Source organism: Populus euphratica, unplaced genomic scaffold (genome assembly GCF_000495115.2).
Source record: "Populus euphratica unplaced genomic scaffold, PopEup_1.0 scaffold91.1, whole genome shotgun sequence".
In the NCBI taxonomy this organism is placed as follows: Eukaryota; Viridiplantae; Streptophyta; class Magnoliopsida; order Malpighiales; family Salicaceae; genus Populus; species Populus euphratica.
The window spans coordinates 409,352-480,085 of record NW_011499917.1 but is presented as its reverse complement, the minus strand read 5'-3'; the positions used below and the strand labels follow the sequence as shown (position 1 = coordinate 480,085).

At 30.2% G+C, this 70,734-nt stretch overlaps 3 protein-coding genes, 1 long non-coding RNA gene and 1 other non-coding gene across 7 annotated transcripts; 3 read left to right on the top strand and 2 right to left on the bottom strand.

Moving 5' to 3' along the window:
• The first annotated feature begins 17,423 nt into the window (after nucleotides 1-17,423).
• LOC105134714 (probable phenylalanine--tRNA ligase alpha subunit) lies at nucleotides 17,424-25,339 on the top strand. 2 transcript variants are annotated; one of them, XM_011039225.1, is made up of 18 exons: nucleotides 17,426-17,714; nucleotides 17,907-18,032; nucleotides 18,118-18,207; nucleotides 19,204-19,260; nucleotides 20,183-20,238; nucleotides 20,360-20,452; nucleotides 20,936-21,026; nucleotides 22,022-22,059; nucleotides 22,146-22,184; nucleotides 22,670-22,746; nucleotides 22,824-22,908; nucleotides 22,994-23,090; nucleotides 23,559-23,667; nucleotides 24,002-24,073; nucleotides 24,480-24,546; nucleotides 24,625-24,750; nucleotides 24,869-24,923; nucleotides 25,016-25,339. In XM_011039225.1, the coding sequence occupies exons 1-18, from the start codon at nucleotides 17,568-17,570 to the stop codon at nucleotides 25,067-25,069; spliced, it is 1,479 nt and encodes a 492-aa protein (XP_011037527.1). In that variant the 5' UTR covers nucleotides 17,426-17,567; the 3' UTR covers nucleotides 25,070-25,339. The 2 variants fall into 2 exon arrangements, with proteins under 2 accessions (XP_011037526.1, XP_011037527.1); XM_011039224.1 differs by having other exon boundaries at nucleotides 17,424-17,714; nucleotides 24,480-24,750.
• A 2,145-nt stretch (nucleotides 25,340-27,484) lies between these two features.
• Nucleotides 27,485-40,172, bottom strand: LOC105134713 (uncharacterized). The gene is made up of 3 exons (XR_844043.1): nucleotides 40,102-40,172; nucleotides 39,747-39,841; nucleotides 27,485-27,495 (listed from the first exon to the last, which is right to left on the bottom strand). It is a non-coding gene; the product is annotated as an uncharacterized LOC105134713 (long non-coding RNA).
• TRNAQ-CUG (transfer RNA glutamine (anticodon CUG)) lies at nucleotides 29,170-29,241 on the top strand. The gene has a single exon. It is a non-coding gene; the product is annotated as a tRNA-Gln (tRNA).
• On the bottom strand, nucleotides 29,534-35,563 carry LOC105134712 (probable LRR receptor-like serine/threonine-protein kinase At2g16250). 2 transcript variants are annotated; one of them, XM_011039223.1, is made up of 4 exons: nucleotides 32,731-35,563; nucleotides 32,354-32,482; nucleotides 31,368-31,381; nucleotides 29,534-30,507 (listed from the first exon to the last, which is right to left on the bottom strand). In XM_011039223.1, exons 1-4 carry the CDS (start codon nucleotides 34,689-34,691, stop codon nucleotides 29,900-29,902), a joined length of 2,712 nt encoding a protein of 903 aa, XP_011037525.1. In that variant the 5' UTR covers nucleotides 34,692-35,563; the 3' UTR covers nucleotides 29,534-29,899. The 2 variants fall into 2 exon arrangements, with proteins under 2 accessions (XP_011037525.1, XP_011037524.1); XM_011039222.1 differs by having other exon boundaries at nucleotides 31,359-31,381; nucleotides 32,731-35,561.
• Nucleotides 40,173-61,439: 21,267 nt separating the features above from the next.
• Nucleotides 61,440-62,438, top strand: LOC105134710 (glycine-rich RNA-binding protein-like). The gene is given in 3 exon segments (XM_011039221.1): nucleotides 61,440-61,618; nucleotides 61,869-62,017; nucleotides 62,019-62,438. Coding segments are annotated over 3 exon segments (498 nt in total). The 5' UTR covers nucleotides 61,440-61,507; the 3' UTR covers nucleotides 62,257-62,438.
• The last annotated feature ends 8,296 nt before the right edge of the window (nucleotides 62,439-70,734 follow it).

Here is a 70,734-nt window from a genome sequence, read left to right as displayed (position 1 = left end):
TTGATGAACTACTATGATTGTTCATCAAATAGTATGATTTTTCATGAAATAGTATAATTATTCATATTAAGTTCCAAGTTCAAAGCTCCAAATGCTATCCTTTGATATTTTAAATATCCATATAATAACATTAGGAAACAAAATAGGAGATTTTGTACACCATGGCTTAATTTACTACACAATAGAAACCCACACTTAGAAACATTAGGAGAAAATGTTTTTTTCTAATATGGGATAAACATCTTTTCTTTTATTCATTTACAAACTACACCAACAACTACTAGGTGAGAGGTTTATCATTGTTCCTTTTCTCCTCGTTTTCTTCTCCTCTTCCCCCATCTCGTCCATTCTTACGACTCTGGATTCGACAGGCATGACATTAATATGACAAAATGTATCTATTGTGGATTTTGCCAAGAGGCATGCCCTGTTGATGCCATTGTTAAAGGACCATACTTCGAATTTACAACAGAGACTCATGAGGTAGCAGCCCTTTCACTATGAGCCTACTTTGATAACGGAAGTATTTCTTAACATTCATTGTTGTTGCAGGAGCTCTTGTACGACAAGGAAAAGCTACTTGATAATGGAGATCGTTGGGAAATTGAGATTGCAAAGAACCTCAGATCTGAGAGCCTTTATCGTTAAAAAGTTTTTCTTTTACCCGCAAATGTTAGACGGTGACACGACAGATAAAAAGATGTGAAATGCAAACTTCTACTTTTCTGCTAGTAGAACTTTCTGATTTTTTTACGAGAATAAGCGAAAAGCATGACAATCTTGTTGGAATTTCATTTCTAGTCGTTCCTTGGAACCGTATTGTTTAGAATTGGACAATACTGTTGCGGAAGATAAAGAATGGCTGTGAGATTGCTTTATCATCGATGTTTTGGGTTGGATGATAGGAGAAAAAAAAAACGAGGATGAAATAGTGGGGAAAAAATAATTTTTAAAATTTTCTTAGCAATTGAAAGAATGAAAATTAAATTTGATGATTAAAAAGATTGGAGGAAGGTAAAATTAAAAAAATATACATATAATTTTATAGATTATTTTAAATAAAATAAATAATAAAAAAATATTAATTGACTTTGAATAAAAAACAAATTAAATGATTGTTTTGAAAATTTAAAATGTTAAATTAGAAAATAAAAAGGTATAAAAAGAAAGAAAAGTTTGTTGTCATTAATCAAAGATGATAAGCCACACACACTCATTAGAAATAGAGGAGCCACCGAAACGATTTAAATATTGCCCTGGAAACCACATTTGGATGTCGAACACTTCCCCATATATGGCTTAAATGGTGCAGTCACAATTTACATGCTGATAAGTGCAATTATTTTTTTGAAAAAATATATATTTATATATATTAAATTATTAAACTAAAAACTATAATGAAAATACAAAAAAGTTTATAAATGCCAATTTTTTTAAAGAAAAAAACTTTGCTTTTAAAAATTACCTAGTCATTTCATTATGTTTAAAAATCAATTTATCTCATGTCAATATAATAATAACTAATGGACTCTTGCTATATTACCCTTAAATACTAGTGGACTCTTGCTAAAATATTGCATTACCCTTAAATGCTAGTTCATTGGTTTTTTTAGAATGATAAGATGATCATTCTACTATTCTAGTACACAATGCAACATGTCTTAATCTACAATGAAAAACAAAGTCCTTTTTGTTTTTTTTTTAAATAATTGATGTGTTAAAAAAGTATATGACACTTATTTTTCTTTTTTATTTAATGGTCAATGATACCTCATGACACGACCAAAAGATTGATATCTTCTCCCAAGTGCAGGAGTGTCAAAGTAATAAATAACCCGGCAAGACTAGGGTCAAACCACAGGGAGGTTAATTGTATAGATTATAGATGACAATAATACAACAACAATAACAACAACAACAACAATAATAATATTATTATTAGTAGTAATGCCAATAATAATAATAATAATACCAATAAGAAAAGGAAGGAGAAGAAGAAGAAGAAGATGAAAACTTTGAGATAGAATATTAATGTAAGGATTAAACAATGATAATAACAAATATCAAGGTTAGAGGTTCCACTAATGGTATGTCAAACAAGTATAGTATAAACTCTTATTATTCAATTGGAAACCACACACAAAGGAGGTTCCAATCAGATTATAGATTGTTAACATGATTACATTAGTCATCCTATTCAATTAATGCTAATACTTGTAAATCTCGTCAAGCATTCATGATTATAACTTATGTTAACAACAAATCAAGTTCCTTTCATAGCTCAGGTGTCGGTTATACCATACAGTATGGGCTATGAAAGTGCCAAGCATTTGTTGTACCAAGTGTTATACAACATAAATCAAGATTAATCATTTAACAAGCAAAGTATTAAAGAGTAAACAAGATAACAAATATAAAACATGTTAGTATCAAACATTAAAGTCCATATTAAGTTTACATTATACTTATTCTCACACCATTAGTGTAACCTTTTCACCTTGACATAACTAACTTAGCTAGACATAATGAAAGAAAGCAAAATAGATAAACAAAATAAGAACATAAAAGTTAACTAAGTAAAGGAAAGGAAATGAAAGGCATAAACTTAATATTAATGAAAACAAAGCATAAAAAATACAAAGAGAGAAAGGAAGAGCATGATCTTGATCTGAACACCAAGATGCCTAAATGCATGGCAAATGCCTCCTTTTATAGGCCAAAATTGAGAACTATTGATTTGATGACTAATTGATAAGTGGGTGGCCAACTTTTGACTTGGTGACAATCCTTATCTTCTCTTGTCTCCTTTTTAAGTCTTGGGCTCCATATGAAAGTTGTAGGCCTATGTCTTAACTTTCTAGCCATATAAAGTAGACCTAAATCTGAGATCTACAGCTTCAGATATGACTCAATTACAGAACAGTGTTCCGGTTTGGACTGCACTGGCATCTCTTTTCTAGGTATGACCATCTCTTTGTCCTTTCAATTTCAGTTCTTAAATCATCAATCAATCCTTTTATTTATGTGATAGGCATGTATTTAAAATAAATATTTACCATAAATTAAAGGTATCTTATATTATTAGATATGTTATTATAAAACATGCTTTAATTAAGGAGTTATTGATACTTTAAGTGCAAAATGATGATATAAAACCTTAATAAAAAATACACTTTTAAGTACCAATCACCTCAAATCAATTGTTTTTATATTTAAGTCAAATTTTATTTTAATCATATAATCTCAACTTCAAGCATCTTCTATTTAGTTAAAAATAAAAAAGTTATGAATCGATTTTATAAAACATGTTTTTAAATTAATACATTATTGTTATTATTATTATTATAAGTTGTTTGAGAAAAATAAGTAACTAAATAACTTTAAAAAATTGCAGTATAGGGAGAGGCACTTTACTGTCCACCATTTCTTTTTGTTTTTGTCCTTTTATTTATTTAATTTGATCTTTATTTTTTTTTAATAAGAAACTCTTTTGCGACTTACTATCATATGATGAAGTTTTAAACTATAATAAAAAGACAAAATCAAAAAAGAGATGACCATAGTATAAAACAGAGAGAAAATATGTGGTCAATCTCAAAGCTTTTATAATTTTTATTTTGATTCAAAAATTTATCTTATTTATTCTTCAATCCCTTAGTTTAAGAGAAGAGAAAGAAGAAAGTCACAAACAAACAATGAAAGAAAGAGAAAATTATTGGTTGGCTACATTCCAATTATGAAAAGGGTTGTTATCTCTTCTCATAAGTTAAAATAAATTGTAATCAAATGAGCATGGATTATTTTTTTAAAAAAAAAATAGTTAAAATAAATTGTAATCAAATGAGCATAGATTATTTTTTTTTTTTAAAATGAAGGGTTGCTTTGAAATTTTAAAAGGTTGGGTGTAGAAATTGATGAAGGAAAAGAAATAAAAGGAAAAAAGGTTGTCAATATCAAATCAAAGGTACTTACACCACACGAGCTAGCTAAGTATGAAGGAGCCATTAAGATAATTTGAACGTCACCCTGAAAGCCACCGTTTGCTAATTGAATGCCTTGTCACATGTAGCCAGAATGGTAAGACCACAACTCACGCGTTGATATATAAAATGCATTGTTTGTTTAATTTGATTTGTTCCTTTTTTATTCTAATAATGACTAATGCATCGTAGTACCCTTAATAGCTAAGTTACTACTTTTTTATAATAACAAAATGATCATTGCATTGTTTCAATACACAATGCAATATATCTTAGTATATATATATAAAAAAACCCTTTAGGTTTTTTTAATTAATGTGTTAGAGTAATCTAAAGCATTTGAAATTTTTTATTTGATAGTTAAAGGTATACCTCAAATCAATTATTTTTAACTCTGAGTCAAATTTTACTTTAATCATATAATCTTAACTTCATGCATTCTCTCTTAAATTAAAAAACATAAAAAAGTTATGAGATTTTTTCACAGAACATGTTTTAAAATTAAATATATTATAAGTTATTTAAAAAAAACTAAAAGTGAAGGGGAAATTATTATAGATATGAACTTAGGTTAATCTTATTTGGAATAATGTAAAGATGAAATTACTCCTTGGCCATTAAACATTTGAACCAAACATTCGGAGCAAAATGATCTTTTCACCATGACACAAATGTTTTTACAAATTATATAAGGTTAGATTGATCATTTTATTTTTTTTATTACACAATGAAATTATTAATTTCACCCTAAAATAAAATGGTTTAATGCCTTCTGCTCAAATATATTTTTATATTTCTAATGTCTAGAATAATATAATTACTTTAATACTCTTAAAGAAGAAATCAACAAAGCCCTCATCCAAAGGCTCTTAAAGAAGAAATCAACAAAGCCCTCATCCAGAGGCTCTTTTTTTTTATCATTTTACATTGGTTTATTGTAAATTCCAAATATACCCAAGGGCATTGTTGTAAAGAATATTTATTAAACATAATTAAAAAAACTTGCTGGTAAATATATAGTGTGTGGACAGCCCTTGCGCTGTTCAAGCGGTGTGTGATGGACAATCTGACCATAAAACACTACCTTTCAATACAACGTTTGGAAGTTCTCGATGCCCCAATGCAATGGAGCAACATTTGTCCCTAATGCATATTAGGTTCGATGCTGGCAACCATTCCTATATTTTCTTTTTTTCTCTCTCCCCACCCTTTAATTCTTACTAGCCCCTTGAAAAAATCAGTCCACCCCCTGCAATTTATTTTCCCTTCATTTTTTGTCCATATTCTTTTGATTACCATTTTTTTCTAATTTGAATAAACCATAGAGTTACAAATGTTTTTCAATTTTATTCCCTTTTGATTCTTAATCTTTTAGATTTTGATACTCTCTTTTGATTACTATTTTCTTATTTTTAATAAGCTATAAAATTATATTTTTTTTTCAATTACACCTCTCTTTTATTATTTTATATTTTAATTTTGGTCTCAATTCTTTTGAGTGTTGTTTATATTGTTTAAGATCATTTTTTAGGTTTTTTTCTTAAAAAAAAATTATCCTTTGTTTTTTACTTTTAGATTTGATCCTCATCCTTTTTATTGCTATATTTTTTTCTTTGATAATTTTAAAAAAACTTAATTTTTTTATTTCATCATTTAAAATTAATTATGTTAGAAATTGGACTTATTGATTGAACTTGATTTAAGGATTTCATGAGTTGTAAGTTTTTAAAATTAAACCGAATTTGAGAGATTTGTCCGGTTTGACTTGATTTTTTTTCCTTACTAAACACCAATGGTTTTTTTTTTACTTTTTTCTTAGATATTTGTTTTATGATTTTTAATGGTTTTTCTTCTATGTAATTACTTTCAAGTTCATAACCAGAGTCACTGATTTCAAAAGTTATAGGTTGATTTTTTTAGGGCATTTTGTATTGATTTATTTCAATTTCATCCTTCAACATTTAATTTATTTGAAATTGACCTTCCTACCTTTTTCTTTTCTTTTTCTATTGGCTTGTACTGATCCTACACCCATAATCACAGGATTTACGGGTTAACCCATGTTAACTAAGATTTTTTATTATTGTTATGAAGTTAATCTCGGGTTCATGACTAAAGTTATCAATTTCAAAAGTTACTGCGGGTTGATTTTTTTAACCTTTTTAAAAATTAAATTATTTGAACTTCTTCCTTCAACATTTGATTTGTTGAAAATTGATTTTTGTACTTCTTTATTTTTATTTTATTTATATCGATTTATTCCTTTTTTTAACAATTCCATACTCTATGAGTTTCTTTTATATCAAATTAGATCCTTATTTTTTTTATTGCTTTTTTTTTCTTTTGCAAGTTTTTAAAATTGATATTTTTTTAACAATTTTAGCATTAAAAAAGTGGTTGTGAATTAAGTACCTTGATTGATCCAGTTCAGTGATTCCATGGTCTTTGTGAATTAACTCAGGTTGACTAATATTTATTCTATTGCTTTTTTAAATTAATTTTTTTTATTTTCATTATTCAACATTAAATTGCTATATAATTGAGCTTCATGGTATTATTTAAATTTTTTGGTTGTCCTGGTATCATAACTGGATTAGAGATTTTCCATCTTGACCCCGTTGGGCTTAGATCAAGTTTTTTGTTTATCTTTTTAAATTAAATTTTTTACTTTATTTTTATCCATCAATATTTTACTTTTAGAGATTGAGCTTCACCTTTTTTTCTCTTCATTTTTTTGGGTAAAAATTCTCATTTGACTTATTAGGAATTAATCTTTGAATTTTTTTCCTGCATTACTTTATATAATATTATACTAATTTTCTATGCAAATTTTGCGAGTTAACCTAGTTTAACAGGTTTTTTTATTGTCTTATTTATTTAATTTTTTTAAATTTTCCCTTCATCTTTAAGTTGTTTTATAATCCAAGTTGGCTCATATCAGGTTCCTTTACCATTTCTTTTTTTTCTTTATTATTTTTGTATTTTTTTAATCATATTATTTCAATTACCATTGAATTAATAACTTGAGTCTTAATTTTTTTTCCTTGGCATTTATTTTTATGTTGAAAGTTTTTTTGCCTAACCCGCGGTGAAGTGCGAGCTATGAATCTAGTCAATTAACTAAATAACTAAAAAAACTAGGGTGTGGAAGAGGTGTTTCACTGCCCCTGTCCCATTTTTTTATCTTTTTATTTTTTTAATTTGATCCTCATACTTTTTCAATTTTTTTATCATCTATTTTCAAGTGATGAAGGTTTAAATTGTAATGAAAAGACATATTAAAAAAGAGATGACCACAATGTAAATTGCAGAGAAAATACATGGTCAATCTCAAAGTTTTTATAATTTTTATTTTGGTCCAAAAGTTCATTTTCTTTATTTTTCAGTCCCTGCGTTTGATAAAAGAAAGAGAAAGTCATTGACAAACAACAAAAAAAAAAGAGAACATTGTTGATTGAATACATTCCAGTTATGAAAAAAATTATTCTTGCTGTCAACAAGTTTCATTCGACAAGTGAAGTTCCACTAAGATGTTTTTCCTAGTTTTGTTGTGTTCATAAGCAAATCTAGGAAAGCTTTGAATTAAGAAATTGATTTAATTAAAAAATCATTATTTTGAATCCTTTAAAGTCCATTGGATATTTATCTGATCCACCTTTAATTTTTATTAATAAAATTCATTGCTAAAAAAATTATGTTTTTTTGTTTGAGAAAAATAGATTAGTAAGAAGAAAAAAATACAAGCAAATTATTTTATTTGATAGAATTAAATTATTAATTTTCTTACAAAATATTATTGATACATAGTGAAATTAAAAGATGTAAACAAGTCCCGATAACACAAGATCAAATATCTTGAAGCATATTTATTTCTTAACTTTTATGATTTAGTCTTTGATTTATGTCAATAACTTATTCTTTATTTGTTTATATAATACTTGATATATATTATTAAATACATAAGTCAATTTTTTCTATGATAATAAAAAAATTCTTTAATCTAAAAGACACAAAGACTTTGTTCATGTTTTTTTTTTTTTTTGCATTAAAGCAAAAAAGGTGGCAAAATTGACTAGTTACTTCTAAATTACTCAACAAAGTAACTAAAAAAAATCATCTAAAATCTAAAAGTGTGTTTGTGTTTGTGGTAACTTTTATGGTTGTAGTTTAAAAAAAAGATTTTGAAAAATCACTTTTACCAATGGTTGGTTTCAATAAAATATGTGTTTGGTTAAAATTATTGTTTGAATAGTTATTTGATCATAAACATGTCATAATATATTTTGTTAAAATTATGGTTAAAATTGATGTTGTCTATAAAATATGCAAAAAGAACACAAATTTATTTCTTATGTTTTAAATAGCAAAATTAACAAATAGTAGAAACAATAATCGATATAAAAAGAAATTATTTATTTAAAAAAATAAAAAACTTTGTTGTCTCATCAGACTTCCTGCAATATCATCACAAATATAATCTATATGTGAAGTCCTCTAGTGTCCATATGTTTGTGATCGTGAAATCATATTGGTTAAAATATCCTTAGAAATAAAATCAAGATGGCGATCAAACTCATTAAATATAATATCTTGTGATAACTTCCTTTTTATGTAATTATGTAGTGTCATTGATGCCACAAGAATTTGAACTTATGTTTTGTATTGAAAAACATGCATGTTTTATAAGATTCTCCACCTCTATATGGCCCTGAGTATTCATACTCATTTAGATATCCCAAATCGACAAGATAATATTTCTTTGCAATAACATAATGTTTGTTTTAAACATAATTCCTATTACAAACCAAAAAAAAAGTTATTCAAATTTAATAACATTTACTTTGTTTATTTCTTAATACCTTCCAGTGACTTTGAAAATTTTATATTTGGATTATAAATCACCTCAAGAAATATCCTTGTATTGTGCGCATTACCTTTTTACCTAACTTAACACAAATATAAATTACATGTCAAAGCTACATGTTGTCATTATATTTTGAGTGGGTATATTTTTTTTTGCCAATAAATAGTATTTAATTTTCTTGTGATACACAAGCACGTGTATAAAAAATAGTTTAGCAATAAATTGAAATGCAATCAAAATATTTTTTTTATAACTTACTTAATTATTAAATAATTAAACAACTTTAATGTTACCTTGAAATGTGGCATATATTTTAGATTCATTGCGATTTCTCTTAGTGTTATCGAGAATTATAGATCTATTGGTTTGATTAATTCAACTATTAGCAAGCACACTGATATAAGAACTTCATTGAAATATCTACTTGTAGTTTCATCTAAATATTAAAATCTCTTTTAAACTTTCTATTTTAAGCATGTAGTGCTAAATTATAAAGAAACATGTCAACTTTCTCAATAACATTCATCCTCCTTGATTGTTTTAATCTATGCTACGTTTTTAAATCAATATACAGATTCTGCAACATATCTACATCCATCCTAAACATGTTAACATAACATATTCAATGCCTATTTAAATTTTCATTCAACCATTATATTCTCATGTTGTATGAAATCATAAATGGTTCCTTATAAATATATTTAAGATAATATATATTAAGTGTTCCAGTTGTGCATAACACTAGTTTACGCTAATCAAACTCTCTAAGCCAAAATAAACCTCCTTTCTCATCATCATTGTATTAATTTTCATCATTGTCGTCGTTGTCATTTGTATTGTTGTCATCACTAGCATCATTACTACATTCAAAATCATTACACTACTTCTATCACTTAAACTATGTGAAACATGCTAACCAACTTTATTCATGACATTTTCATAATCCCCACCAAATAGATCTTTAAACCAATTCGAGTTCATTTCTACAAAAAAAAAAAAAGATTTTTTTCACTTATGAGATTGACAAAATTAGACAAAGATGGAGGGATCTGTTTGGAATCTAAAAATTTGTGTGGGCTTAAACTTATACCCAAACAAAAAGTCCTAATGCCACATAACTGAATCTTGATAGTTAATTATTATTTTTTTATGTAAAATAGGATTCAAAAGTCCCAAAGTTTTATTTTATAGTAATTCTCAATATGTTTTTTAGAATTTTCCTTCAATATTTTTTTTATTGGCTTTTGAAAAAAAAACATGAAAAAACCAAAATTAAGTTTCATATACCACATCTTGAATTATTTATGTCAGATAAGATTTAAAATTTCATTTTATAATTTTCATAACAACCCTAAAATTTTAATGAATACTTTTTTAAAAAAAAATATTTGTCAATCATGCTCTTAATCTGTCCCTAATAAGATTTTAGAAAGGCACATTTTGAATTATTGTGTTCATGAAAAAAAATCTTAAATTATTGAAGTATTCACAAATTACCATAAGTTATATGAGTAATAATTATTGAATACAAGATTAAGTGCAAAACAAACATATAAATTTGTAAGATTTAATTAGGTAAATATTTTGAGTTCAACATAACTTATGGTGTTTAGTTAAGATCGATTGTTTACATGATATTGAGAGTAAAGTTTTCTAAAATCTAGTCAAGCTGTCCATATTTCAACTTGGTTAACAAATGTGTGAATATGAGAAAGGAATATACAATTGGTGGACTAATTAAATGAAGAGGATGAAAAAACATGTTTCATATGAGATCATCAGTATACATAAACAAATATATATAACTTGAAAAAAGACAACTCAAAATTCTACGAATGGAATGCCTACTATATTGAATGTAGTTGTATTTTACAATAACAATTGAAAGTGATAGATATGCTTTTATTATAAGTGTGAATTATATAGGCAATCAATAAAATTGCATGTGAACATTTCTACACATAATATTAAATGGAAAAATTAAGTGTTAGACTCAATTCATAACAAACATTCATATCTACTTTTCTCACTTGCAATTCTAAATTACAATAAGAACCGTTCTCACCTATAATTCCAACTTACAACATGAACCAATAAAAAACAATACATTCAGCATCCTTAACGTTACAATAAATGTTTTAAAAATAAAGCTCAATCTCGTATATTCAATTTCCTTACTCAACAACAACTAATTAATTTAAAGACTAATGGAAAACAACATTTTAACATCAGTAATGATGTCTGAATCAACATATTGCAGGAAAATTTATCTTTTATAACTAAAAAACACAGAGCATCGAAGTATGGTGGTGGTGGTGGTGGTGGTGGTGGTGGTGGTGGTGGTGGTGGTGGTGGTGGTGGTGGTGGTGGTGGTGGTGGTGGTGGTGGTGGTGGTGATGAGTTAAAGAGAACTTTGAGATGTAAGATTAATGTGAAGATTATACAATGATAAAAATAAATGTCAAGGTTAGAGGATACACTAATAGTATTAGAGATAAGTAAAGTATAAACTCTTTATAAATTATCAACATGATCATATTAATCATCTTATTTACATAACACCATACTTATAAATTTTATCAAGTATTCATGATGCTAACTTATATTGACAACAAATCAAGTTCCTCTTATAATAATATTGTCGGCCGGAGACTATGAAGGACCAAGTATTTGATGTACCAAGTGTTATACAATACAAATCTAGATTAACCATTTATCAAACAAGGTATTAAGAATTAATAAGATAAAAATAATAAGATATGTTAATAGTAAGATATTTAGGATATAAGCATTAGAGTCCATATTGAGTTTATATTATATTTATCCTAACACCATTAGTGAAACCTTTTCACCTTGACATAATTAACTTAGCTAGACATTATAAAGAAGAAAAACATAAATAAACAATATAAGAACATAAACATGATATAAGTTAACTAAGTATAGTAAAGGAAATAAAAAGCATGAACAAGATATTAATGAAAGCAAAACTTAAGCATTATAAAAATGTAAAAAGAGAGAGCAAGCACATGATCTTGATATGAAAAACAAAATGTATAAATAAATGGAAAATACCTCCTTTTATAAGCTAAAATTCAAAACTATTCATTTGGTAATTGATAATTGATGTAGTAACCAACTATTGATTTAATGGACTTTATGGACAACAACACTCGAGCATTTTGGGTGAATGAATTGACATTGATGCAATTAGAATTTGGAAAAGTGTTTTCATAAAAGTTGTTGTAAATTATCTTGTCCTTCCACTCACCAAATTTTAGAGTATTTGGAGCACTACAACTCGAGATATGTCTAAAATACTGAGCAATGCTACTGGTGGATGTAATGGATAGCCCTCAAGCTCTTGTCTAGATAAAATGTCATTTTTACCATTAGAATTTGAGCAAGTCTTCTTATGAAAGTTGTTGCAAATTGTCTTTTCCTTTCACCCACCAAATTTCAGAGCATTTGGCCTTCTAGAACTCTAGTTATGGGTAAAACTCTGAGTAGTGTTTGGGCTGCATTGCAGGACAGATTCTGACTTCTCTTTTGTGGGCAAACTTTAAATTTAAAAATAGAAAATTTAGATGTTTCCATACCATGAAAGTTGTAGGCCTATTTCTTATCTTTTCATCCATATAAATCAATCTGAAATCCAAGATCTATAGGTCTAGATATGATATAATAACTTAACAGTGTTCGAATTTGAATTGAATCAGTATCTCCTTTCCAAACTTAATCTTTTCTTTGCCCTTTCACTTCTAATAGTTAATCACAACAATCAATCCTTTGAATTGTAATAATGCCTGCATTTAAAATGAACATTTACTATAAATTAAAAGTATCTTATATTATCAGACTGGTTATTATCAAACATGTTCTAATTAAGGAGTTATTGATACTTCAAATGCAAAATGATGATATAAAACCTTAATAAAAATGCATTTTTAAGTACTAATCATTCGACCCTTACATTAATCTAATAATTATGACATTAATATTATGTTCATGAAGCATTTAACATATAAATGACCAAATCATTGTATGTTACAAAATGAAATTGTAATAACCTATCCAACAACATTAAACTTGAAATATAAAAATCAAAGAATACCTAAAAACACATGAATCATTTTTAATATCAATTTTTTAGAGATAATTATTAAAACATTACCTAATAAGCAAATTAGATTTAAAATAGATTAATCATATTGACCTTTACATTATAGTTTAAGGTTTGATCTTCTCTTGAACATTAATTTCAGTCATTGATTTTTTTTTCCTTTCTCTAATTGTTGCGTGCATTTCCTTTCTACTTCTAACCATGAAAAAATCAGTACCAAAACAATAAAGCTCACTCTCGAAAATCACTTCCTCGATGGAGTGAAACTCTTTCATGATCTCATTTATGCCACATATTTTTTTCTTTCTTTTTCAATCCTAAACATTAGATATGCATTCACTCATAGTAGAGAAACCATCAACCAATTAATCTAAACACTAAAAAATTTATGCTCTCATTCTTTAACCTTTCTCTCTCTTTTTTTAACATTCTTGTTTGTATATTGTTGAGGCCCTTTTCTCTTTCCACTATTACTATAATTACTATTACAATTGGTAAAGTTAACACCTACAATCAAATTATTGACATCCTCTGCAAAATTTGATAAAGTATCCTCTTTTAAATCATCACTACCTTCCTTTATATTTAAATTTTCATTAGTAGCATTACTTATCCCATCACCTACACTATCATCACCAGAATTCAAACCTTATGATGGAGCCCAAGTATATTAACTGGTAGCCACAATGTTTGTAAATATAATATTATATTTACAATACAATACCGGGCTTAATACTAAAATGCCTAAACTTTTAAGCTCTTTGTATTTCCTACAATAAGGAAAAATAAAGATATTATTGAATCATAACAATTGTAAGAATAAACAATAAAAGTTTCTAGTAATTATACATATGCTCAAACAAAAAACGAACCTTGATTTTAGATTTTCACCACTCATTAATGGTCGAAATTATGCCAAGTTTAAGACTCCAACCAACTCCTGTTTTGAAAATTAACTTCCTTCATATTCTTCAATCTTTTTTTATTTTGTCCCACTTATTCTTTAATTGTGCTTTTGTTAATACATGGTTGATATATTCTTTAAAGTAATTGATAACATATTTTCATCCAACTCTATCAAAATGTGTGTTCAATCGTATCCCTTTTCTCAATTGCTTTGATATAAATGTCATAAAATATATGCAACATCTCTTTAGTCCATCATGCCTTATCTTGTGATTGAGAATCTTTCATGTTCTTAGTTAAAATGTTTTTTCTAACATGCAATTAATAAGTTAATTTCTAGATGCAATATAACAAAAAGTGATGACAACACATCAATTTGTGTGAATGCAACATCAATCTTGGTTTTTAGAAGCAATAATTCATAATGGCTATTTGACAAGCTGCAATTGATGTTATATATTTAACATTAATACCAAATAAATTGTTTTTATAGCGCTCAAAGCAGGTGAAAATTCACACATAGATTGAACTAAGTTTCTGAAAACAACAATTAAAAGAAAAAAGAGTCAAGATCAAGTATGTTACAAAAGCACATTATCAATGAATGACTAATCATAATGTATTAAGCTTCTATTGGTATATAACCTAGATAATATGGTTGTTCAAGACGAGTTATAATGCAATGTTGCTGATATTTACAAAAGACAAGTATAAACACAAGACCATTATGATAAATAAAGTTATTAAAAGAAGATAACAAAATAAGAAAAAAAAACCTGTGCAAGTTTAGAAATGAGAGTTATAGAAGAAGAAAACCAAATATTAAAGAAAAAAATTCAGTCCAATACTTCATTGGGATGTTAAAGTTATCCCACATAAACCAACACACCCACACACAAACCATAGTACTAAAAGCAAAAGAACTCTGCAACATTAGTGTCACAAATAAGCTATAAGAAATCCTTTAGGTTCAGAAATAGTTTTTACGAAGTCTATTTGGATGTAGGCCCAATTTGCTAAATTTAATTTGGAAACTGATTGTACATAGTTCCCTTCCTAACATAAATAGTGGTATATAATGGTCAAGAAAATAGATTTCAGTGCCACTGCAAATGGCAATTCATGTGAAACCAAAAGTAATATTTATGACCAATCCATATGTTTAAACTTAAATAGTTTATATATTTAATAAATCATATGTGAAACGAAAATTACTAGAGATTGCAAGATTTTCCATATAGACAAGAACAAATAAGAAAAATCATATCACTTAACACATAAATAGACTCATAGAGTTTTGCAATGCATCTCATTTTGACATAAAAGCATTAAATATTAGTAATATGCACAGTTTAAAAAACATGGATAAATAACCTTATTCTAAATGATATTCCAATTGTTTTTGGCCATGAGGTGAAATAAATAATTATGTTATTACTGAAATTAAAATGCTTATGCATGCATAATAACCCAAAATGTTAGTTTATAATATGAAAAAAAATGTAAATATAGGCATATAGTGACCACGCTGTTAGAATATAAACATGAATATATCTTCAATTTTTTACGATTTTCAGCTAAACTTCAAAATATATAAAGAAAAAAAAATTAAAAAGATCATTAGTCATGTAGTCTAAGATATACCGAAACAATAAGAATCGAGATTTTTTTATGCTTTCCATGAATAAAAGATGTTAGATCTACGGTTCTTGAAACAAAAAAAAATGTATAATTTTTTTTTAAAAAAAAAAAGAAAGAAGAAAGCAATGATGTTGGATGATATTGGAAATTTTAATTACATGAAGTTTTTGAAATATCCTCTTCAAAAACAAATACCTCGAAGATGGCATCAATTACAACGTGTTATCAACAATTTTTGGGTTACAAAGAAGCGTGAAAACCCGAGAAAACTAAAAGCTAAAGGCAAGTCTGGTGTATAGTATTAAGTTTAGGATAAGAATTTGGATTGGAAAGATAGATAAGAGGGGAGACAAGTGAAGTAATGAAAGGACTATTTTGAATAATAGAAAACTCAAGCTAAACTTATGGTTGGAACACAAAAATTATGGGCTCATAAATTAAAAAGTATGATTGACCTGCTAATTAATTAATACTTAAAAGTGCATTTTTATCATGGTTTTATATCATCATTTTGCACTTGAAGTATCAATAACTCCTTAACTAAAATATGTTTTATAAGAATGTATCTAATAATATAAGATACCTATAAATTGTGGTAAATGTCTATTTTTAATGCAGGCCTATCACATAAATGAAAGGATTGATTGATGACTTGAAGAACTTAAATTGCAAGGATAAAGAGATGGCCAAACTTAGAAAAGAGATGTCGGTGCAATCCAAACCGGAACACTGTTCGGTAATTGGGTCATATCTGGAGCTACAGATCTCAGATTTAGGTCCAATTTATATGGATAGAAAGGTAAGACATAGGCCTACAACTTTCATATGGAGCCCAAGATCTAAAAAGGCCATTATCAAGTCCAAATTGTAGCAACAACAAAGAAGCCCGAATCTGTCTTCCAGCCCGAGCACTATTCGGTATTTTGGCCATATCTGGAGTTCTAGAAGTCCAAATGAGCTGAAATTTTTACACAAGAAAGCTGAGACAATTGCCTACAACTTTCATGTTTACAACTGGCTCCAATTTTGACGTTATCAATGACGTTTTGGGCAGACAAGAGAAGATAAGGATTGTCACCAAGTCAAAAGTTGGTCACCCACTTATCAATTAGTCATCAAATCAATAGTTCCCAATTTTGGCCTATAAAAGGAGGCATTTGCCATGCATTTAGGCATCTTGGTGTTCAGATCAAGATCATGCTCTTCCTTTCTCTCTTTGTATTTTTTATGCTTTGTTTTCATTAATATTAAGTTTATGCCTTTCATTTCCTTTCCTTTACTTAGTTAACTTTTATGTTCTTATTTTGTTTATCTATTTTGCTTTCTTTCATTATGTCTAGCTAAGTTAATTATGTCAAGGTGAAAAGGTTACACTAATGGTGTAAGAATAAGTATAATGTAAACTTAATATGGACTTTAATGTTTGATACTAACATGTTTTATATTTGCTATCTTGTTCACTCTTTAATACTTTGCTTGTTAAATGACTAATCTTGATTTATGTTGTATAACACTTGGTACAACAAATGCTTGGCACTTTCATAGCCCATAATGTATGGTATAATATTATTGTTATTTATAATTTGTACAATTAACCTCCCTGTGGTTCGACTCCGGTCTTGCCGGGTTATTTATTACTTCAACACTCCTACACTTAGGAGAAGATATCAATCTTTTAGTCGTGTCACTAACTAAACGATATTATTTTTTAGTTTTAAATGAATATAAAAGTTACTGCAAAAATAAACAAGCAGGTCTAAATAAATATATCCCTTTCTATTTTTGTGATAAATAAATAATTAAAACAATGAGAAAGGAGGAGAAAACACCAATCAGCGAGCCTCTGAAAAAATCCAGCACGAAGGCCCAAGACAAATATACTTACAAAGCCCACTCTCTATACCCTAGCAGCTCTATCCTTTCCTTCCTCCAGCGGAGAAAAATGAAGCGGAGTGGTGTCTTGGTGGCTAAAGGTTGAAACAAAATAAAATAAAATTCCAAGCCCCTCCAAAAGCACCGCAACTCAACACAAAAATAGAAGGAAATCGCCATTATGGCAGAGGAAGCGGTTTTAGGTTACTTAGAGAATCACGAAGAAATCTCCGATTCTGGCCAGTTCGCTACTGATAATGGACTCGATCACAACGACGTTGTTAATGTCATCAAAAGCCTCCACGGTTTCCGCTACATTGAGGCCCAGGTTCCAAAATTTAGGGTTTTCTAGGGTTTTGAATTTTAATTTTTTTTAATATTTATGCAGTAATTGTAGACTAGATAAGGTGAAAATTAGTGTGGTTTTGGATTTGTCAATAATAAAGATGACCAGTGTGGTTATGACTGTTATATAGCTGATGGATTATTTGATTAATTGGGCGTTTGATGATGTTTGTAGGATATTAAGAGAGAAACATTGGTGCTCACTGAAGAGGGTAGAAAATATGCTGAAAAAGGATCACCTGAAGTTCAACTCTTCTTGGCTGTACCAGAGGAGGGTAGCATTTCGAAAGAAGAGTTGCAGGTTTTTATAATTGATTGCTCTTAATTTTTCTTTTCAATTTTTCAGTTTTTTATTTGATTTTTGGCTGTTGGATTTGTTGACGCAGAAACTGCTAGATCCTGCAGTCTTCAAAATAGGGTGTTCTCAGGCTGCAAAGAATAAATGGGTGCAAATGGGAAATCAAATATCTAGGAAGGTAACACAATTTTGATTTTCTCTTTTCTGCTGTGTTTGTGTGAAATCGATCTTAATTGTTAGTCATCTGGTCCCGTGATTAGTCGACGATGATGTTTTTTTTGTATAAATAAGTATTCTATTTTTATCTACTTGATGATTATTAGAGTATGCTTGTATTGGGGAGAACAATTTCCTGGTTTGTTTGAAAGAAGGAAAAGAGTATGTTTGCATTGGGGAGAACAATTTCCTGGTTTTGTTGGAAAGAAGGAAAACAAGTAAAGGAAAATATTTTTCTGTTTAAAGTAAAAATTAAGCTATGTATAAATACCTCAGAATACTCGAATATTCCTCTTCATTCTTTTGGAAATCCATGTCTAGTGACTGCACCCAAAATAAAAAAATATCGTGAGCTGGGTTTTATGGTCTCAAAACTTGCTTTCCACCTTTTGGCTGTTCTGTCTTGCCAATTGATAAAATATGCTTCCTTTTGCAAAATTGTGAGTAACCACTTAAGATCTATGGTGGAGTGGGTCACAGTGCTGGGTTTGGCATTTAAGATCTGGGCTGACAGGGGTTTTCATGGATGCCTTTTATAATTTCCCATCTATCCATGGTGGGAATTGTGTATAGTTGGTGATGTAAATTTTCAAAAGTTGTAGAGGTGATTATTTGCAGTGAAGATGAGCCTTTGAGATTCCTTATAACCTGAAAATGGTGGTTTATTGGTGGTGGAGGTGGGTTTGAGAATGTTAAATGCCTAGAAACTGGTTGTGATAATGGTTTTTTTACAAGGTGGTTGAGGTGGGTCATAAGGATTAGCTTGGTATTGAGGCAAAGGGAAAATTGAATTCTTATTCCCTTTCATAAGTGTCACCAAGCATTAGAAAATGTTTTACAGGAACATAGTTTCTGCAAAACAAACAAACCTAAATATTGTAACTCAGGAGATTTTTACTTTATCTTAAGTTGCATATTGTTCTTTAATAATAGTTATTCCTTTTGTTCTTTGTTATAGGTTCAACATGTTGAAGACAGAGTGAAGGATCTTCTTTTACGGATACAAGATGGGCAGGTGCATTATAGTGGATACTGTATTTTATTATTGAATATGCTTATCAAAATACATCTAAGTAACCAGTAGGCAAGATTGACATTGTCTTCATGGGTATGGTCTGTGGCTAAGAAGGGGTACTCTTTTAAGGGGTTTGGGGGAGTGCACTATTTCACCCTTGTATCATACCTATTATTTTCATATTTAATTGCTAAGCTGCTCCTGTGGTTGTTTACTAAATAGAAGTAGGACCAAACTGAGAGTTAGCAGCATAAAGAATGGAGCCCATCAGCCCTCATTTATCCTTGTTCATACACGGCAACCATTGCCATCTTGTCTTACCAAGTAACTGGATACCACATGATAATCCACTGAATGTGAATTCGTTCAGGTACCAATCCTATAGTCTTTAGTATTGGGGAAATGAGCTCAGTAAGTTTCAATGGTCACATGCAATTTGTGAATCGACAATCTTGAAGTGAAGTGACCCTATTAATGAGTTCAAATTCACATAAGCTAGCACTTGAGTCCCAGTTTGGTAAATGCCCAAGGGTGGGGCTATAGGACTTGAATATTGGTATTGAGCTTGTTACCGGCTTCAAGGTTTGAGTCGGTAACGAGTAGGGAGCTTCCCCAGAACAAGTCTATTACTAGACGGGAAGACCTGCTCTTTGGCGCTTAGCTGCTATCAACTTAATTGGCTACTGCGATGTAGCTTTCATCCGGAAACAGCCGACATACTTGTTGACTGTTTACTTGAAAAAGGCCTTCATGCAGTGGTTACAGCTTAGGGGGCATATCCGAGACTATTGAAGTTGGTGCGGGTCCATCTTTGTTAACAGTTGGGGGACACAGGCTTATCCCCTTCTGTATTCATAAGTTATGTGTGGTTTTATCTCGATTCTGCCCTTTGATTTACTTATTATTATTTATTTATGATCAGGAACTTGGCAAAGATGATAACAACTCTCTCAAAGCAAGAAAGCTTACTGCTCTGCAGTAATGATCTTACCTTTTGCTCTTGTGTTATTTATTTTGGTTCTCTTATTGTCTATAGTACAAGGTTGAAACTTTTTCATCAGTGGTGTTGGTGTTTTACAACTTATGAATTGTGCTCTAGAACCTGGAAGGGCTACTCAGTTAAAAGAGGTCCTGATTATGCTCCAACAAGAAGGAGAACTGCAACTGATTTGACTCGAGAACATCTGCTGGGGTATGCTCCTATATTCACATGGGTATGCTGATACAGTGTTGATCATAAATCTGAGTTGTTGGCTGCTATTTCCTTAGTTTGCCTCAACTATGAATTTTGGGGTATGTTGGTGAAGAATTTGGGGTCACTGATAGACAACTGTGGTTGCAGCATATGAGAAAAATGCATACCATTGAGAGGATGCAGTAACAGTGCAGGATATGCATAGGAAACATCATTATAATTTAAGCATGCTTTAACCAACTTGCACAGCTCTGAGTGCGTTCATGAATTGTTTCTGCATGCCAACCAGTTCATTTCGTTTCTTGCTGCAGCATGGAACTTCATACGATTTCTCTATATAATGTAAACATTGACATATGCTGGGGTTTGCAGGGGTTTGTTGTGCATAATAACATTAACACAATGGGGTTGTTGTTAGCCACTGTTCACCTGGTTTTGCATATTCATTGCATCCTGTTGACAAATTTATCTGATGCTTAGGGGTGATTGGAGGAACATAGAGTTCAAAGAGTACAACTTCAGTGCCAAAGGTCCACCACCTGAAAGTGGCCATCTTCATCCGCTCAACAAGGCAAGAATAACATTATTCTTATTTTAATGTTCTTCCTCTCCTTTTTATGTTTAGGGAATATTAGACTCTTAATTGCTATGAAATTTGTAGGGGCAACCAATTGTGGAATTTATGTTGCTATTCACACACCAAAAAGGTCTCTTCTTGCATTCATTTTCAGTGAGGAGAAATTTGACCTTTAAGTTTCAAACACCTATATGAAATTGTTACCATATTGAAGGATATCATAATTTTGCTGAAAATGATTTTTTGAATATAATATTTTGGAGTGCAAATTGCAACACCCTATATTCAAGGAAAAGGAATTCTTTGTGTTGCATAGTAACTTGATTGGTCAATTGATACTGACAACAGGTTGTCCTGTAAATAAATGTCGGATTGAGTGTCTAGACTGATTGAGACTGCCATTTTCATTATCTTGAAATATTGCCATTATATACAGTGTTAGTTGCTCACATGTTTATTTTAGTTAGGCTTGAAGTTTGGGTGGGTGTGCATGGATGTCAGCATTATTCATTAGCTTGATGCTGAAACTTTTGCATAACTGGTCAAAACCTTCTCATGTTTCAGATCTCAAATTTTATATCTGAGTATGCTGTTAAGACTTGGGTTTGACATCAAGTTAATTTTTGCTTGTCAAATAAAAGATTTTATTGGAATATTGTTCACATTGCTTGTGCTGTTCTAAACAATAGCCACCACTACAAGATCTGCTGATCAGATTTTAAAAAGGCATTGGCACTGAATCAGTTGAAGGAATAATGTATCTATTGTATGTATGCATTCATAGAAACAGAATTGGAAGAGTTTTGTGATAGTTCTGTTTTTGTTGGAAATTGGCTTGCTTGGTGGTGAATAGCAATTTTCAGTTTCATTTAGAACTGATTGAAATTGACGCCATGGAGTTTATTTTTCCCTAAGCACACAATGTAAGTTTTGCTACAGTGCTGAAATGCTCATCCAAGTATTGCCTTTTGTTTTCCTTTCTATTTTAGGTGAAAGAACGATTCAAAAACATCTTCCGTCTAATGAAGTAAGACCTGTTCTTTGTGTTCTGGTTTTACTTTCAGTGGTCTATCTTTGTTTGACATTTGTGCATTGGTCTTCTATTGGCTGCAGCTTTGAGGAAATGCCAACAAATAAATATGTTGAGAGCAGGTAGCTGTTTCTGCTCATTCTTTATAAACAGCATCATTCCATTTTGTTAATTGTCAATTCTTTAGCATTTGAAGCTTTACGTCATGAAACTAAAGCTAACTATGCATTAATGATTGGATACCTTGTCTTCCTCCACATGTTTGAAGATATTCTTTATGATTTGTTCATCTTCTGGGTTTATTACTAAATGTTTTGATACAGGATTCTCCTATTATCTCTACTAAATATATTAATCCTGTAATGATGTTGCAACCATGGAAAATTGGTTCCATTTAGAAGAAGGTAATGTTAGCAGAAAGTGTCTGCTTGATGGAAAGTAATCTAGATGGTGAGCATGCAACTTATTTGTTCTTCTTTTGGTCTGTGGAGCCCAAAAAAGTGATATCTTAAAATATTTTTCCTGCATTTTGCTTTCATGTGATGACATTAATTATTGTTTTGGTGGTCTCCTTAACTTTCCGTTGCATTCCCATTTCAACTTGCAGCTTCTGGAATTTTGATGCCCTGTCCCAGCCACAACAACATCCTGCCCGCGATTCACATGATACCTTCTTTCTTAAAGGTCTGTTTGAAGTGATTTCCTATTCATAAATCTTTACATCTGGTTTTCTGATGGTTATTTGGCATATAAATCTGTAGCTCCTGAAACAACAAAGCAACTGCCTGAAGATTATGTTGAGTTGGTGAAGCGTGTTCATGAGTCTGGTGGCTATGGGTCAAGGGGGTATGATTTTTCTCTTTTAATCTATTTTTTTCACTATTACGTGAATGACTTATTCTCTCACAAATATGAAATACCTATTCTCCAGATATGGATATGAGTGGAAAAAAGAGGAAGCAAACAAAAATCTTTTGCGAACTCATACAACTGCAATTTCTTCTCGGATGCTTTATGCACTAGCACAGGTGTTAATGCATTCTAAGTTTCTTACATATCCATCTTCTTAACTTTTGGAATGGTTTCCAATATACTCTTTTGTGCTCATGCATTTGTTATTATGTTGTGCTTTCTTTTGTTTGTGCTCTGATCTAGGGTGCCCTCTCTTCATTGATTCATGCAAACACGATTCCCAGGGAAGCTTAACTGGTGTCATTAATTATTTGACACTGATTTAAGGAAAACAAAGTGGTTTCAATCTTGTTGTCTTGCTTGTTTTTTCTTCTGTGCCACTTTTTTTCTCTTAAAATCTAATCTTGCAGATTAAAAAAATTGGTGGGCCTCAATCTACTTAGTAAACATGCTCGTTGGTCTGAAGTATTGTGAACTAAAATATTCTGGTTTCTTATAATATTGGGATATTTTGTTTTGTTAACTTAGCCATCCTTTTTCACTTAAATATAGTAGATAATTAATTATTTAATTTTCTTTGATAGCATGCAAAACAGCAGTCGTTTACCCCCAAAAAGTACTTCTCCATAGATCGAGTTTTCAGAAATGAAGCAGTTGATCGAACTCATTTAGCAGAATTCCACCAGATAGAAGGTATGTTGAGCTAAGACATTATATGGAGTCTGCTTTTCTTGATGTTCTTTAGAGGTTTTTATGCTTCTCATACCATGCTGGTCTGTCAAGAAGTCCTAAAAACAAAACTAATTCAGATTTTGGTGTTGATACAATTGATTCCATTATTGGACATCCAAGCACATGGTTTGTGAATATGATGGGGTGCTGTTGATCATGTTATAAAAGTTGAACTACAGAATATTGAAGTGTGGACACTAAGGACTTGGTTTCTGCCTTTCAACTGCTTCATTAATTTCAGGTTATTGTGATTTTTGTCAATAGATGAACAGTCAAATCCTGCTTTTGGTTTCAGGTTTGGTATGTGATCGAGGGCTTACACTAGGTCACTTGATTGGAGTGCTGCAGGACTTCTTTTCACGTTTAGGTAATTAAATGTGTTCTGAAGTAATTTTCTTTAACACTTCTTTCCATCAAATATGCATGAAAAGAATTGTAGTTTGGTCGTTGCCTGTAAAAATTTGTTTGTTACCAGTGCTAGCTGGTAAAGTCACCTAGCATGATACCAAATGACTTGAGATAAAACCCCGCTCACTCTTGTAAGGTATCGATGGTAGCAGTTAGAGGTTTGATGGCCATCCTGATAAATGGATATATAGATAGATTGATTGATCTTTGTATGAGCGTCTAGTAGGTAGGATTGCATGGGTTCATGTTAATTTGAATGAAGGCGGCTGGTTATACTAGTCCCTGTATACAAGTGATGCTGGAGGAGAATGCTTACTACCATGGGAAGCTGAAATCTGACTTCGAAATGCACATTTTGTTTTCAGGCATGGACAAGCTGAAATTCAAGCCTGCTTACAATCCATACACCGAGCCTAGCATGGAGATTTTCAGGTATAAAATCATGAATTCCTCTTACAGGTGCACTGCTTGTAAAGTAATTGGAAATTTGATACGTCCTATACATGCCAGTTATCACGAAGGCCTCAAGAAATGGGTGGAGATTGGAAATTCTGGCATGTTCAGGCCTGAAATGTTGCGTCCTATGGGATTCTCGGAAGATGTCAATGTTATTGCCTGGGGCCTTTCGCTTGAAAGGTGAGAAATTTTATCTGACAAATACAAGAATAATCTTCCAAATTATCCTCGTCTTTGAGAAACAATAGATATCACAATTCACATCCATTGATTCATATTCTTCCAATGGTTTGAACAGACCAACCATGATATTATATGGGATCAATAATATCAGAGATCTTTTTGGACACAAGGTACTGCCTTTATACTCACCCTTTCTTCTAGTTAAAACATCACACGCTATCTTCATAACAATTTGACGCGAGCATTCATTCTTACGTTGCAGGTGGATCTTGGGCTCATCAAGAAAAACCCTCTATGCCTTATTGGAATTAGGTAGATTGTGAAATGGTTCTGCTCTTTCTTCTGTTCCATCTCTAGTTTTTGAGAAACAGGTTTGGTTGAGTCTATGCCTGGGGAAACCAGATTTATACTGCAGCAACTGAATTCATCAAATTGGGGACAGCTAGATTAGATATTCTCTAGGCCTCGAGTTTTCATTGATGACTGCTCAGTCTGTAGTCTTCAATTGTTTTGTACTTTATTAGCAGTAGCTACCGGCCAGTGTGCTTGTTCTATGCCGCATAACAGTTTTCAAAATTTTATTTTATTTAATTGTGTCGATTAAAATAGATATATGTAATCAAAGTAATTATTTAAATTCTGAAGGAAAAAATATACATTGCTCGGCAAATTCTCTTTTTTTTATTCATGTTTTTACGTTTTCACAAAAACATGTCCTTTTTTTTAGGAGCATATTTTTTGAATAAAAAATAATGCTAATTAAAATAAATATGTATAAAAATTTTAATGGTTTGAAATAAGAAAGCAGTTGTATTTTTTCAATAAAAGTCTTTATTATTCATTTATTTCCTTTGGTTATGATAGTTTTATCAAAAACATTGTTTTTTAAATAAAAATTTATAATGACTTGAAAAGTAAGTTCTAATAAATGATAAAATCTTGATAATTTTTACAAGAATATAAAAAATATAAAAGAACAACTAATTTAAAAATTATGGCACAATTGGATACTTGTTTAAAAAACTCAAAAAAATCTTAGAAATCACAATGACCTCTTTTTCATCCTCTAATCACTCTTAAAAAAGAATTAAACTAAATTAAAAAAAGCTTCATGGGTTTAATGTTTTTTCTCTAGTATGTTTGAGAAAAAAAACCCACTTCGATGAAACCCCATCTCTAAAAATAAATTAATTGACATCAAATTTGATTTTTATATATATATATAATTAGTGGCTTGTTGAACATTTTCTCTCTCCACTCTTTTTTTTCATGACTTTCTCTGATCTTCTTCCTCAGTCTCTAACGATCAAATATGAAAAAAAAAAAAAGTTTAAGCCCAAAAAAATATCATTGACCAAATATGCAGATAAAAGTTAAAAGTTCAAGGAGCAAGGTAAAGTTTTATTTTATGGTGAAAATGAAAAAAATAAAAAAACTGTTTTTTTATTTTAATCCTTTGTTTGTTATAATCTAAAATTTTATTTCACAATATCAATTTTAATATAATGTTAGAGTATTCCCAAACACGTATATGTGATGTGTGAAAGCATGCACAATTAAAAAAGTCAAACACATAAAATTATGCTTCGATGAAATTGTGCCTTCTTTTATAATAAATGAATATCGAAAACATTTTTATTTTTAATTTATTTTATAATTGTAATTAAATACCACTGCATTTTGCCCCTCTCTCTCTCTCTCTCTCTCTCTCTCTCTCTCTCTCTCTCTCTCTCTCTCTCTCTCTCTCTCTCTCTCTCTCTCTCTCTCTCTCTCTCTCTCTCTCTCTCTCTCTCTCTCTCTCTCTCTCTCTCTCTCTCTCTCTCTCTCTCTCCTAGCGTGCGAGAACACATTTGACATTCTCCGATACATGTTTCTTTTATACGCTTGTTTTCCCTTTTATAACGATCCCGGCCCTTTCAAATAGTGGAATTTCCAAGCAACTTGTCTGTCATCTGTTACAAGAGTGCCATGTGGCCCCCCACAACGATTCTTTGTCTTGTGTAGTTGAGTTCCAGTTTTTATCCATCTCAATCCCTCATGCAGATTGGTGGCCACTGCTTCAGAAGGAAGTCCAGCAAGATTCTTTTTGTGAAGGGTTATGAAAGAAAAGTCCCTCCCCATTAAAGCTGCTGTAGCGAGCGAGATGGTGTGTGGTTTAAAAGAGGCAAGGTTTATTTGAATCCCGCTTCACTTTTAATTTCCAAGATATATTGTTTGATTGCCATTTATCACCAAAGGGTGGGCGTTTTAGGTTCTATAAACCCTCTTACAAAAATTGCAGAGCTTCTTATGGCTCGGTATCCATCAGAAGGTTTAATATTTTCTGCAAAAGTATGATGTTTGGCCAGCGGTTCAAAACAGATTATATGAAGCCAGCGAAATTGCTTCAGCCTCTACCAACCCCTACGCAGATGTGGACTGATGTCTAAATGGACTTTATTAAAGGCTTTGCCATCTTCTCAAGGATATACTGTCCTCATGGTAGTGGTTGACCAATTGACGAAATACACTCACTCTGTTGCATTAAAACATCCATTTACTGCTGCAGTTTTTGCCAAGACGTTCATCACCAATATGGTTCGTTTATCAGTTGTTTTTTTGCGAACATTGTTCCGGTTGCAGGGAACCAAGTTATGAATGAGTTGGAGTCATCATCCTCAATCTGACGCCCAAACTGAAGTTGGTAATCGCACCTTAGAGCAATATCTATGTTGTTTTGCTGGTGGTCAGCCACAAAAATGGCTCGGCTGGATTCCCTGGCCTGAATTCAGTTGCAATAAAAATATTCACCCCTCCCACCAAGATGACTGATCCTTCTGAAGTTGTTTATGGAATTCCACCACCAGACCTGCTGGCTTATGTACCAGGCACTTCCCGTGTCCAAGCTGTAGATAAGTACCTGCGTGATCGTGAGGCAATTCTACGAGAGTTGCACCGCAACCTTATACTAGCTCAGAATCGCATCAAATATCAAGCAAACCACCACCGACGTGAGATCTCTTTGATTGTGAGAGATTACTGTATCTAAGACTACAATCCTACAGGAAAACTTCTGTAGCTTTTCAGTCCTCCATGAAGCTCGCCCCTTTTTTTTGGTTCCTATAAAATCATTGAGAAAATCGATAATGTGGCTTGTATATTGGCTTTACCCCCTGGTTCACAAATTCACGATGTATTTCATGTCAGCTTGTTGAAGAAGCAGATGGGGGGGCCAGTCCCTCCATCATCGTTCTTACTTCCCCCTGTCTCTGATATTTCAATATTCATCCTTCCATAACATGAGGATATCTTAGATCGACGTGTGATTCGCAAGGGAAATTATCGTTCTATCGTCCCAAGTCTGGAGTTCTGGTTAAGTGGATAGAGGCATCATCAGAAGATGCAACTTGGGAGAATATGTGGCGTTTCAATAAAAACTATCCAGATTTCATCCTTGTGAACAAGGATTCTTAAGCAGAAGGGACGGTATGGCCATTTTAAAATGATTTATTTTTTAATATATTAAAGTAATATTATTTATTTTCCCCATTAATTCATCAAAACAATTTAAAAATAAAAAAACATAATTTCCTCTCAAAAACAAACACTACCTAATAAGTGTTAGGTTGGCAGCACTACTCTTTTATTTTATATTTTTCGGTATTCCTGATCTTTTTTATTATTTCTTAGCAGTTGCAAGGCTAGACATATAAATGGTCAAAATAAATTCAATAAGATATGCAGAATTAAAATACCAAAAAGGCTTCCTCTCTTCCTCTGTTGATTCTTCTTCTCATCTCAAATTACCACTATGCCTGGAAATTGTGATATTCTTTTTTCAGCTACAAGGGTTAGTTCTTGAAGTTTAACTTTCTTCTGGTGTAATTAAATCCTGTAAAGTTTCAATCTTGGTTTGGTGATTTTAAGTGGTGGATGCGCAGAGGGGTGGATTTGGAGTTCTGGGTCCTGGGGATGGGTTTGTCGTTAGTGGTTGCTGTTGTGGTGGTGGTGGTGGAGCTGGAGGAGCTTTGAGGAGTTTGGTGGTGGTGGAGGGAGGAGGAGAAGTGGAGAATGGTGGTGGATTAGCGCTTGTGGGCAACGTGTAGAATGCATCGATATTTAAGTAATAACATGTTATAGTTCTTGAAGTTTAACTTTCTTCTGGTGTAATTAAATCCTGTAAAGTTTCAATCTTGGTTTGGTGATTTTAAGTGGTGGATGCGCAGAGGGGTGGATTTGGAGTTCTGGGTCCTGGGGATGGGTTTGTCGTTAGTGGTTGCTGTTGTGGTGGTGGTGGTGGAGCTGGAGGAGCTTTGAGGAGTTTGGTGGTGGTGGAGGGAGGAGGAGGAGTGGAGAATGGTGGTGGATTAGCTGTTGTGGGCAACGTGTAGAATTCCTCGATATTTAAATAATAACATGTTAGGTAGAAAAACAATTGGTCCCGTGGTCTAGTGGTGAGGACATTGGACTCTGAATCCAGTAACCCGAGTTCAAATCTCGGCGGGACCTCCTTTTTGTTCTTTTTAAATCAGTTTTGATAAAGGCACTGTTTACTTTTAATTACATTACCGAGCCTGCTTCTTCCACCTGATTATAGAGGAGCCATCCGCGCCCAAAATGTGCATTCCACCGATAATACATTCGCCGCTGGAGCCATCTAACTGGATTGTTGAACTAATCTTCGAACTGATAACAATGGTTCGTGGTACATCTTCCCTATCTTTTCTTTTTGAAAAGGGGAAGATTTTGAATGATGAAATTCTTGACAATTACACTTGCATTGCACCCAAAAAAGAAGCCATGAACAAAGATCAATTAAAGATAAAAATGGGAGCTTGTTGTAGCTATAAACAAGCTGTCAAAACATAAAATGACCATAATAATCCCCACAAGCACCCCCTTGCCTCCTGACTCTTCTCAAATCTTGTCTATCCAATTAATCATGATATAAACTTTCCTGCTCCACAACAAAACTTTTGATAATCGTTTCCTGTGGAAGTAGATATGCACCTTCAACACCCAAAATATACCAAATGGGCTTGAGACCTCAATCAACTCAAAAAAACCAGAGACAGCCGCACTGGGGGCACCATCTAGCAGGCATTCAAATGGGAAGGCTGCTGTATTATTGACAAAGAATTACGAAAAATAAACATGTGTGCTAATTTTAATTCTGTCTCTCTACATCTTGTTCATCAGATGGTTCAGGGCAAATCTCTCTAGAATGCCGTCTCATTGAAGATGAATGGTTGCCGCTACCATTTTGGCCACTACCCTGTGAATTTGAAGTTCCTGACTGTTTAAAACTACTTCCTCCTTCTGGCCTGGCACTAGAGGTTGCTGGAATGACTGCTACATCAGATGAGCTGTGACGCCAACTCCCAAATAGAGAAGCATTCCAAGATCTAGAAGATGTTGTTCTAAGCCTTGCGGAACCAGAATTTTCTTCCCTCACTACTTTCAAAGGATTTTCCAAAGCCTTAAGGATGTATCTCATAAGAGGGCGCCTTGAAGGCTTTGGATTGAGGCAAGACCTCGCAACAATGGCCATCGCCCAAACTTCCTCCAACAGATCTTCGTCGATGATCAGAGATGGATCCACAATTTTGATTAGAAGTTCCTTGTCGTAGATGCTAATGTACGGTAGAATCTGTTCTGAAAATTCCTTCAGCTGGGCATCACTAGATGCACTAATGCCCAGCTTTCCAGTAACCAACTCAAGTAGCACCTTCCCAAAACAATAAACATCGTAGGCACACGTGGCTGTCAATGAACCTGGCCATATTCAAGAAAAGATTAACTTCAGAAACATTAGTGAACTTTTAAATTATAAAATATCATAGTTAGTCAGAATCAAATGAGGAAAACTCATTCCTCCATGCAAGGATCATGTATTAAAAAAATTAACTGTTTGGTGACATTACGACTCTCAAAAGGAACTAAGTTCAGATTTGGTAATGAGAAGGCATGCATAACAATTTTCCTGAAATTATGCTTTCTTTAGCACCAAACAGTTCAGAATGCTAATATGAACAGCAATTCTGCATGAGCATAGCTGGGTAAAGTACAACACAGCGGGTTATTTTATCCCTTTTTCCAAGGCAGGAAACCTGTTGACTCTGGTTAATATATATATATATTTTAGGGAAACGCAGGGTTATCCTGGACCAGCTTTTGTGCACCAAACTAGCCCCCCCGCCCGGAACCAGCCTTACACGGTGTTTTTCACCCTGCTGCCTGTGGCCCCAAGAATTTTGTTGGCAAGAGGATTTGAACTTGAGACCTAAAGAGAGCAAACCCCCCTGGTTAACAACAATAACTGAAGTACTGTTTTACGATGATAAACAACCCATCTCATAGTTCAATATGGTTAAAAAGGTCTGGATTGGAAATTTTATTGTCCTAAGAATGGATTTGATATTTCATGCTATTTAATCCTCAACCTGAGTTTTTCAATAATCATATGCTGTATAACATCATAAGTTCATAACAAGCTTTTTTTAAGTGGTGTGTGCATGACAAACTCTACAACATATGGCTGGCTACTCCTAGCTAGATGAATTAATATGGAGAAGCCAAGTAATAAAACCAAATTGGTGATGTTCTACAGCTAAATCTTTACGTACCAGAAGTACCTTGTTCCAATGACCTGCAAATGATAAAGAAACACTGAAATCACTACCTTGATTATGCTAAAAAACACAAGCATACAATATACACCTTACAATATATTGATGCAGCAGATAGATATTACCAGGTATAGTCTAACCACAAATAGCAAAAGAAATAACAACTGAAAATTATACGCTGGTAGTGCCTCACCGTGAATTCCAAAGGCATTACATCATGCATAATCTAGCTCATGCTTTTTATTCATAATATACCAAGACAGTAGTTAAACCATAAAATTATGCCATGTCTAAGATCACAAGAATCTTTAACTGCAATATGCTAGTGTTTTGACACTCTTCTTCTCAACTACACAATGTGAAGGCAAAGAAACAACTCAGATGTCTGCTGCTGAAATTTGAAATCTCCTGGTCTACAAAATCAAGAGCTACCCGAAAGGACAGAAAAGTTGATAAGATGAAATTTCCAAGTTTTCAGAAGACTACATCATAACCATGGAACATCTTATAGTTCAACATGCCCAAAATTAAAGAGGAGGCTACAGAAAACCCTAGCAGCACAGTTTCTGAAACTTTTCCATCAAAAAGGAAACGATCAACAAAATCACCCACTTGATGCTGGAGGCAAGAAAATTTATTACATAAGTAGTCACCATTTTCTGCCCACCTATCTAATAACAATGAGAACCAAAGGAGGTTCATATTGGCAGATTACTAACAGAACTGCAGCGGTCAACAACTTCTTTGATGGAATGTCCCACTAAAAACAACACCGTTTAAAAACAAATATGAGAAGTAATTTAACATGCTCAGTTATGGCCATAAGCTAGGTGGGAAAGACAAAAACACAGAACCTTTCACCGTCACAGATCACAAAATGAGACAACTAATCTCATTGCAAACAACATGTCATGCAGATAAGAAAAATGTTTAAATGTTATATGCAAGTGAAGATAGCAAATAGACTAGACAACTTATAATACAACACTTACTGAGGCAATCGCAGCAACCTGGAAATCCTGCTTTGATGGGTATCTCCTTCTTGTGTACAGACTTCACTCAGGCTACCTAACCGCACTTCAAATTTATCATCAAGGAGTATACTGCTTGCTTGAACATCTCTTCAAGAAACCAAAAGAAAAATAGCTCAATGACATTCATTTAATAGAATTTTAGATGTGCTACAATTTGTCCATGTTTTATTGAAGTTAAAAAGACTATATCAGGCACGTAACTAGGCATCTTCCTACATAATGCATGGAAACTTACTCACTGGAACGATAAGTTAAGTGATCTTACAGTTATTGTCAACCAAAAAGAAATCACAAAAAGAGAACAAAGCATAACAAGATGCGAGTCTTTAGAGTACCTGTGCACAATGGGCGGCATGCATTCATGATGCAGATAAGATAGACTTTCAGCTGCTCCTATCGCAATTTTCAGTCTTGTTATCCAATCTAACGACTTCAAACCATCATCTTCAGAATCAGTTTTCCTGAACAAGGAACTTGACAAGTCTCCATTTGGAATATGTTTGTAAATCAGGAACTTCTCATTTTCTTTCTCCAAGCAGTGTCCCAAGAGGGGAACCAGTCTGGAATGTGAAACCTTACTATAAAAATCCAATTCCAATAAGTACGCTTCCTTCCTATGAGATTGCAAATCGATCTTTTTTATGACCACAGGGATCCCACTTTCCAGGATTCCCTTGTAGAGATCCCCTGAATGGCCATGTTTGATTAGGTTTACATCTCTAAAGTCACCAGTTGCTAGGAGAAGCTGCTGATATGTGAATGCATCCCCTAAACTTGAAAAGTCAATTGATACTCCAGGAGCTGGTGGACTGCTCCCAGAAGGAACTGGAGTTACTGGACCGACCCCAACCCCTCTTTGAGTCATAGTGCCCTTCTTACGGATGCAAAAGAGTAGCAGTACCAGCAATATCACCAAAAGTAGAATGAGTCCGACTCCTCCCAAAACACTTGCCCATATGATGACCTTTTTGTTGTTCTTCCCTGTGTTTTCCCCAGCAGGAGGTGGCGTGGAGTTCGTTACTCCGAAATTATCAAAAGTCAGGCCCTTTTCAGTATAGAAAGATGTGCAATCAAGCAAAGTCCTCTGATTTGACAAGTTTTGGAGACAATTGCTAACAAGAGAAGCATTGTCACTCACATAATCCGGAACTGTGCCTTCGAAATAATTGCCAGACAGGTCAACAACAAGGAACCTTCTTAGCATAGGTGTAAGACCTCCATAAAACAAATTCTCAGATATATTCAACTCTGCAGAACTGGCATTGGCATTCAAGCTACCATTTGGCAGAATACCAGTGAAATTGTTGCCGGAAATATCAAGCAAGCGCAATTGAGGCAATGACCACAGCACATCAGGGACCGAACCACTAAAACCATTGCGCTTCAAAACTACAGTCTGCAACTGACTTGGAACAGGAAATAAATTCACTGGCAAAGACCCACCGAGCAAATTGTTCCCAATCAGCATTCTCTGCAAATTCCTCAAGCCTCTCAATTCAGCAGGCAACGACCCAGACAGCGAATTAAAGCTCAGATCAAAGTTAGCCAGGTTACTAAGATCACCTAGCTGAGGGGGTATCGAAGACGACAAGTCATTGCTCGAAAGATTCAAATACTGAAGCTTCGAAAGCATCCCAATGCCAGGTGGAATTGAACCGAATAAGAAATTCATAGAAATATCGAGTATCGTCAAATTCTGAAGCGAACCAAATGACACAGGAATAGATCCAGTAAACTGGTTTGCAGAAAGATCAAGAACTGAAAGCCCCACCAACAGTCCCAAACTTGACGGAATCATACCCGTAAAGTTATTATCATGCAAATAAAGACCAGTTACACTGGTCAAATTTCCCAAACTCCCTGGAATGGCATTACTTATCAAGCAAGAAGAAAGATCAAGAGCTTGAAGGGAAACAAGCCTTTGACCAAACCAATCAGGAATTGAACCAGGAAGATAAAAACCAGAAGCATTAAAGGATTTAAGTCTTGTTAAATTAACAAGAGAATCAACTCTAAATTGTGGGTTTTGAGAACCAAGTCTAGTCCTTCTAAACCCTGAAATGTTAATTTCACTGACACTACCATTCTCACATTTGATGCCATTCCAAACTGAACAAGGGTCTGCCTTTCTTGGCCAGTCCTTGCTTCTTAACCCCAAAGAAGATCTTAGTTCGAGTAAAGCTGCTCTCTCTATGGGTGAACTAAGCCTCTCTTGTTGTTGTTGCTCAAATGTAGACTCAAAAAACAGCACCAACAGCAAACACTTTAGTGCTAATACAATCTTTTGATCCACCATGGCTTATGGGGATTGAATTTCCAATACAAATACACTCTTCTTCATATCAAAGATTCAAACTTTACATGTAATAAGCATAAATTAGTACAAACAAAAATGTGGGTTTTTATGTTTTTTCTTTTTCTTGGCTTTCTCTCACCATAAAGTTTGTTTCATTCTAGCTTTTTCTCTCACAAAAAAGAAACATAAAAGAGACTAAACTGGAGAGACAGACTCTTACCTCAATCAAAAGGTTTCGATTCAATCTTCTTCAAAATTTCTCGGTAACCAATCTGAATCACACTATCTCTCTACCTACTCCCTCTTTCCCTTTCTAAATTCCAGTTTCTTTAGTTGACATTTGACAGGAGAAACAAAAGATTTTTTTCTTAAAAAAAAACAGCAATCATGTAGATATAATATTTGTTTAAAAAATAATTAGAAAGTTAAAAATGGCTGGTCAAGAGGATACTGTGTGTGGACTGCCACACTCTCTCTCTTAAAACTCCTTTAAAAGGAAATTAAAAAAAAAAAAGATGGCTCAAAAAGGGTGTTGAGTTTTTAAGCTTTGACAATTCATAAAGCAAAAGATTGATAGCGGCTAGGCTTGCAAGAAGAGGCATGAACCAGGGCCGAGCTTGTGGGTCAGGAATAACGGACCGGTGGTTCAGGGAAACTGGTCCGTTGGTGCTGAGGTTGTGCTGGTTTGGTACCTCCGGCACTCATGCACTTGCCAGCTAAGTTCAGAACTGCTGCTCCTGGCACTTCCTTCTATTATTTATAGTTTATACAACAAAGTACAAGCACGCTAATACCCTAACGTGTATCCCTTTCTCTCTCTCTCTCTACAAGGATGTATGAAGTGATTTTTATTTTATTTTTTCGTGTGTGGATGTCTTTTAATTCAAGGGAGGAAACAACGCATGAATTTATGTCACACAACTGTTCGAGGAAGGTTTACTTCGGAGACTTGGTAAGGTTGGGGGCTCGAAAGTTGGGGGGACCTGTGACATTTAAAACAAAGACGTTTTTTCCAAGATAGAAACAAGAGTTTACGGGCTAAGTAATGCTAACTTGATAAAAATGTTTTTCAAGCTTATTTAAAAAAATACAATAATTTATGAGATTTATTCAATGTACGCCATTGTCGTGATAACATGATCATCAGACTTAAAACGTTTTTTCACATAGCAAAATGATTGCTTTTCAAAGCATTAGAGTTCAAATACAAGGGACGTATTATTTCATGAAGAAAAAAAATATAATCCGTCCAATCATGCGAGTATTTTGAGTTCCATGAACCCAATAGCTGAAGAAAGAAAATCATTAGTTCTCCATCTTGGATACAAAGTAGCTTGTCAGGAAAATGAAAATGAAAGGGGTGGTGAACTGCTGGTTCTATTGTGGTAGTGGTGAAAATAAAAATAAATAAAATAAAATAAAATAATGCTGACCAAGATGGACATCACACATAGGCAAACAATTTGATCTCGACGTCTCGCAATAAAAGGGATTGATGGAAATTGAATGCAAGATCCCACATAATTTGTGGTGCAATCTTATTTATTTATTTTTTATCTTTGCCCTTTGGCCTGTTAATACGAAGGGATTTGTGGTGCAATTTTATTTATTTATTTTTTATCTTTGCCCTTTGGCCTGTTAATACGAAGGGATTTGTTAGGTTTTAAGCAGAAATGTGCCCTTTTATTTTTTGTTTTTATTTTTATTTTAAAATATATTTATTTAAAAAATGCACTCTGCTTTTACCCTCTGGCTTGTTAATGTAAAGGGATTCATTAGGTTTTAAGCAGCAGTATGCCCTTTTATTTTTTGTTTTTATTTATTCAAGAGATATACAGTGTGTCGCAATTTATTAACAAACACATTCTTATTTATCTACATTTTAGGCGTTTAACCCCCTTTTTTTAATTTCTTTTCAATTCAATTAGATGAATTGTGTAAATAGTAGATACATTCATATAATAGTTGTGAAAGGAAAGTTCTGTTTATTTTTGTGTTTTAAAAATATTTTTAAAATAATTTAAATTTTTTTATTTTTTTCACTTTAAATTAATAATTTTAAAATAATTTAATTTTTTTTATTTTTTTCATTTTAAATTAATAATTTTTTCATTATTTTTATATTATTTTAATATGTTGATATCAAAAATAATTTTTAAAAAATAAAAATATTATTTTAATATATTTTTAAATATAAAATATTTTAAAAAATAATAACAACTATATTTCCAATAAAACTACTTCCAATCAGGCTAATAACGTAGCAGTTGGCAAAAAGTAGGTGGCATGAGTAAGCCCACAGTTGAAAGATGTGCTTTGCAGTAGGATTTCCATATACACTCGTGCTTCCACTGTTGGCAATTATTGTTTGAGCTGGCTTTATAATTTTTGGTAATTTTTTTTTGTTCCTCGTCACTTGCTTAATCTTAATCCTTCAAAATAAATAAAGGTTCGTGACGTTTATCTTCCCCAGTAATTGCCAATGTGTCATACATTCTCACAGTAAATGTTCAGTTACTGTTTTACAACAGCCGACACAAAGACAACAAAGACAAAACCAGTTTAGTTAAGGAAAAAAATACAGAGAAAACATAAAATAAATATCTTTAAGATAATCTTGAGATAAATTTTTACTGCTTTTCGTTCTTGGCTTTTCTCAATCCATTGTTCTTCGTGAGACTCTTACACGAAGTTACTAAAACATACTATTGTGCAGGCAAGTTCTCTTCCTTAACCAAGTCAATTTTCTCATGGCTTCTGCTGCAAACAAAGCTTAGCGAATATCCTCGTACTTGCTTCCTTAGAGAGAACTGACCTATGAAGCAGAGCTTTCTTTTTTGTCTCATCATGAATGGACAGTGGCGCTAAGCTGTAGCATAAAATAATGGCCTTCATGCTGTTTCTACGTGGAAGAGTAGAATTTCCGGTAAACCCAGTATTGGTTTTTCTTCCAATTTTGAGGGTTACTATAAAAATAGAAAAAAAAAAAGTTGGGAAATTATGAACCAGACCTGTTTTGATGGGTTTAAATTAGCCAGACACAATATATTATGCTTCAATATATTATTTTGAAGGTGAAAAGTCTGCCCAAAGGTGTTGTTTTTCTGTTATCTTGTGGACGGCCTCTGCTAATTAAGAACATTCTTTGAGAATTGATATCACTTGAATTGATTATGGAGCATTTTTTGAGAGTCGACTCGCCATCACTTCAATAATCAAGGAGGTTCTGGGGCCAAGAAACCGGCCGCAGCGGCAAATTCGGTCCCTCCCTGTTATCACATCTGTTAGTTCTTACTAGTACGTTTTTCAAAACAAAAAAAAAATTAAAGCCTAAAAAAATAAATTTTAACTATAAATTAAATAATTTTATTTATTTATTATTGAAATAAAAAATATTTAATCTGTTTAAATTAAAATAGATTGACTTGTGAAATTCACCGAGGAAATCTCAAAAACAATAAAAAAATAAATTGTAAAGTTCAATTATAGATTAACTTAATGTTAAAGAAAAAAATTAATGAGAAAATAGTATTTTTTAAAAAATAAGCTAAGTGACTCGAGTTAATAAAGTAAACTCATGACACAAGTCATGCATGTCATTGGATTTAATAATTGTTTTTCATTTAATCATATAACAATAAATCATATTATAATTTTTTTTATTTCAAATATTTATTTTATAAGTGAAAAAAACTAGATAGAAACATGGTGCTAAGATAGTAAAAGTATACCATTGATAACAAATTATAAAATTATATTTTTTAAAAATTAAGGGTCAGTAAAAGCATTAAACTGAAAACACAAATAATAGTCTAGAAGTTGCAAATTAACTCCTTAAACCTGCAATATAACCCATGAACATAATTATATTCAATAATTTTTTATTAATTTTTTAACCCAAAACAAGCCTACATGCATAGAGGCTTGAGAATTTCAAAATAACAGCTCAGTCTGCAAATCTAGATCTATCTTTATATTTTAAAACACAATTAAAGAGGCATGCAACCTTATTTTTTTATTAAAAAAATAGAGAGAGTAGACGACACGTCATCGTCTGCTTTTGTAGAAACTGGCGACCAAAGGTCGCTTAGAAATTTCTATTTTCTTTAGTTTAAAAATCCATTCTTAACCCATTTCTAACCAAAAACACTCAAAACACCTTAATAAACTTATTCATGATCTAAAAAAATAAAAATAAAAAAGCTTTAAAAACCAAAATCAATCCAAACTAAAAAAATTCCTACAAACATATTTGTCTCCTGGAGTAATGAAAAGGGAAAAAAATACCTAAGTAAAACCATTCTCATAAAATGGAACCTATTGAAGTCGATTTCAACCTCTTTGATAATTAGAATAATTGTCAATGATCACTTTCTTTCTATAACCTAAAGTTCAGCATCTTTTCTCCTCTAACAAAAAAAGAATTGAAAAATAAAAAAATAAATTTTTATATTAAAATTGAATTTTGAACAATTAAAGGAACCGATAACCTATAAAACTAAAAAGATAGAGGATGAAAATAATTTTTTTGTATGAAGTTCGAAGCCACCACCTTTTTTACCTATAATTTTCAATTTGGTCCTCTTGATTTAAATCCAACCCTTCCTTCCAAACAAATATGCAATTGTGTGGAAATTTGGGTTTAAAATGACTAAATTATGCTAGAAAAAGTTTGAGGGTCAAATTAAAAATTTTAACTACTACAATTCATAATAATTTGTGAAAGGGTAAATAGTATTTGCATCTATATTATGGTGAACAGAACTTGTATCTATAGTGTTTTTCTCACTTGGCTTAGTTTCAATTAATATGTGAACAAAAGCAAGGAACTTAACACTATATGCCAATAGGCCAATAAAAAGTTTTTATTTTTTATATGTCCTGTTGGAAGTTTCATTTTTGCCCTAAATTTCTTTTGAGAAATTAAAAAAAAAAACTAGTTTGACTCGCATTTCTTTGGAGGTCAAATATTTATTTTTCCAAAAAAAATATAAGCTTTTCCAACATAATTTTTTACAAAAAAAAAAATTATAGTTATAATTTAACAGTCTATACATGTAACATCCTGGCCCAACTTGCCATATATTGATCGCTTTGGGCCTTACCGTTCTCATGGTTTTGTTCCTGGTGACGCAAGCCCACATCTGAGCCTGATGCCCCAAAACACGTATGAAAAGTTGGCAACCAACACTTTTAATAAGGTCAGCTACCACTCCATCATCCATCAATGTGGAATATTACAATCTACCCCTTTAAGGAGCCCGACAATCCTGTCAGTAAAACCGGACAACTAGTGAGGTTAGCTGTGATACCAAATATAACAATCTGGCCCAACATGCCATATATTATCCACTTTGGATCTTATCACCCTCGTAATTTTATTCATAATAACGCGAGCCCACATCTAAACTTGATGCCCCAAAACGTGTATGACAAGTTTGCAACCAGCATTCTTAATAAGGCTAGCTACCACTTTGTCACTTGATAATATAGGATATTACAATACATGTATTCAATTAAATAAAAATCAAAAGCTACATGTACCAATAAATGAAAAAAAAGTGTTAATATTTTTATTCAACTCGGCTAATTGTGGGTTGAATAATTTTTTTAATGCAAAACAATGAATATGTATGTGTTATTAATATATTTTTTAACATCGAATAAAAAATATAATTATGAATAAAAAAATTGATGCTTACATATAATAAAATAAAGATCATATACATTAACAAAGAGGTATGAGATCACCCATTAATTTTTAAGATAGAAAAATAAGACAATGTTAAAATTGCTACAATAAAAAACAATTTACTTTTAGTTTTGTATAATAATTAAAAACAAAAGTGTAAAGGAAAATTACAAAAGAATAAAGAAAAGAACAAAAAAAAATGGTATAAATTGGTTTAGTATAGAGTGATAAATATTTCAAGTGTATAGAATAAAAAAAAATATTTTTCCCAAAAAAAGTGTAAAGAAAAAAACTAAAACAATATTACAAATAGATGAAGATAAGAAAAAAAAAGATTATAAATAGGCCAAGTGTATAGTGATAAAAATGCCAAGTGTATATATATATATATATATAAAATCAAAATCTAAGATTTTTTTCTAAAAAAAAAATATATATTTGTTATTGCTACAGTAAAAAGAAAATAAAAGAAAAAATCAGTTATGTCATTCCTACAATGAAAGAGGGTTTCCTTATAGTATATGTATTTTCTACAAATAATATGTTTTTTCTAGGAAAAAATGTAAAGAAAAAAAAGGTAAAACTAAAAAAATATTACACAAGAATTAAGATAAGAAAAAATGATAATAAATACATCAAGTATAAAATAATAAGTATACCAAGTATAAAGAAAAATAAAATCTGAGACATTTGTTTTCTAAAAAAAAAATTACTAATTATAAATTTGCCACCAGTATAGTATTATAAATTTGCCACCAGTATAGTATCCACTCAACAAAAAAAATAGATAAAAAATCAATTATGCCATTTCTTTTGTGAATCTAAAAACAAATAAAGAATTACACATTTTCACTACTACAATAAAAAATTTAAAATTAAAATCAATTATGTTATTTTATAATAAAAAAGGTTTTCTTTTTAGAATATATACAAGATTTGTTTTCCGATGCTATGCCATGGATCAAGTTATATTTATTTTAATATAAAAAAAATATACAAGCAATAATAACACAACTTAACTAAGTTTAACTTAACAAACACATTGTATATGAAATAAAGATAGCTTGTAGAATGAAAAATAAAAAATATCATAAAATTCAAAGCCTAACAACTTAATCTCAAAAGATAAATTTAAAAAAAATCATTTAATAAAAAAACACCTATGAAAACTCGAATCAACATTGGCTCACTCTACTAATTTTCCATCCACAACATAAGATCGGGATTAAAAAATTTAAATAACCTAAAAAAAGATTAAATTTAAATAAATAAAATAAACTTTGAAAAAAAACCTAAGTCACCCCGAGTTAATTTCATTAACTTACAACCCAAGAACTGGAGGGAAAAAATCAAAAAATAATAAAGAAAGAGTAATTAAAAGAATAAGGACCAAAATTAGATAATAATAAATAAAATATCAAGTGACTAAACTAAGAAAAAAAATTAAAAAATAATAAAATGAGCAATTAAAAAAATAAGGACAAATATGATTAAAAAATAAAATAAAATGTTGAGAGAAACAATTACAAGAAAAATCTAGAAAATGATAAGAAAATAACAATTAAAAAAATAAGGACCATTAAAGAAATAAATGATAAGGGATGAAATTGAAAAAAATAATTAATAAAAAAAAGGGTTAAATACACAAAAAATATTAAAAAAATAAGGACCAAATTGGATAAAAATAACTAAATAAAATAAAATATCTAAGGGTGAAATTTGAAAATTTAACTATAAAAAACATTAAAAGCAAAAAAAATATCATTAAAAAAACAAGGTATAAAATTGATAGAAATGAAATCTAAAAGACACAATTAATTTTGCAAAGGATAGCATGAATTTCTAGGGTAAGAGAGAGAAAAGAGAGAGGAAAATAAAAATCAGTCATTAAAATTGAACCGTACCTCTATCATAAACATGTATCATATCAGTATAAAGAAAACGATGTGTCACTTCAAACATTATCATGAATGATTGATTTTGGTAACTAGACGGCCTCGCACTAATCGCCTGAATGGCACAATGTCGTCACTCATTAATACATATAATTGTTTTAATAATATTTAATTTTATAAAAGTAGCAAAATAATCCTAGGTTAACCAAAAAATACATGTGTGTGTGTGAAAGATGAAAACTCCCTTGAAACCATGCTTATATTCTTTTATTTTAAGGGCATTTCCATAACTTAAATGTTCATGAAAATTTAAAAGATGAAAAGACCTTCTTATGCAAGTTTAATGGTTTTTTTACTTCGAAGAGCATCAATGTAATTTAACCATGTAAATAATATTAAAAGGACAAAAAAGTCCCTAGGACCAAAGGCTTTCATTTTTTTAGTTTTTGAGGGTAACAAAAAAATTTCATTGTGTTAAAAAAATATGCATGAACTAATCTATCCCCAATTAATGTTGTGATGTCTAATATATCTCAATTAAAAGATAATTTTACCCTAATTGCAAGCTTCATCAAATTTTTTTAAAAGGAAAAAAGTATCATTTTATTTTGCTAATATACAGTAAAATGTGTGTTTTACTGATGAATTTTAGCTTTTTTGTAATAATAATTACCAGCAAAAATTCCCTTTCTCGCCTTAATCAACACAAAGAATTTGTCATTAAAGTGTTTCCACAACATTCCATTATTTTCTACTTGCAGATATTTCTCTTTGCTTTATTATACTAGACATAAAAATACTCAAATGATATGAAGGGATTAACTCATGTTCCACTTTGATTATATGATCATTTAATACATGCACCCATTAAAAAAAATAAAAGTAAAATAGTTTAAAAATAATAATTTGAGCAATCCTAATCGTTATGTCTTTTCTACAAGGCAATGAAAGTACAGCGGTTCCCAAGTCATTACAGAAACTACAACTTCCTTGTGAACCATAGAAATCACGATTTCTTGCTTTATCATTATTTATTGAGAGTGTGATTCATTAATGAGAGTATTAATTTTTAAAGTATTTTTTATATTAAAATATATTAAAATAATTTTTTATATTTAAAAAATTATTTTAAAGATTTGTTTTATATTTAAAAAATTATTTTTAAGATTTGTATATTAAAATAATCTGAAATATAAAAAAATTAATTTTAATAAAAAATTAATTTTTTTAAAAGATATGATTTGCACTCCGTTTTCAACGGCTTGAATATCTTTCTACACACGATTTTCCAACTTTATTCTCACGTTCTGCCAATATTAAAAGATTAAATGAAGTCTTCCTGCGCATATTTCACACGATGAATGCCAAAAATGTCATGAAAAATCCATAACAATTTTAACCTTATTAGAATTGTTGAATTTTGTGTGTATGTACTCTTCTGGTTTCCGACGTGTGGAATTTTATACGTTGCTTGTCGTTTAATACGTTCCTTGCCATCTTAAATCTTCTCACTTAACGCTTTGATTTTATTTTTATTTTTTTTGCATTTAACGCTTTAAATTGTCAAATGTAGCAAATGGATTTGGAAGGCAAACTTTGGAACGGGGGAGGGAGTTGGACAAATGCGAGACAAAAAAAAAGAGGAGGCCACCCAAGTTGTCTAGAACGCGTCCTGTCACGCTCAGAAAAAAACAAAAAGTGAACGTACGATAAACGTAGACCACGTGATTATCACCGGCCTAGAGTGTACCACTTACCTATCGTTTTTTTTTTAAATTATGTTTGGATTTATTTTGAAATTATATTTTGTAAATAAATATTTTTTATAATTTTAATTTACTAATATAAAAAATTTTAAAAAATTATATTGATATATTTTTACATAAAAAATATTTTTAAAAATCATTATACATCAAAATACTAAATATACACCCCCTAGTTTCATGGAAATTTTTATTTTGAGATTTTTTCACATCCATTTACTTGATAGATAAAATTAATTAATTTTTTTGAGAAATTTTAAGATAATACACAATTTAAATGATAGTTTTAAAATTTGAGAAAGGGAACAAACCTTTTTAAGTCAACTTATTAATTAGAATTAAAACTACATGATTAATTAGTAATTTAGTATTGTAGATTCTAGTATTATTTTCAGATGTCCCATAGTAATCCAATTGGCCATGCGGCAGACAGAAGAGAGAACCTTTTCCTTTTTTCGTTTTCCTTTCCTTTTCTTTTCAGGCAAAGAGGGGATAGTGGAGAGTCAAAAACATTTAGTGGTCAGCTCTTCTCCTCTCTTTTTTTTGGGTAAAATTCAAGACTTACAATCCTGAAGCTTAAATTAAACAAGGAAGAGCACACTCAACACAATATCGAATATAAATCTATGGGAAGGTCATTAATAATCCAATGATTCCTATCAAAATAATTTTTGAACAATAAAAAATTAGCTAACCAGATTGGTTTACCGAAATACATGTTGTACTTTAACTATAGCATGTAGTTTGCATTCACTTTCATAGATTTGATTGTAATAAAATATATAGCAAGAATATAATCCAACACTAGATTTAACTCACAAATACTCATTGATCTTGCAAGTTTTAAACTAATATTTACCATTTATAGTTCACCTTCAACTAATAAATAAATTCTAGTGTTAATAGCAAAACCAGTAATGCAAATTCTGTAACTATTTTTAAAAACTCTTCTTGCTCCAGTTTTACTCGGATTATCTTTTCTATAACTATTCACATTTAATTTTATCCATCCAATTAGGGATATTTCCAACCAACCATACAAACTTATTTATTTTTATGTAATTGTTAGCTCTCATCTTGCTAGCAACTTTAGTGCTTGCCACAAGACACTAAATCAAAGATTCTCAAGTTCCTTCATTTCTATGTATACAAGATAGCAAACCTAAACCATATTGCCTATGGAACTCCTTCTCTACTGTGTTCATTAGACAACAAATTATTTATTAACCACAAGTTTAAATCCACGTTAAAAACTTCAGCTTATCTCAAGATTTGACTAGCTCCTTTTTTATTTATATTGTATAAATAAAATGACAATCTCTCAAAACATGCATTACAGACTCCATTTTTTATTGGTAATGATAAAAATCAGGATCTTCAATGAAGTTCAGTGTATTCGATTCTCATTCATCAATAGATTGTTATGTGGAACAATCCATAGAAATTCCTTAATACACTTCGATCCATTCCATTCTTAAATTAGTTTCCAAATTAACTCATACAGTAGTTTTGGTTTAATGTCTCCACTTAGGTAACATAAGCAAATTGAATAAAAAATATATCATGAGAAGAATTGCACCAAAAAACTGAATCATGTACCATTATATTAGTTGGATAAGGGTAGTTAGCCATAACCATTTTCGCCCACATTGAAAATAAATGATTAAACTCTTCTCATCTCCTTTGATTATTAATGGTTACCATCTTAGCAACAATCATATTTAATATATCTTTCGATATCTCTTGCAAAACATGATTCATTAAAGGCCCTAATACTTCCACCCAATTATCCTTTTGTTAGGGATTCCGATCGGTGATGTTCTTATTATTATCCATTGGAGACTAAGCATACTAACAAGATATTTAACGTGGTTAGGCAAATTGTCTGCCTACATCCACAGGTTCCACCCAATTATCCTTTTGTTAGGGATTTCGATCGGTGATATTCTTATTCTTATCCATTGGAGACTAAGCACACTAACAAGATATTTAACGTGGTTAAGCAAATTGTCTACCTACATCCACAGGAAAAGTCAATATTATTAGAAATAGATAGAGGAAAGGTTATAACACAAATACATGAAGGAGGAGGCTCACTCTTTCTCAGCTCTCATTGCTCTCACACACTACTGCATATGGTAGCAGGGTTGTTGCTTTTGACAAACACTCTATTTTTTCTCCTCTTCTCTTTTGTTCTTCTACTACACTCTCACTATCTCAACCTTTGCTCTTTAATAATACCTCTATTTATAAGCATTAATAGTAAGCTTTTTCAGCATATTTGTCAGCATAAAAGGGACAAGAAAGCTATAAAACATGGCATCAATTATGCTACAAAATATGTTTTCACTTTGTACCAAGTGGGTGATGAGTTGTTCCACTTGTATAAAGTGAAAATGGGGTATTTGCCACAATAATGGCAATATCCTAACACTTTTCAAAACCAAATTTTAGGAATGAATATTAGGAATAACTTGAGGCTAAATTTTGCAAATTATTTTCCACAACGGGGAGGGAAGTCTCTACCTTTTGCCTTGAATACTAGGAATGCAAACATTTAACTTGTTATATTTTTCTTATAAAACATGCATTCAAAGACCAAAGATATCATGTAATAAAAGCTTACCCTAACTTTGTAATAAAAGCTTTAGTCATTGGATGCATTATTCTAAGGCCTAGACCTTCGTATAATTTATGTTAATATAACATATTCGTGAACTCTATTACCTCTTTCATTATTTTTTTATATAAATCTTCGGTATAGTTTTTCAATCTCCTTGTGTTTTATATTAAGGGATAATTGCAAAACTGATTTACAAAGTTTAATTCTTCATAAATACTTAACTTTCCAACTAGCCAACTTCTAGTGCTTGATAATCCTACGATGCAATAAAGGTTCCCGAGATTTTCAATAAAAGCAAACCCACTCATTCCAAAAAGTATTTTTCATGTTTGTTGGGATTGTGGATATCTTGTCATACAATACAGTAGTCAAATCCTATTTAAAACAATAACAACATGAAAATAAAAGCCTATAAGAGTAATGTTGAAGAAATTTTAAATGAAATTATTAATATTGCCATCTGTTTTCTCTATTTAGTGATTTAGATCTCCTCCCTTAAACATGCTTAGAAAGTTAAGATGATACAACAGTTGTGTAAAAGGGGAGCCAATTTTATAGGGGAAAAGGAAGTAACAAGACATAGAAACCCATAAGATCGACTACATTTGGAACCCATCTTTTCATATTAAAGTTCAAAAGGTTCATATAACATAGCCTCCTGCATAAAGTCATCGTTCTGTTTGTTTTTATGTTTTAAAAGCATTTTTGAAAAAAAATAAACTTTTTTATTTTTTTTCTTTGTTTCAAATTATTATTATTTTTTTAAATCATTTTGATGTGTTGATATAAAAAATAATTTTTAAAAAATAAAAAATATTATTTTGATACATTTTCAAGTGAAAGTACTTTAAAAAATAATTACAATCATATTTCCAGACACGCTCCTCAAAAAGCAAACACGCTCTAACCAAGAAGTAAACATACTATAACCAAGCAGTTAGGCAGGCAAGAAGAAATGGTTTAACTTTAGAACATGGAAAAATTACAACTTCAATACTATGTTTACATAAAATCATGTTTTTCTAGTTTTTGTTGACTTCAAGATGCAAATCCTTTTTAAAAAAAATTAAAGTAGACCTTCCTTGATTGAATTTTTTTTATAAATTAATTTTAAAATTAACATGACCTGACACAACTAGTTGTAAATCTTGAAGAAATAGTTCATGTAACTTACAAATATCTCAATAACTGTAAATATAAAAATATAAACCGTTGCATCCTTAATCTGAACAAGAGAGAAAGCTTCTGAGTATGAAACTCTTTCAAATCATCAAGCTAGGCAGTCAATCATGACTGGTCTCAAAATTCACCACTTGCATTGTGTCCATCATTGTCGGTTGTCATGTCATTGTTTAAGAGCCTACTTGAGAGTGTGGTTATAATTGTTTTACAAAGAATTTTTCATATCAAAATATATCAAAATAATTTTTTTATTCTTTAAATATTATTTTCAATATCATCGTACCAAAACGATCTAAATCATATAAAAAAATTTAATTTTTTTAAGAACGCAGTTTGCATTGCCTTTCCAAACGTTCTCTAAAATAATCTCCCCTTCTCTGGTGATTTTTTTTATTAAAAAAAACCACATCTCGTGGTTTTTTTTATTTTAAAAGTATTTAAAAAGAAATTATCTTTTTATTTTTTTAGCTTTAAATTATTTTTATTTTTATATTTTTAAATTTTTTTGATGTTTTCAATATCAAATATGTTCCTAGAGTATATTTAAAATAGAGGTATGGTGAGGTGTTGAAATAGAGGTATGGTGAGGTGTGATTGAGTTTTTTTATGGGATTCTTAAGTAAAACGATAAAAAATGTGTGTTTTTTTTTTTTAGTGAGTCGTGGTTTATACTCTAAAGAAATTATACTAAAAAAAGTTAATTATATTTTTATCCCAAACACACACCTACAGTGATATGTTTTTTTGGTTTGTTTTAAAACAAAATAAAAGTTAACAAATCATGTGAATGTTTGATTTTGTATTAAAATATTTTTAAAAAAATATTAAATTAATATTTTAAAAATATTTTTAATAGTTTTAATATGCTAATATTAAAAATAAAAAATATATAATTTTAATAAAAAAAAAATATATACTTTTAAAAATAACATGCAATTAGACGACACATAACACGGATACTTCCAATTTGCTTCCTTGAAAGGAAGCACAGCAACGAAACTTTTGTCTTCCTGTGTCAGCCAAGTAATGCAAACATTTAATTATCACACAAGGAACTTTAGCAGATCCCCAGAACCTTCCATAAAGATCACACTTGCAGGTCAAGCTACCATTAATCGCTGAAATTGATAGCCAATTGGATTCAATCCTTTCAACGATTCTTTTTGATGGATGCCTCCTGACCGTTCAATTATTTGCCCGTTGAGCACTCACGAGCAGGTAGTTTCAATAAGCCCAGCCCCGGTATTTGTTTAATGTTCCCAGGCCGTGGACCTGAGATCAGTGGTCTTTTTCGTAATAACAAAAGGAAAGGAAAAAAAGAGGCAGCGATTGATTCTCTGGCAATCTTTTTTAATAAATATTTCATGATTTGTGACTCAATCAAGCCAGACCCACGCAAAACTACATGCATCTTTTATTTTATTTTATTTTAACTTGGGTCCACATGACACGTCATCATTGAATATTTCAATAATACCTTTTTGCATCTGATAAAAGGTGGTGATCTTTCGGCATTTCGCTCTGGTTCTTGAAAGATCTTAGCAGTAGATTAAATTAATCACAGATAATAGTTATTAGTGATTTGCACGCAATCAACATGTGTGCCCGCCTGCGTGTGACGTCAGCGGGGGAAGGGGCTGCCCGACAGATAATTAATTAATATTATTATCCGGTAAAAATTAGGCCCCTGCTTTCAATCTGTTCCCCTTCTTATCTTTTCAGCAATTTTTTTATTCCAAAATTGTCCCTGTCCTTGGCTCCTTGTTAGCGTCGATAGAATTATCGATGCTCTCGTTTATTCTTTTATAACAAATATGCTAAAAGTGAAGGTGATTTCCCTATAATAATAGACACATTTTATTCATTCACTGCAACAGTAGCTTGATGTTTATGTTCTTGGCTAAAAACAAATTGATTGTATTTAAATAATTGTTTTAGAGTATTTTTATCTATTTAATATTTTAATTAGCACTAAAATAACCAAAATATTATTAGGAGTAAAAATCAATTGTTTCGAATAGAAATGTTTATGTATTTTTGTTTTTTAATACATAATATAATTATACATGTATCTTTGTATTTTTGTTTTTTAATACATAATATAATTACACATGTATCCTTGTATCCAAGAAATTTAAATCATTGGATCAAGAGTAGTAGGCTTTTTTTTCTTTTTTTTATTAATTATATCCGATCAAGAATAGTAGGCTTTTTTTTCTTTTTTTATTAATTGTTGGTTTGGTTAAGGGTGATAATATAATTTAATATTAAAATAAATTTTATTTATTCAGAAAACCATAATGATGTGTGAGAGCCTTCATATGTTTTAGGTGGTATATGTGGAGATTTTCAATGGTAAAAGTTAGGTTTTCACCATCTTATTTTATTTTTTATCATCTTCTTTTCCATAAAAAGTGACACATGTAGTCAAAATATAATTGATTTATTGTTAGTAACTTTTTGTTTCTTTCTCTTACCCTTGAAAAGTAATAGGGTTCTCAATTTTATTGGTATTTAGAATTTAGTCCTTTTAGTTTTTATTTTAGTATTTTTTTTGTTAAAGATTTATTTGTTTTTAATCTAACTGTTGGTTTCTAATTTGTATATACAATATGTTTTGATTCGGTTTTTACTGCTTTTAATTTCTTATTTTTTACTTTGTCCTTTTATTAAAGTTTTTATTGCTTTCAATTATATCTTTCAAATCAAGTTTATGGTTGTTTTTTTAATTGCAATAATAATGATGTCAATTTGGTTCTTCTTCTTTTGATTTTTTTTATCTATTTGTCAAAGTCTTTATAATTTTTAATTCTATCATTTGAATCAAATTCAAGTTTTTATTTTTTATAATATTAATAATAATAGTAGTAATAGTTTATTATAGTGATGATAGTGGTGATAATAATTGCAATTTTTATGATAGCAATAATAGTAATGATGATGATAGTTTGTTATAGTAATAATGATAGTGGTGATAGTAATGATTTTAATGATAATGGTAGCAATAATAAAAATTATGAAAAAGATATTGGTGATTATGGTATTTGTTGGCATAACCTATTTATGAGTTATTTTCTATATTTATCTTTTTTATTTTTAAAATAAAAAAATCAAAAATAAATAATAATAGTACGAGAATTGATGAAAAAAATCACAGGTATATACAAAAAAATTAGGCTAAAATTATGAACAAGTTTAGAGCATAATTATGTCTTATTGTTGCCAAAACTAGAGAGACAATGCAGATTTAATGTCAAATTAAAAATCATTGGATGAATTTGTATAAAAAGTAAGTATAATGATATAATTAGATTTTTAATAGGTCAATTTAATTTAATCATATGCCAAATCAAAATTTTAATTATGTTTAAGAATTAATGTAGGTCTAATTAAAGGATTTAATTAAGTGTAAGGACTTAATTATACTTTAAATAGGTTAAATTAATTTTTTTTTAGGCTTAACTGGTGAAAAAATTAATTTTGAGGGCTCAATTTGAGCTTAATTAAGAAGATTAGAATTTTAAAGAAATAAATTTAATTTTTACAAAGTCAATTGGTTCAAATCATGGGTGAAATCATATAAGATTCAAAGTTTTAGGGTCAATCAAGAGCTATATTGAAGAAACTCACAGCCAAAAATCATTTTGAAAAAGGCGTTGAACTCTAAGGACCTTATTGATTAAAATCAAAGGTGAAAATTGAAAATTTAACAGTCAATTAAAGGTCAATCTGCGTAAATTAAAAACCAAGGACTAATATGAAAAGGGTGCTAAAATTCAGGGTTGATGTTAAAGTTTAGCGAGGATAAAAATGCATAAAATTAGAAGTTTAAGGTCTATTATAGGTGTAATTAAAAGAAATTAAAAGTTGAATGACCAAAACAGAACTATTTTTTACCCAAAAGTAAAAAAAATTGGACTAGACAGTGAATCATCTAGTTACTATTTATTGTTTTCTTACTTTTTAGCCTGAAAAGACTGTTTATGGAACTATCTTTTCAAAACATTTAATGCTTTATCTCTTAACCAAACTAGATAAAATATATTTATGGCCCCCTTGCATGTTTTTTCAAAAAAATTTATAATAGCGGACTGTAAATTTACATTGTAAGATACAAACCTGGTATTAAAAATACTTGGTTTCCTTCAATACTTTAAAAAAAAATTCATTTAAAAAATATATATTTTTGTTATTTAAATTTTAGTCCTTATTTAAAAAAAAATTCTTGGTCCTTTTAAGAAATTTTTACTTGTTTTTAATTTAGTCTTTCAATTACAATTTCTCATATATTATTTCTTCTGAATCGGTCCTTGTTCTTTGGGTTTTTAATTTCTTTCCTTTTCTATTTTCGTAAAGTCTTGTTGGCTTTTAATTTCATTTTGCAATCAAAGTTCATAATTTATTGTTGTTTTAATTTGATCTTTATTTTTTTTATTAAAGTTATTTCTCTCTTTGATTTAACCCTTAATTGCCCTCTAATTTATTTTTTGTTTTAATTTTCATCATCTTTCTTTTAATTATTGATATATATATATATATTTGGATATCTTAATATAATTGATTTTTTTGCTAAATTTAAAACTTCAAAAGTTGATTCATTGAAGATTAAGCTTTATTGTTTTTCTATTCATATTGTTTTTAGTCTAATAACTCAGATCACGAGTTTTAAAAGTTAATGCGGATTAACATTTGTTTTTCTATTTATTTTTTTAATTTTATTTTTTAATATTATTTTTTTAAAAAAATAAAATTGGGTCTATAACACAAATCATTTATTTTTTTATTTTCTTGAAACATACTTATGACACCTAGATTATCATTGTCTTTTTTTTGTTTAATTCTACTTTTGTTTTTAAATAATTTTATTAATGTATGCCTCAATTAATTTTTTATTTTTCTTATTTAACTTTTTTATTAATAGAAGTTTTTTCTTAGTTATTTTATATGTGTTTATTTTTTCAATATATTATTGTGATTATTTTATAAATATTTTATTAGATTAAATTGGTTTTTAAAATAAAAAAATATTTATTTTTAGATTATATTTCTAACGTGTGTAGTTTTGTATAATATTTTTCTCCTTTTGTTTTATTTAATTGATTTTATGTTTGTGTATGTTTCTATTATCATTTGATTGAATGACAAATGTATTTCGATAAATAAATTTGATAAACACAATTGAGTAAATATCTCTTGTTGCGAGATCAAATATCTTAATCTATATCTGTCTTTTTTTTTTAGTTTTGTTTTTAGTTATCATTAATGATTTTTTTTTTCATATATTTGCACATATAGTTCTTGATTTATTTAATAAGATGTTTGCATGAAATTTTTTATTTACATTTATATTTTTTTATGTAAAACAACATGTCAATAAAATCTATATATCGGATTTTTTATTGAAAAAAATATATAACTCGCGAAGTAGTGCTAGCTAGGTAACTAGTTAAGTATCGTCTAAAACGCTGTTTAGTAATGTGGCTGCAGGTGAGGTTCACCCGCACCCACACATATTAGTGTTTGGTAAAGCAAACAAAATTGATTTTGCTTGGTAGGACCTACTAATTTTTGCTGCACAGCCGCAGGATTAGAGAAGCTGCCCCAGCCGCAGGATTAGAGAAGCAGCATTTTACTGCTTCTCATGGGTAGTTTTAAGGAACAGTGGAGCATCGCTCAATTGTTGCACTGTTCAAATTTTTTTTGTAAGAAAAGTTTAGATTTTTTTTCTCAAAAAACCAGTGTAGTTAATTTAAGGAACAGTGGAGCATCGCTCAATTGTCGCACTGTTCAAATTTTTTTGGTAAGAAAAGTTTAGATTTTTTTTCTCGAAAAACCAGTGTAGTTAAACATGAATAATATTTTTTTTTTGTTTTTTAAAAAATTAATTTAAATTGAATTAAATTTACTCGTACTGTAATTTTAATTTTATTCTTTATGGGTGATAAATTAATTTCTTTTTACTTGATAAAGTATTTTAGGTTATGGTAGTTAAATATTAGAGAAAAAGTAAAAGGATTCCTAATCCCCAACTCAATAATGAATGATTAGTTGTATGTCCTCTGCTGCAGAGATTGATATAGTTTTAGTTTTGTTTTTATTTTTATATAATTAATTATTTAATAATATCATTTTTATGTTATCATAATCATTATAATTATAGTAGTTAGATCTACAATATTTAAATTAAACATCATATATATATATATATTATTTTATAACCTTAACTTAAAAAATATTTTTTTAACAAAACACATTAAACTACTTTTTATTTAACCTCAATTTTAACTATAGTTTTAACCAAATATATATTTTTTCAAACCAACCTCCACTAGTCATCTTATCATATATTATTGTGGATAGGCTCTGCAAATTTTTTTTTTTGAATTTAGTCAATTTTTTTTTATGATTTAGTTCTAATTAAAAACTAATTGATTTTTATTTCTTATGAAAATATGATATTAAAAGACGAGAAAACAAAATGAAAAGGAAGTTAAATATGGGTGGCATGCCATAAGTTTAATAAAGGATGCACTTTAGCCCTTAAACTTTAAAAATCATACAAAATATAAAATTTCAGTACCTTTATATTTTTTAGTTAAATTTCGATACAAAAATTTATTTTTGTTATTTTTAATTCCTGATTGAGAAAAAAGAAAGATAGGTCGTTGAATTCCAGTGGTAAAGAGAGTAAAATATTGTTGACACCTATTCAGGCTATCAACTTGAATGATATTTATATCAAATGGTTTCATTTGATGAGGGGCTTCATATGATGTGTTTTTTGTTACCTTTAAAATTTGTGGAAAAATGTATTCGACCTCGGGTTGATTTCAGTTTTTCGAGCCATAAATAAATTTATCATGATTTCTACGATATTTTATAGATGTTTTGGGATCAAAATGGGTTGAAAATAGGTTTTTGGATAAAAAAAACTTAAGCCCTGATTTTCCAAGCCATCACAATAACTAAAATCTAGGCAAATTAAATGACACGTTGTCTAATTATTATTTTAAAATAATTTGGGGTGGACAACATGTTATCCAACCCAGTTGTAAACACAAAAAATAAAGGCTTAAACAAGCTCGCATGTGGTCCCTGATAAAACGGGTCAGGTGGGGTGGTCTGGCTTACTAAACTTAGTAATGTCTAACCTTTGCTCTCTTTTTTATATAATTTTTTTATGGCTTTTCCTTTCCTTTGCTCTCTTTTTTATATAATTTTTTTTATGGCTTTTCCTTTATTTTCTTTTAATTTATATTTAAATTAGTACCCCTTTTCTCTTTCATTTCGTTTAAAGTCTCTTTAAATAACAATTATTTTTTTAGTTATGCATTTAAATTTGAGTTTTTTTATTCATCTATATATATTTTTTATTTTTAGTATGAATGAATTTTATTTTTAAAAATAAAATAAAAATTATTTTCATATAATATTTATAATTGTGCAGCCTCACATGATGTGTATTTTCTCTTTTATTTTATACAATCAATTTAATTTATATTTTTATTCTTATTATCTTCTACTTAAATAAAAAAATTAGCAAACACAATCAAATAAATATCTTGTCTTTTCAGATTATATATTTTGATCTACACTTATCTCTTAATTTTTCAAATTTTATTTTTAAGTATTGTTAATGAATTTTAAATAAAAAAATTTTAGATTTAAAATTTATTTAGATCTATATTATTTTGTGTTTTATTTTTATTAAATAAATAAAAATAATGAAATTTGGAATTGATGATTTAGTTATTAAAACTTTAATATTATATTAAATAATAAAATCAATCTAATAACTTAAATTTTTAAATAATATTTTTAAATATAATTAATAATATTTTCTATCATTCTAGCAAGGATTTCTAATTTAAAATAAAAACTATAATTACTGATTGTTTTTCCCCTAAGAAGTTGCTGAGAAAGCATGATCATGGACACCAATACGGGTTCCTTCAACTTTTGTAACTTTGCGTTTTATAATATAGAGTGAATTGTTAAAATTATTACAAACATATTTTCAGAATTGTCAAGTGAAAATAACTTGTCTGAGCTGTCTGGGTGGGAAGGGAATCTGAGAGGAAGTAAAGCAAGGACAAAAATTATGCTGTCACTCTCATGTCGTTCGTTTTGTGGCGAAGAAAGGAATTGAAAGATGAAGTTCTGTTTGAGGTTATGATTTAAAAAAATTTTAAAAATTATTTTTAAAATTAATACATTTAAAAAATTTAAAAATATTAACAAAAATTAATTTTAATAAAAAAACACAATTTTGAATCACATTCTTAAACTCAGCGAAAGACTAGTTCCCCTGCCTTTCTCCTAAAAATTAGAAGACAAAGATTGTTATTTTTGACAAGCTAAGCTATTTCCTGTGTTCTGGACCTTCTTCCAGCCCGCATGTTCAACTCTGAAGGGTCTATGGTAGTCGGTTAGACAGGCTAAGCTGTGGGTTTATTGTGTTTTCTGTTGTAGTTAGTTTTTAATGTATTTTTATTTGAAAATATATTAAAACAATATTTTATTATTTTTAAAAAATATTTTTGATATTAACATATTGAAATAATTTAAAAACACAAAAAATATTTATTTATAACCTAAAATATAAAAAAATTAATTTTTTTAAAATACTCTTAATACATAAAAGTAAACAGGTCCTCGTATGGTCAACATATTTAAAACAACATCTCATCCTTTACAAAAATATTTATGTGAAAATTGGGTGCAGAGCTACGCCCCAAGGGTGGGGAGCATCGATTTTCAATTTTCTTGTATTTATATAGTATCAACTTGTGATCATAATTTTGAAATTTAAGTTGAGGAATCGAAATTCAGATAAAAAAAACTAAAATAAATAAAATAAAAACCAAGTTATTTCAAATTTTTTTTAAAAAAAACAGATATTTAAATTGATCCAATAAAATCTTATCTAGATTTAACTGGGTGAATATAAAAAATAATTTGTAAATAATATAGGTAAGTTATCAACCTCAATTCAATTTTCAACAAATTAGCTACTTATTCATAGAAAATTCATATTGAATCATTCCCACATCGATAATAATTGGAAAGTATATTTCTAACATTATCAGGAAATGGTCATTTCTCTCTCTCTCTCTCTCTCTATATATATATATATATATATATGTTTTAGCGTGGAAGAATACAACATTTTCAAAATGACGTCCTCCAAAATTGCTTGCAAGGCAAACTTATGATCATGCCATCCAACTAAACCCGAACTTTAAAAAAAAAAAAGATGATGGGGGTGAACGTCTCTAGCCTTCGCTGATTTCGTTGACAGTGAAAGAAGAAAATGGCGACACGCCACCACTTTGGTGTCCATCGAGCAACGCAAAACAAATAATTGGATCTGTGTTGTCATCATAACTGGTCAAGGCACTCCATCGTTGTTTTTGGTGCAAAATGTTCAGCTGATGCAGGTTCCAGCAGCAATCATAAAATTAACAACTCGGGACTTTGAATGTCAACGTCGACAGGCACGCCACTCCTAAATATACCTAAAATGACTGCGAGAGTGTAGACAATTAAAACAATTATAGAACTTGGAATTTTCAATGTTGAATCTTAAACCAGCACTCGATAAATTGTTTTTTTTTAATTATTATTATTATTATCATTTCTCCATTCCAATGCTGACTGGATCCAGGATATGAGGCTACCTCACGATCCATTATGAAATTAAGCTATTTTTTTTATTGATTTATCGGTTAGGGATTCAACGGTATATTTAAAATTGGATTTAAAGGATTTAGTATTAATGAATAAGGGCTAAAAATATCTCCAATATGTAATTGTAACATTTAAAAAAAATAAAAAAATTAACTTTAAAATTAATATTTTTTTTTGTATTTTCAATTATTCCGATTTGTTGATGTTAAAAATAAATTTTAAAAAATAAAAAATATATATTTTAATACATTTCTAATAAAAAAATACTTTTAAAAAAATACCACTAGAAATGATGAATAAACAGTACATCGTGTATTATATGATCCATGACTTGAATTAAGGCTAAATACATGTTCCACGTCACTAGAAAGGCCTATGATTACAGAATAGCCCATAAGCCCAAATGAAGTCAACCCGCGTGGCTAGTTATTGGACAATGGCTTCTTCGGTCTCATAATTACACGGGTCGTCGACCAGCTAATAGTCCAGATATTTATAGTGGGCTTCACCCCATGGCCCATTAGGCCTTTGATACCCCCACAGTTACTCAAGCAGACCACTAGCTGTGCCCAAACAATCAACATCCTTGGCTGTAATTAAAGCATCAATGGACCATTATAATTGTTAAGATCATTGAATCTCCATTTGCGGATATTAATATATTTTGATTGTGAAAAGGATATTATTACTATGTTTAGAAAAATAGAAAGAAATCAGCGCTTTATTTCAATTTATTGACAGGGACGATGCTAGGCTATTTTTGGAAGTGAAGGCTGCAGTTAACTTAAAACAATTATTTATCTCCATGTTTGTGTTCATAATCAAGGGACCACAAAAAGCCGATACAAACGACGAGTAGGTCGGCTGCTTTTTAAGCCTTGTACTCTTATCCAAAGAAGCTATGCAAGCGTAGGGGGAACACTGTAATGTCGTATGATATTTAGGAAACTAAATTTTAATCCTTATAAATATTATAATATTAATTTTGGTCCCTTAAACGGGAGCATTGAAGAAATCATAAAATGGAGCCATAAAAATCAAATAATATTATCACAAAATATAATATACAGAATCAGGGATCACATTGAAACTTGAACTTTTAGGGAGGTATGGGAAAAACTGAGAAACTCTTAAGCCATAGAGGCATGAATGAAACACTGGTGACACGTGGGGACGAAAATGAAATTTACCCTAGATATTTTCGAAGCCGGCAGATATCAGTAGATATTTCTGTATATCCCCTTAGCAGGTGGCAGCGCTTGTGTGGACCCCGCTTGACACCACGCTTTCTGCGCGCTAACTCAAGTCACGGCGTTTCGCTAACCATGGTTTACCGGCCAAAAGAAGGCAACGGGGAGTGGTTGTGTGTGAATATGATTGCGATAGGGTAGGGTACGCGGAACCTGGATAGGATCGCTAATTCCTGTTTTTGGCACCAAATCCTGCTGCTGCTGCTGTAACTTTACGTCATGTGATTTTTTCTTTTTCTTTTTCTTTTTCTTTTTTTCATATGAGCGGCGGAGACAAGCCTTATGAAGCAAATCAGGAGATAATACGCTTTGAAATTTGAACAGCGTAAACAAATGAAAAACTAATGGGTGCAAGTATTCTTTGTAATTCCCGTTTGCTATTTTTTATTTTCAATTTTAAAAAAACTAGGAACAGGAAATTTTATTGTTTTTTTTTTAATTTTCAGTAGGTGTCATCCTGTATAAAAATAGCCTTTAGTTGAATTCCAGATAAAATATTGATGATGTCGCTCTACTAATAAGTTAAGCTTTTTAGGTTTATATTTTCCTAAATTTTAGATCTTTTAATAAAAAATTATTAAAATAATATTAATTATTTCACCACCAAATTAAAATAAGTTAGGGTCTGATTGGGAATTCCCTTAAATTTTGAATTTTTTTATATTTTATAAATTATATTGATGTGCTAATATCAAAAATAATTTTTAATATATAAAAATATTATTTTAATATATATTTAAATAAAAAATATTTTAAATTATAATCACTACTACAATTCTAAACTCATTATACATTTTCAATAAACAAGCCATAACAAGTAATAGCCACCCAAATATTACCACAAGTTTTATTTTTTTTTTCAGTCATTTGTTGCTAAATGAATTTAATGATAGAGGTTTTATACATGTCATGTAATAAAATTATTAACAATGTAAAATGTCAAAATAAATTATTTATGAATGAGCATGTGATTCGTATTGTTGATTCAGTCATTGCATATAGTTTGAACTAGCCTTGATAATCATGCTCGTGGAGGAGTTGAATTGTTTTGACATCAAATTAAAGTAAAAAATAATATAAAAAATTATTAATGTTAAATTTATAATTTAAATAATGAGGATTGAATTAAATTAGGATATCTCATCAAATTAGTGTTTTAGATAAAAAAAAAATATGAATAACTTGATAAATAAATATAACTGATTTATTAGATTTGAAACATTGAATCTAAAAAAATCATGAAGTTTAATTCTCAATCAATCAAATATTTAAGTATAAAATTAAAAAATAATTTTAATTATTCAAGAGGGTTTTAATAAACAACAATTAAAATAATGAAGAACAAAATTAAAATACAAAATCAATTTATATTTAATTGATTGGTAAAATTAAGAATAAAAATTAATTTAGTAAAAGGATAAAAAAATGAACATTGAAATTGACATGAAAAATAAAAACAACATTGTAATTAAAGGGTAAATTTGAAAAAAAAAATACAAAGAAGTTAAGAAAAAAAATTGAAAATCAAAACAACGAGAACCAAATTGAAAAACATAATACAATTAATTTGAATTGAATGATAAAATTGAAAACCATCAAAACTTTTATAAAAAACCAATGATAAAAATTAGAAATCCAAATAATAAGAACCACATTAGAGAATGCTTCGGATGACATGGTGGAAGGGTATTTGGAGGCGACACTCAAACAAGGTTTATGTTTTTTACCCAAAATCTTATTTTTCAACTTATTTAACATAAAACATCATAAAAAAGGAGCTTAAACACATGCATAAAACCATAAATAGCCTAAAAACAAAAAACCACGCAAAAACTCAAAATCTTAAATATGATTTTTTTTATGCAATTCAAAGATAAAAAAAAATACTTAAATAGAACTCTTATCATCAAATAAAATTCATTGACACTAGAATCAGTTATTTTGATACTAGAATTAGCGTTAACATTGATTTTATCTCTTTACCAATACAATCCAATCCAATAACTTCTCTCTCTCCTTTTTCTCTGTAAAATTAATGTCTGAAAAATAATAAAAATTAATTTTTATATCATGATTGGTTTTTTAAAATTTAAAAGGATTTAAATTATATAAATTATATTATTTTTTAAGATAGAGGAGATAAGTATATTTTTTGCAAAAAAATTGAAACTTCACTTATTTTTTATGTCTTTTTTATTTAGATATTTTTTTCTTTTAATTCTATTATTACCTAAAAAATGAAAGTAATTAGTTTTTAATTAAGATTAAATTACCAAAAAATAAAGCTTTGAGATCTAAATAAATTATTAAAAAATAACCAATGAGTTTTCATCTACAACTAGAATATCACACTTCAAGTGTTTGCTATAATCATAGCATTCATGGAATTATTTAATTTTATATGACATCCAATCCATGCAGTGTTAAAATTATATATATATATATATATGCCTTGTCGCTATGATGCACCCCCTAGAAGTCAACTTGCCCCTGACCAGACGCCCAGGCTACATATATTCAACACCAGACACTAACGATTCCTCGTAACCAAACAAGCTCGCACATTCACCGCTTCGAAATTTAACCCCAGTTAACTCCCAATGCGCGCAATACGCACCCGCTCCCATCTATAAAGTCATCATCCAGCCTCTTGTGATTTCCTCATCCTTTTCTATTCTAATTTACCCTTCGTCTCTATCAAAAATATCCTAGGGTTTCTCAATGGCTGCTGAGGTTGAGTACAGGTGCTTTGTTGGTGGCCTTGCTTGGGCCACTACTGACCAATCCCTTCAAGAAGCGTTTAGCCAGTACGGTGAAATCATCGATTCGAAGGTCCGTTTGCCTTCGCAGAAACGGATCTGACCCGGCCCGATCGGTTTCGGCTCTGGCGATCCATTATCTGTTTGATCTGTTTGTGTTACTATTTGTTACTGTTCTCTGTTCTCTTTTATGTTACTGTCACTAACCACCAATCGGTACGTTCATCTTCAGTGCTTTGGCTCGAAGATCGATCGATTTGTTCATTTTTTCCTCTTCTTTACGATGGTCCCTTTAGATCTGATCAGGTTTTAATTGTCCACAGATTATAAATGATCGTGAAACTGGAAGATCTCGCGGTTTTGGATTTGTGACTTTCAACAACGAGAAGGCAATGAGAGATGCGATCGATGGAATGAACGGCCAAGACCTTGATGGGCGTAACATCACCGTGAATGAAGCACAATCTCGTGGAAGGAGGGGGGGGTGGCGGCGGAGGCTCCAGCCGCGGTGGCGGTTACGGAGGTGGGCGCCGAGAAGGCGGTTATAACCGTGGTGGCGGTGGATACGGCGGAGGCGGCGGTGGATATGGTGGTGGTGGTGGAGGATACGGTGGTGGTGGTTATGGTGGTGGACGTGACCGTGGGTACGGTGATGGTGGATCAAGGTATTCTTCCAGGGGTGGATCTGAAGGTGGTAGCTGGAGGGATTAGGTTTAGGACACGTGGTTGTTTTATGATTTTAATGGCTTTAGCTTTAGTTGTGGTTCAGTTTGGTTATGGTATCTCTCGTGTTCTGATTTTGTGGTTGTTGCTTTTTTGACCGATGGTTACTTATTTGTGTTCACTCTGTTGAAAAAATTGAAATGAAGTAATAGATCTTCGTTTGCGAACTTACGCCTCTTTCTGTGTTGTTTCGTTTACTTTCGCTCACACATCCAAAAGTCATCTAATTTTGGTATAACTAAGCTGCTGGTCGAATAAAAAAACTTTAACCTAAAAGTGATGTAAAAATCAAAGGATAAAAAACTTGAATGACCAAAATAAATTAAAGAACAGTTAAAACAACGCTGGATGCGGTTCGACTGCTTTCCTGATTGGTTGGTTAACAGACGTCTCTTTGTTTTCGTCTTCTTCAAAGTGTACAGATGCAATGCGTGTAACGCTAAACAACAACCAGAAGAAGAGTGCGAAACAACAGCTCTGATTGGGTGGTGTTTGAGACCGCGAAAGATCTCGGATGTTGATTTCTAGGGTATATATCTCTTGCTTGGGGCAGCGTCAAAGGAAATGGGCCTCGTAGGGGAATTGAAAAAATAGATAATAGGATTCGAGTAAGTTAGGGAGGATAAAAAGGCGACCAGCTGGATGCTGTTTCATGAAGAAAACATATGCCAGTTGTCAAAAGGTTATGCAAATACTAAAAATAAAAGATTAATGAAAGGGTCAAAAGTAAAAAGTTGATGACTTGGGGGGCATAAGTGAAAAAAAAGAAAAGAAAAAAGAAAGAAGAAACAAAACTTAGGGAACCCACCTAAAAGATAAAACATAAAAAAGTGAAATACCAAGTTTTTTGTATCTATGATAAAATCTCCTGTTAAAAAAAATATAATTGAGATAAGAAAAACTAGATGATTATTTTTTGTTTGAAAATATATTAAAATATATAATTTTTTAATTTTTTTTATATTAATACATCAAAATAATATAAAAATATCAAAAAAATTTAATTAAAATATAAAAAATAAAAAATTTTAATTTTTTTTAAAAATACTTTTAAAATATATAAAAAATCCCTCCATTAACCAAAAAAAGCTAGACTAAAAAGATGATTCATTTATTTTAGTACGGGGAGATAAATGATGGTTTGTGCCAACCAAGAAGTTACCGGAGAATAAAATATTAAATCAAATCATTAAGCAAACGAGTGTCAAACTGAAATTTAAAGTCTAAGTTCGGGCTAGTTACATATCTGGAGCGATAGCTAGAGAGATTATGGATTGAATTTCTCCACAACCACTATTAAACATAAGAGAATGCTTTTTAGGTACTAGATGTGGTTTGAAAATCAAGTAAGATTCATTTTTAATTTAAAATTTATTTGTAATCCTTAAAAGCACCTATAAAATACATATAAACTAATTTATTAACCTAAAAAATTTAATAAATAATTTTAAAATACAAAATTAAACAGAGTTAGATTTATCTTTTTTAATTTCAATATTTTTAGGTGATATTGAGATTTTGAACAATAAAATTATTTTCAGCCAAGATAAATCAATTTAATGGTCAGGACATTCAAAAGCAACAAATTGATTTGTTTCTAGTAACGTGGAAAGCCATCCTATAGATTAAAAAAAAAAAAAAACAGGTACTTTTAGGCTTTTATTACAGTAAATTACAAATTGTTTTTTATAATTCTACAAGATAAGTTAAATGATTTTTCTAATTTAAAAGCTTTATTAATTAGTTTATATGTTTTTAAATCTATTTATAACTTAATCATGTTCCTTTTAATTTAATTTATTCTTTATTTCAAGAAATAGAAGAATAAAAAAAGATGATTTGAAAAGATTGAAGGAAAAGTTACTGAACGTTTCATTTCATAGGAGAGGCAGGAGATGAAGGTTCATGCTGGCAACTTGAAAACAGGCAAGCAAATGAAAAAAAAAAAAAAAATCGAACAATTAAAGTTAAAGAAACACAAGAAAGTGTATGCCGTTGATACTGCAAAACCAAAGCGAGAAAAACAAGGAGTCCAAATATAAAGTTGTGTCGGAAATATTCTAATATTGTGCAAAACGTATATTATGGACGTTTAAAAAAGGGAGAATCAATAGATTTTATTTAGAAAGTCAACATATAAATAAATTTATTATGATTAATGATTCGACTAACCATCAACTTTTATAATTTCGTAAATTGTACTATAACCGAAAGAATTATAAATTATAATAAAGTGAATAACTCCTGTTAGGAAGCTTCACTTACAAACTGGAATGATAAGTTATCTTGGATGATTGTTTACATTTTTTTTTTTTTTTTTGAGGATTTGATCAATTTTGGTTTTAAGTTACTTATTTTTTTTTTTTGATTTATGTAGGGTGTTCAGGGCAGCTTACGCGCACCACGACTAATTCCCACGATCCACTGAACATCCTGCAAGACCAATGAGCAGGTAAGACACCGCGGGGATGACAGACGTGCACGGTAAGGCTTTACCTATTTGATCTGTGTTCCGAACGCAAATTAAATATTTTTTTTTAAAAAATATACTTACAAACTTTTATAATGTATTTTTATACATAAAAAAAATCCCAAATAGAATTTGAAAACTTTATGCATATAATTAATTAAATAAATTGAGAATAATTAATGTAATAAAAAAATCATAAATTTAATATTTACTTAATTGAGGTCAATTAGCCAAACTCATGATATGAAACATAAACTCAATTGAGTTTAATATTTTTTTATCTAAAATAAATATTTATAAAATTAAGAACCAATCCAATATCAAGATGTTTATCTAAAATAAATATTTATAAAATTAAAAACCAATCCAATATCAATTGGAAAAAAATAAAATTAAATCAAAATAAATTATGTTATTTAATTAATAAGTAACTAAATATTAAGTTATACAATTAAAAAAAATATTTTTTTTTAAAATCTCATTGTAATGGATAAAAAAAAAGAGAGCTAATCTCTCAAGTTATGAAGACGTAAAGCTCCTAGGCTTTAAAAAAAAAAAAAAAACTTGACAAGTAAGCCTAATTTTTTAAAAATGATTTTTTAATGGAAGGACGACAAGTTATTTATCCCTTAGTTATTTGTGAAAAATTACAGTCGATGCATTTGCCTACCCTACCCATATTATAGCAATCTCTGGTCATCAAAAAATCAGGTTGGTCTATTTTAGATCAAGAAAAATCTATTTTCAACTATATTTTAACTTGAGAAAAAAAAAATCCAAACACATAAAACATATTCATAACCTTGAATAACCTAAAAATTGGTTTAAAGACCCATGATCAACTCGGAATAAAAATTCTTTTTAGATTTAGATCTATCATTTTAAGTAAGTTTAAGGAAAACATTTTGGATCAACTCTTTTCGTAGAAAAAAAAAAAACTTATTAATATTAGAATCATTCATTTTCATGGTTAGTTCCAACCAATTTTTTTTCTTTATTATTAAAATTTAGCTATTTTCTCTTTTATTAGATACCATTAAAATTTAGCTATTTTCTCTTTTATTAAATACCAAAAAATAAAAAAAATAAAATTGAAATTTAAATTTAAAATTAATAAATTATCAAGAATGAAAGTTGGAGTAGCAAAATGTATACTTAACCCCAAATTTTAGAAACACCATCCTTTTTTGCTGTGATTTTTATTTTAGTCTCTTGTCTCTTAATCTTTCTATTTTAATATGCGATTAATTTAGATCTATAAGAGTGTGTAATTAGAAAAAAAGAAAGAAGGAAAAGGGGCTAAAAAAACAAATTATTATAACAACCTATATGTCTCTAGTTGAACAACAGGCTTGAGGGACACTATTTTCCCCGGTTTCTTTATCTTTCCGGTGGTGAGTAGATTCGTTGCAGAGTAGGCCCAATTCATTCTCGCTCTGATGTCCTTGGAACCATAAAAAACTGGCGGTTTCTAATGCATTCATACTCCGAGAGTTACTTCATTAGTTAATTAATGCTATGTGCTTGTAAGAGCTGGCTTCAGAACTTCTGCAAAGCTTCTGTGACCGCTTGATGGTGAGTGGAGCGTGACTCACGGCTGGCACTGCTGAGAGGTTCTGCACTGAAAGAAGAAAAAAAAAGCAAGAAATGCTTTTGGGGATGGAGCAGATTTTGGTGGGCTTAGGCCAGATTTGAAGCTGGCCCAACTAAACGAAGAAGCTGGCGTGAAAAAGTGCCCATTTCAATGTAATACACCCCGAGAAGGAAGCATTGGTCTCGTCTAGATAGTTTGAAGCTTTAACTGAATCTTGCTTTCATCTGTGGATGGTCTTTGTGAATGGGGCTAAGACCCTTCAGTTAATGAAAAATCATTCTTGTTCAAGGAAGAGAGAGTTGTCGATTTGGCCCAAGAAAATCCAGACCCAGTAGTAGTCTTACTGCAACCCGGACATAGTGGGCCCTTCTGCGGGATTTGAAAGTTACTTTTGAAAACCATTTTATTCTACTTTCCTTTTCATTACTAAGAGATTGGGTGTGTTTGATATTATATCAGCTTTCTGTGGTTCTAATTTGAAAATTTTTTTTATAAAAGTTATTATTAGTTAAAAATAACATAAATTAATTTTTTATTTTAATTCAAATAATATAGATTTAATTATTATTACATAATGAAATCACCAATCCCTTTAGAAAAGGTGAGGACATACTAAGAATAAAAAATTAAGAAAGGGATAAAAGTATAAAAAAGCTCTAGACAGGAAAGATGAGAGAAATTTTAATTAAGAAAAGGTGCAAAAAGTTGATGGGGGAGCATAAGTGAAAAAAAGAAGAAAAAAAGAGATAGAAGACACAAAACCGAAGGGAAAATACATCTAAAAAATACATCTAAAAAATCGAAAGACAAGATAGTGAAATATCAAGTTTTTTAGTATCTATAATAAAGCCTCTTGTTAAGGAAAATGTGATTGAGATTATATTATTTTTGAATGATTAGATAAAAGACAAGTTATTTATCAAATGCAGAGTTGGAGTTGATTTATGATTTTCGCTAAGATAACAAAAAGATGAAGAAGTATTATAAGATAAATGATGAGCAATGAACTTTATTCTTCTTTTTAAGTTTAAGATTAACAATGAAAGAAATGACATGGTTATGGAGCTTCTTGAACCATTGATTGATAGATGTAAAAATTTCGATTCAAATAATAACATGGTTATATGCCATTTCTTTTACAAAAACAACAAAATAAAGAGACTTGAGTGAAAAATTGATGGTGATATTAGGTCATTAAAACTCTCAAATACCTTTTAAGGCTATGAATTTCCCTTCCTCATATAACCATGAGTTATAACATACATCACTTGCTTTTAAAAACCTTTTTTAATCAAGTAAGCAACTTAAACTGATAAATGATGTTTTCGAGATGTGAAGAGATTTTCCATGAAGGTCATGACTTCATAAACTAAGTTACTAGTTATTATGCATACTGATAAAATAATTGCTTAAAAGAGATAATTTTTTTTTAATAGAATCTTGAGCCTTGTCTCGAACATCTTACCGTTGAAATCCATAAAAGGTCACCTCATCATATACCATCGAATGATACACCTAAAATGAGAGATTAAAATTTACACAAATAACTATAAAAGAGCCAAACAAATTGTTTTAACTTTACATCGAGCTAATTTTTATTTTCAAAATGCAAAATAATTAAAAGATTGCATGTATTGAATGACTTGTGTTGGGTCATTGACCAAATTAATTTTTAAAATACATTCAAAACTAGCATCCTTTTGGTTTCATTTCAATAATAAGATAGGAATGAGTATGATCTTTGAAAGCTTATGGTTAACTCTTGAGGAAAAAGTGATTGTTTGAAAACAAGTGGTCCATTCATCGGTCGTGCAAGATTCTTTATGAAGATAGTACAAAGGAGCCTGGTTAAATTAGTTAATAATGCTTTGATAAGAAAAGAAGAGCATGGTTCAATTTAAGGCAATTTTGTGACTAATTGACAATCTAAAATGAGGTCAACATTAGAAAATCTTTTAATAATTGTAAATCTTTTAATAATTGTTGGCAGGATGCATACAACTAATTAGAAGGTAGTTTTTGAAATAATTCAAGAAGTTTAAATGATTTGTTAAACTCTTTCATGATAAAGCAAGCAATGCCATACTTGGAGGCATGATCAAACTTAATAAATAATAAGAGTAATAATCATCATAGACAATCCAAGATAGGCATTGCACTTACATTTGAGTAAATGATTGACATACGATAAACTCGAATGAGCCAGTGAATTAGAAAACTAGGAAAGCTTTGAATAACAAGTAAAGGAACCCTATGGCAATGGAGCATCGAAGAGGAGAGTTATATTCCAAACTATTTAAGGATGTATGTATGCCATCTAACTCTAAAGCATTGCATAAATATTTTTGAATTTCTTAGAAAAAATCCTCAATGATATCTAGTAAGATTTTGATGAATTCGAGTTGGAAAAGAAAAAATCTTTGAGCTATGATAGCAAAGAATCTTAGTTAAACCCTACAATCAGGAAGAACCAAGTTCAAATCCCTAGATCGAGAAGTATTAATTATTAAATCCTGCAATCAGGAAGGAAAGTGAGGAGAATCCTACTATTAAGAAATTCTTAAGATAAAGGAGAAGATCAACCTTGTTATCATAAAGAGTCTTCAAGTCAACTTTACAATAAAATAGCACCAAGTTTTCAAACCTTGTAATCGAGAAATATTAGTTAGACCTTATAATCAAGTAGCACTAAGTTCAAACCCCGTGATTAGAAAGAATCAATTAAACCCTGCAATTAAAAAGCACTAAGTTTTCAAATTTCATGATTGGGAAGTATCAATTTAACTCTACCATCATAAAAGATACATAAACTCTACAATTAGGAAGCACTAGGAAATTCAACCCTATTATTAGGAAAGATATATGTTAACCCTGCAATCAAGAAACACTAGGAAAGTTTATGAAAATCTTAATCAAACCCTATCATCATAAGAAAAAAAAAAAGGAACCTACCATCAAGAATCCTACTTGCTAAACCCTGCAATCAAGAAGAAAAGTGAGAAGAACCCTATTATTAGGAAATTTTCAAGAAAAAAAGAAAGTTCAAACCTTGTCATAAGGAAGAACAAGAAATACTACCATTAAGAATTCGAGTTTTGGGAACCTTGCAATTAGGAATCTTAATTTTCAATTATACAAAAAAAAATGTTTTGGATTTAATTAAAATAGTTAAAGAAATCCTCAGAAAGTTCCAGTTGAAAAGGATCGTTGAGATTCAAGATTTCTGGTCAATTAAGCTGAAAAAGAAGGCAATTGCGCAGGAGAATAACTGTGAGCATATGGTTCTCCTAATAGTTGTGAGATTTTAGTTTTGGTTAAAGGGAATCGCTAGATTGAGATTTCAGGTTAACCAAACTGCAAACAAAGATTTTGATTATGGTTAAAGAGAAATACCAAATTGTGATTTCAAGTTAATTGAGCTTCAAACAGATATTTTGGTTTTGATTAAAAGGAAATTAGAATTTCAGGTTAATCGAGTTGAAGACAAAGGCTAAGGTTCATGTTAAAGAGAATCACTAGATTGAGATTTTAAGTTAATTGAGCTGTAAACAATTGGGTTATAGTTCTGAATTAAAGAGAATTGTTGCAAAAATAGAGTTTCAGGTCAACCAAATTAAAAGCTTTGAGAAGATTAGTTTTGAAGAATAATTCATTTATCTTTACAACCTTACTATACAAAACACTTGACAAGTCTTTGCTTTATAAGTATTGTAAAGAGAGGGCGTATATTGTTACCTATTTTGGGGCTCTTTATAAATAGAAAAATTGAAAAAAATATACCAATAAAAAGAATATACCAAAACACCTAGAAAATTTCTAAAGAATGGTTGAGGAAGATCAAACTATACAAAATTAAAAAATTTAGCAATATATTTTTGACTGATGAAGGCCTTATTGGTGAACAAAATTCAATTTAAAAAGAAAAATTAAAAAAAAGGTATCTAAGGACTCACTTGAAATTTTTCAAGGATTAATTGAATTTATTGAGGGCTTAAAAGAAAATTAATTTTTGAACTTAATTTAGGCTTTAATTGGCAGAAAGTAAAGTCTAGGGGTTAAATTATAATTTTTAAGAGTTTGCTCCAATCAGGGGCCTTATTGTATAAATATTAAAGTTTGTTGGGCAATTAAGTACTCAATTGAAGAAATCCAAAACTAAGGATTGAATTAAAAAAGACACGTGAATGTAAGAGCTAAAATTGACCAAATCAAGGGTCAAATTAAAGAAATTAAAAGTTTGTTGGTCAATTGAAGATCAAAATGCCCATATTCAAAATCAGGGACTAAAATGAAAATAAAAATCAACTTTAGGGTTGACAATTGAGTTTGGCAAGGGTGAAATTGCATGAATTTAAAAGTCTGGAGGTAATTATATGTACAATTAAAAGTAATTGAAAAAATA

Excerpts from the sequence above, each read along its gene's own strand:
- LOC105134714 (XM_011039224.1), top strand. The coding sequence starts at position 17,568 with ATGGCAGAGGAAGCGGTTTTAGGTTACTTAGAGAATCACGAAGAAATC. Across the intron at positions 21,027-22,021 it reads ATCTTCATCCGCTCAACAAG|GTGAAAGAACGATTCAAAAA; the intron begins GCAAGAATAACA and ends TTTCTATTTTAG. Across the intron at positions 22,060-22,145 it reads AACATCTTCCGTCTAATGAA|CTTTGAGGAAATGCCAACAA; the intron begins GTAAGACCTGTT and ends TATTGGCTGCAG.
- LOC105134712 (XM_011039222.1), bottom strand. The coding sequence starts at position 34,691 with ATGGTGGATCAAAAGATTGTATTAGCACTAAAGTGTTTGCTGTTGGTG. Across the intron at positions 32,483-32,730 it reads ATGCCGCCCATTGTGCACAG|AGATGTTCAAGCAAGCAGTA; the intron begins GTACTCTAAAGA and ends GGTTTCTTGAAG. Across the intron at positions 30,508-31,358 it reads ATTGGAACAAGGTACTTCTG|GTTCATTGACAGCCACGTGT; the intron begins GTACGTAAAGAT and ends GAATATGGCCAG.